Here is a 70066-nt window from a genome sequence, read left to right as displayed (position 1 = left end):
GTAATCCAACTTTACCTGACCAGATGCGTGACTATTAATAATCCCGACTACGTATTATGGATATCACCGCCACCCTACGCGCCTTGTAGGCGGAGCCTGCATGTCCCTTATAGCGAGCAAAACTACAGCTATAAGCGGCCCTGGGGACCGAATTGTTTGTCCGTTTTTAGCGAAATTCCGTTATATGCGAGTCCGCTATATCCGATGCTTTTCCTGCATGTTCTCAAAGGCTCACGGGCGCGACCAGCGGATCTCGTCCGTTACAGACGATATTCCATTGTAAGCGAGTCCAATATAACGGGATTTTACTGCAGTCATCAAGTGCGTTGCCTTATCGCCACCTATGAGTCACAGATGGAAATGTTTTCCAAAATAAAACAGCCTCTGTTATCCGTTTGCTGTGACACGGCACAAAATGCTCCATGGCCCGGTACCGGTCTGCGACCTGGTAGTTGGGGATCCCTGCTTTAAAGGAGTCAGGCCTATCTCACCATTATGTTTTCCTTTTGGAATGTTCTACTTGATTCCCCCTGAAAACAACTCAAAAGACCAATAATCTTCTTTGCTAGATCCTTTTCCTGAAACTGCACAATATGGTTTAAAACACTATAGACTCCCTGATCTAAATCATTAACAGTCTCAGAATCATGGCGATGATGGCAACTTAAGTACTGAGCAAAATTAGATTACATTTATTTCCTGGCAAAAATTTTTTACATATATTTTATGGATGACAGTACAAATTACCTTTAACAGATGGCATTGATGCCATGCTATGCTTGCAAACATGAAATTAATGAACAAATAAATGAAACTACATTAATTAAAACACTGTAATGTTAAACAGCTTATTTATGAGTGTTTCTCCCCTGAGAGAATATCAACCAGAAAAATGCAGATACCCAGAAGTCTTGTAGCTTTCCCGTATTTACAAAACACTGTGTAATTTCCTTTATGTCTGTTTGCTGCATTCAGAAACCAGAGAATAAACAGTTATGAATTTTAATGAGGTTTAAATCATTGGCATTCTCAGAATTACTGAGGTTCCGCACAGTCCATTATTAGGGCAAAGGGAGTGAATATGCTTTCCTTCCTGATCGCATTGAGGGGGATTGAAAGGGACAATTAGACACAGAAGACCCCCGCCAATCTGGGCACAGAGAAAATGAGCTCCAAGCAGACACACAGCGGATCTCTCATCTAAGCAGTGTTGCTCCCTGATTGCATTACAAAGTCATCTTGGTCTTATCTTGGCCATATTTTACATTCACCATTTTTACATTGTTAGGTTCTTAACAAAAGAGAGATAGATTAGAGTACAAAGTGGGATGCATTCGATCAGTACGGTAATCTCATCGCACTCGTGCTTTGTGCCAAGGACTCACTTGGCTGGGTGCCTTTGACCAAGATTTTTCATTATTCAGCAATGAATGAGGAGGGTCTGTGTTGAACTGATTCCTCTGGATTAAAAATAAAAATACCTCTAGGAAATTGCTATTATCCTTCCCGTATTGATTCTGCCACTTTATGATAGCATACATAGAATGCTGTAAAAAAAATTTGATCTGACGGGAGACCCAGTCTAGGAAATCTGCCCCCAGTACCCTGCAGACCTTCTGAACTGTTTCAGACAGGTCCATAAGGAGGAGCCTTCATCTCTCACTATTTCTCTTTGAGGAAATTGCATAATTGTGTCTAATTAAAGTAATTTTATGCACAGCCTAATGATGTAGCCTGACTATTTGAAAACTAATTTATCTAGTGTCGCCTGTCCCCATGCAGATTCTGTTCATGGATATTTAAAGTAGCGCATCATTCAGAATGGCAATTTTCTCTTGTTCTTTCATGCACGTACATGCAAACTTTAGCTAATACTGGTGATAATTATATTCATTAAATGAACATGACAAACCGCTGCCAGCTCATTTGTTACAATGTAGATCCAGTTTTAATTTTATCGAATGTTCTAAAGACCAGATCAAAAGCATGACATCGCTAACACCGGCGCCCACAACTTTTAATCTCCCGGCTCAGGACTGATAAGACACTATGTGCCCCTGAGGCAGGAGTTGTCATGTAAGAAATGGAAAGAGTTGTCATGTGTGAAATCCTCCGCCCTGAAGAGGCATTTGTTATCTCAGTCAACTCAGAAGTACAGAATGCAAGACTGGCATGGACAGTTTTTAACTTAGGCTGTTGAACAGAACTCGGATCAGAAATCTTATTTCTGTCAATTATCACCCTGATCTTACATTGATTTCCACAGAATGTGGTGTTGCAGCACAGTTAAAAATTGCCTTTTCAGTCCAATTTAGCTACACAAACAAACACCTGCAGTATATACATGTATTTAAATGGAAAATGGGTAAAATTAATCTTATTCAGGCATCTTTTTGTTTTTAGAGTGATTATTTTTAAAGCAAAGGCCTTCATGGTAAAATCTCTGCAAAAAGTATGACATGTAAGAAGGGACATGCAGCTTTAAGTTAAATGTGGTAAACATTAATTTCATCGGGAGAGTACATTAAGTTTTATGGCACACATTGACATAGTGAATACCATACCGCTGGCCTTCATTAATATAGGACTAGCTCAGCTTAACATCAAACATTATGGCTGCTCTATATAACTTCAACTTCACTGAATATCTATCTAGTTTTGTTTTATGTTGAATACTAATAATGTTTAGCCACATGTTTTGTGAAGTAATTACTGAGAGGGAAACATTCATAATATCACAGTCTACTTCATTTCGTAAGTAATTATTCCAACTTCATCAAGCATTTCTACTAAGCTAAGTGGAACAAAGCATATATAATGGCATCCAACAAAAGGTAGGACACGAACCAGATGTTCCTGGCTGAAATCCACTGTGAATAAATTAGATACTGAAGTCTCTTTTGCGGCTAATGTTTCCACTCCCGTATATTCAAACTCAGTACTGCAGCACTTCCAGAGAAGTTACTGCATCCATCACTTCATTACGCATATCCATCTAGTATCCATAACGTCAGATATGTTCAATGCAGCAAACTGGATGCAGCCATTTCTGTTCAGATGCAAACTACTGAATAGTATGATTGAAGCACGCATCGTTCTCCCCTGGGGGAAAAACACCAGTCATGTGTTTGCTTGTATTATTAAACACGGCTTTGATAAAAGGACCTCTGCCCCCCTGCTTCTGCTCAGGTTTGCGTAGGTGTCGCTGTAATTGCAGTGCAGAGCTTCACCGGTGAGTTCTCACAGCTTGTTTCATTATGCAGCTTCATGTGTTTGGACGTTTGCTTCAGCTTCCTGTTGGGCTGGCAGAACAGAGAAACCAGGCTGCTATTGTACTTCCCTTGCCTGAATTTTAAGAGCCCGGCTTGGGAAACCTCCCGTTGAGTTTGAGAGGCGACATTTGCCAAGTCACTGGCCCTGTCGCTGTGACATGACAGCCCACGCAAACCCATGGAGGTGCTTCTTCTAAAGGTTAAGTCAAAGCTGACCTGGCACTTATTCTTAAAATTCAATTAAGGGTATGTTAATAATTTCTGGACTGTCTTAGCTGTTCTGTATAAACATATTTCATTCTTGGACAGCTCGGCAGAGCCTTAATTGGAGGAATTATGTTCTCAAGGACAAACAGGGTCAGCTTGGTGGATTCTGGAATGACTGATGTCTGTGCTTGGCTGCATGTTGAGATAATGTCTTCACTTTGTTGGGTGAGTGCTTTTTGTTTGATGGACATTTTCAAATTTAATGTTATTGAAGTTTCCCTTTTTTGTATTCACCTTTTTAAGGGACAAGTGTTCTGATTTTTCATCAACTAAAAACCTTTTCCATCTATGTACAGCCCCCTTCCACAACCATGATAATGTCGTCTGTGTGTTAGTCTTTAAAATAAACTTAAAACTCCCTTATAGATGTAACAAGATTAAACAATCAGTGGCGGCAACAGTCATGAGGGAAATGACGTAAAAATCGAGAAATGAATGCATTTCAGAAAGATAACAGTGCCGAATATAATTATTGCTGAAAATGATGAGGCATTTCCCTACAGTGGGTGAAAAAAAGATTATAAAACAGATCACTGCAGAATGATACAGAAGGACTGAATGATTTAACCATGGATTTTCAATTCCTGTACCATGTTGGTAGCGTGGCACTATATTTAATATTTAGTACCATTTCTTTCTCTATGGATGTAAATATTCTTCTCCAACATGTTTAGTTGGACCAGATTGCTCATCTATTGCTGAAAAAACAACATAGGGTAAATCGCACTGGCATTTTCCATCAGATGTGTGACTACCCTTAACAGCTTGCCCAGAACACCAGGGAGGGTAAGGTCTCCAGCAGCAGGGTGTTCTGCTAGGCTATCTCAAACCCAGGTGCTGATGCAGCGATGATGAATGATTACGGAAGAGGAATTAAAATGCCCCAGCTGCCTGTTTGGGAACAGTTTGCCTCACTCTGCGAATTTAGCTCCCATGATCTTCTTTCAGAGCAATTCTTGAGTCTCTTGGATCCCTCTGTTCAGCGCCGTCCATTACCAGTCAGAAGGAGCCACATTGAACGGAGACATAATGCTCTTGCTTACTTTAACATTGCTACAAATGTGCAGTGACAGAGAGGGAGCTGGCTGGCAGGCACTGATTCCCAGTACAAATAGATTCAGAGCAAAGCTATCAGTTCCTATACCGATAACTGGATTTAAACAGCGTTAAAGTGTCACCTTCCAAAGCACGGATCCAATGGCCTGATAAGTAACACGAAGAATCAACCATCCGTACCTTTTGCAAAAAAATTACTTTCATCCAGGTCTCCAGGATGGGTAACAAGTTGTGTCTGATGTCAGTAGTGCTTACAAGCTTGGAGAATGAGAAAATGACAGTTCTTTCAAGAGCGAATATTAATGACACTGTAGAGCAGGGCTATTCAGACCACAGTCCTCAAGGTTCAAGCACTGCTGATTTTCCAGCCTTCCTTTACCTGCGAGCCAGATGTGAAGCCTCCAGCCAATCAGAATCAGTAATTATTAAACGAACTGCTTGGGAGAACTGAAAACAAGGCCTGGATTTGGAATCAAGGGCCAAATTTGAAGAGCCCTGCCGTAAGGACTTTTACACTTTTAAGGCCCAAAAGACGGCCTGTAGCTTTTAAACAAAAGAACACCAGGACCCAGTTTTCAAGGAGAACAGCTTCCGGTTGGCCAAGCACAGTGTTTGAGCCCCTCGTGTCTGATAAGCACCCCTGAGTGGGTCATACCACCCAAACCCAGCAACCTCAGCACTCACCTCGATTGTCGACTCACCCGACGTCCATCGCGTTGGGGCTCATCGCTAACGACTGTCTTGTACTCATTAGCAGAGTCACAGGAGGCTAATGCTGCCATTTTTAGAGCTTTGTAAATCACCCGTAATTTAATAACAAGCATCCTGTCACCGCACATTCTGCTAAATCAAGGCTTAATTATGATGGCTTTTACCTCGAAAGTGTATCCACCTACAAACAGCTCCCCTGTGTTGAGGACTCCAGCGTAACGCTGATCAAAAGTTTCTATTAAATCTCTGCACCTACAAATGTAAGTTTTTTTTTTATTTTAATATGGCTTTTATTTATAAAACAATTGAACAAAAAAAAACAACATAAATGAGTAAAATGACATTCTGCCCTTCCAGCAGGCTGTGGGGGAGGAGGATTGTCTGCCAATTTATCCCGATTTATATGATAGATTTTTATGTGAAACTAATTAACCTACAAACCCTGTTAATTTAAATGTTGAAATGTCACAGATATTGATTATATAATAATTGCATTTTGTCATTCTGCAAAGTATTCTGTTGTGATCATTTTAACTATTAATAATTAATATTTATCTTATTAACTGAAAAGCTTTGGTTTCTCTCTTCCTTTTGATTTCAATTTCTAACTGTAGGTGCACTCAGTAACAAGCCCATCTAATTAAGAAAACAATTTAATGAAAAGTCTGTTTATGTAATACTGACATGCACTAATTTATGTACTGTAACATTCATATTGTCACTGACACTGTGCTGGACGAGTGGTCACGGATATTGTGGAGTTTATTCTAACACAGGAAATGACCTAGCAGTTTATAAACAACAACGGCCCCTAGAGCTGGGAGTGTCACATGAGCCAAAGGTTTCCAGTTGAAAGTGCAGAGTCACTGGTCAAAGTAACAGTAACAGCAAGCGAAAGCAAACAATTCATTAGTTTTGCTGATTAGACAGGCAAAAATATGACCTATTTACATGATGATTTGACTACAGCACTAAGTTATGTCAAGTTAACTTGTTTCACTGTCATTCTATATTAATTATGAATTATTCTGCAGACTGTAAATGCCACCTCTAATTTACAGGAGATTTCCTGGGTTGTAATTTGAGCATAACAGGCTAGTCTGCCCTTCCTAAAAGTATTATCAGTCAAACAGCTGGTGTGATGACACTGAGAACTGCTAAAACCATCCAGAAATATAAGCTGCTTCTCCAATTTCTTTCCTTTTTTAATGGTCTTACATTTTGGATTAAAGCGTTCAATAGCTTCAGTCATCACTTTGCACAAAGCTACACTGTCATTCCATTCTATTTCTCTGATGCAGCTGGATAATGATTTTTAAATGTGACTCTCTTTTTATGTACATTCAGCGTGGGAATAAGTTATTCTCTATTACATGCAGTCATAGCGTCATCATTACCTCCCAGGAATCTTTTTGCTGAGAAGGAGGATGTTTCCTGAAATTCTTTGGAATTATACAACATCTAAATAGACAACAGATCACTAAAACCTCATAATCCAATCACACTGCGTATTATATAAATAGTCAGACATATATAAGTCTTTACTGCATGTTTCGGTTGAATTAGTGAAACAAAACAATAACACGCATAAGCACAATGCAGAGAATGCACCTTTTTTTTGAGAAAAAAAGAATATTTCGGTTTAAATGATTTTTTAGCATTTAATTTAGAAGTCTTCAACTCTGAATGCTAAACCCAAACACAGCTAGCACTAAAACCAGGGGGTGTATTTCACAAATAGCCAGATAACTTTTCAGATTTAAGTTAGTCTGAGCTACATTTAAGTGGATGAATATATAGTCCATTTAGCCCAGACTACCTTAAATCCAACAAGTTATCCGGCTAAGCAAGAAATCCTGCTTTGTGAAATACCCCCCAGAATGAACACATGTAGGTCATATACAGTGTAGCATTATTAACACTGGAATACTGTATGGTTCAAGAGTGAAATCTACAAGAATCCTATACGAACCTATTGCTAATTGCTCAGCTAAATCCCTGTTAATTCTGAATGGGCCTTGCAGTCACATTATTTATGAGAAGAAATAAAACAACAATAATGGCTAATTTTCTCACACGGAACCGTGTGTATCTGTGCCGATAAGCAGCCCCTGAAGATGAAAGATCATTTTCCAAGCTTGGGTAATTCTTTTCTGTAGATAGTGCTAATTGCCTTGCCAGTTCATTTTTTCCAGATTAAATGCAAAAATGTTGACCATTACAAATGTAAAATAAAATAACCTTTTCGGGAGCTTATCTGTATAATGTGCTATTAAGACATCCATCTTAGCCAGAACTGTTTGCCTGTAATGGCTCTACCATTTAAATGCCTTCTTCATGGTTGCTACACTGACTGAGAGATAAGCAGGAAGTGCAGAGGCAGTGAGGGTTTCTGCACCAGTACTGAACAAAGTGCAGACAGCATAAGAAATGGCAAAGAGGTTTCGGCACAGGACCCACCCAGGACTCATTATGCCTAGCACTCCAGAACCATCACACACAGGGCCTGTAAGGTGCTTAGCACAATGTGTCCAAAACTGGTCCTTGGGGACCCCAGCACAATGTTTCCCGAACTGGTCCTTGGGGATCCCAGCGCAGTGTGTCCCAAACTGGTCCTTGGGGACCCCAGCGCAGTGTGAGCCAAACTGGTCCTTGGGGACTCCAGCACAGTGTGACCCAAACTGGTCCTTGGGGACCCCAACACAGTGTGTCCCAAACTGGTCCTTGGGGACCCCAGTGCAGTGTATCCCAAACTGTTCCTTGGGGACCCCAGCACAGTGTGTCCCAAACTGGTCCTTGGGGACCCAAACACAGTGTATCCCAAACTGGTCCTTGGGGACCCCAGCACAGTGTGACCCAAACTGGTCCTTGGGGACCCCATCGCAGTGTGTCCCAAACTGGTCCTTGGGGACCCCAGCGCAGTGTGAGCCAAACTGGTCCTTGGGGACCCCAGCACAGTGTAACCCAAACTGGTCCTTGGGGACCCCAGCACAATGTGTCCCAAACTGGTCCTTGGGGACCCCAACACAGTGTGTCCCAAACTGGTCCTTGGGGACCCCAGCACAGTGTGACCCAAACTGGTCCTTGGGGACCCAAACACAGTGTATCCCAAACTGGTCCTTGGGGACCCCAGCACAGTGTGACCCAAACTGGTCCTTTGTTTGAGAAACAGGAATCATTAGTTTGCCTTTATTTAACAGACGCTTTAATCCAAAGTCACATACTGTTCAGAAAGCAGAGTCAGCCAGTCCCTAGAGCAGGGGCCTTGCTCAGGGGCCCAACAATAAAATCACTTTGTCAATGGCGCCATTTAAACCGATGACCTTCTGATTACACACATGACGGCCAAATCTGCTGAGCCGTAAACCAACTTAAATATGGACATGGGCAATTATCAGAAACAGGATCAGGAATAATTGTTAAAATACGGCTATAGTTATGTTACCATCAAAGTGGTGCTTGTGGTAATGGCGAGCACCTTCTATTACACCTATTAAACATAACCCAAGCTTGCTGCTGGGGAGCCACTATAGTGTATTTATATCACAAATACAGCATTTCATAGACAGGCAATTCAGGATGCAACTGATAGCTTAATGGGGTTTAATGGTGAAAGGTGCTTTCAAAAACTCCATCCAAAAAAACAGGTTATTACTACATTGTGGCATTTTAACTTGCATTTTGGTTCTGACAATGCCTGAGAAAACACTGGCACAATTCACAGTTACACAAACAGCAGCTTTGGCCTTGTACTGATTTCTACAAAATGCAGTTCATCAAATATTTATCTTCATTGTAGCCATTAAACCAACTCAGGAGCTGTTTGCCGAAAGCTATTCAGAATTTAGCACGTTTAGCCAATGTACACAGCTAGATGTTTCACTTTAGCCAATTAGTTACTAAGGTTAGTCCATGCAGCAGTGAAGGACTGTATCTTCCATATGAACTTAATAACATGCCATTATCAGATTTCTCTCTGATCCTCTATGACAGGCCTGTGCATCGAGATGTTAAAAAAAACTTTCCTCCCCATTAGATAAAAAAGGGCCGAATCCTCCTAAGAGCTGCTATTGTGATGTGCTGGTATTGTAAGTGCTGAGATTGTAATGAGTCACCAGGATGCAGCACAGCGGGAAGGTGATGGGAGCCGCGGGTGGTGGATACATTCTAGGGTGGACGTGATAAAGGACTATGCCTGTCGTCTTGTAGCCGAGCTGTACGAAACCTCGGCGGGGAGGGATTTTCAGGAGAAGCCCATGAAATCTGGCCGCTTGCAAAGAAATAGGTCTCAGCAAACTCATATCGCGTCCAGCTTGGGCTTCAGTAAGGCAGCTGGCCAGTCGGCTACGCGCCGTAACGACTGCGAGTCATGGCCGTGTTATAAACGGTGAGCTGGGAATTAATTCCTCTCTCTACCACTCTTCCAACATAGGCCTTCAAGCACTGTTACACCTTCTGCTCTGGAATAATAGCATTTGGTCCAAAACCCAACCATCCCCTCATTTGACTTAGTGTAAGACTGCACTCTTCAGTGACTTTTCGGACACAGACCCGTCAGACTATAACCCACCAAAAGGTTTACGACCAAAAGAAGGATAAAGGCAGAGTGAGCTGAGGAGGACGAGGATTTCAGGAGCCGTCCCTCCACCAGAGGCTGGTCAAGGAGCCTGAGCACTGTTACACGAAACATTATTACCCAACCATCTCCCGCAGCAACACAATGCTTCTGACTACTGTAATTTCCTGTAGCAGAACGGATAGGACAGGGTTCAGTAAAAGTGCAGTGATTATGCAAAGCTATTATTGGGGAAATATATTCTGCCATTTAAGTAAAGTACAGTCATAAGCATCAAGTCAAAAAATAGAGATCACTCCCTGCCTTTGAGATAAATACAAAACAGGGTAATTACACGTTGTTATAATCAACGGCAGCATTACGTGGCACGCTGAAAGGCTGTCTTCCAGTGGCTATTTGGCACCATTTGCATAATCTTGGGACATCCAGTTTAATTTGGGGCTGTACTCAAGCACTAAAGCAGCACTTGCCGTCAGAGTACACATCAAGTTTATGCAAGAATCATCTTGTTAACTACAGAGATTAAGTGTTGTGACAGATGACCTGCCCCCACCAACAATGCCCAACCTAAACCCTAGAGAACTGGTTTGGGATGAGCTGGCTTGAAAAATAAGAGCAAGGTAACTTGTGGAAACTCCTTCAGGTCTGTTGGAGAAGCAAACCAGGTAGCTATAATCTGGAAGATGGTTGAAAGAATGTCAAGTGTCTGTGACATTTTGAAAAGTCTACAATAAGAAAAAAATGTTGATATGCTGAACACTTCACTGGGTCGTTGCAATATTTGATACATTTTACTTCATTCCCTCGAGGCCTTTTACTACAGTATAAGGTGAATGATATAGCTAAATTAGAGACAAATACATTAAAATTAGGTGTGTCCAGATTTTTGACTGGTACTGCAGGAGAGAGACACACATACTATACCATTTGGAATGAGAATTCACAAACTGAATGTTCTAACATCCTGATTTGACCATTGTGCATTTGTCCAAAAGCTAATCCACATAAACCCCTATGGAAAAGCTGACTTAGCTTTGATGGAGAATACAAATGAATTCAAATGATTCTTATTCTAAATGGTTCCCCAGATTAATGTGAGGTTAACAGATTTTCGCTACGAAGGGCAGCAATCTGAAAGAAGATTGCTTAGAGATGAATGATGTGGGCCGTAATCATGAATCTGTCTCAATAATCTCTGACACACAAAAGACCATGATGCAATACTGCATGTACTGGGAGGCTGAGCCACAAAGCTGCGGACTCTGGCCACTCCCACTGAAGCACCAGGAAAACCTGCCGTCCATCTCTCATCTCTAGCGAATGCAGTCCTCTCTCCATGTCAGCATGACATTGTGTGGTTTGTGCATGAAAGATGGAGTGGGCAGCGGGAAGGTGCTCCAGGCATGAGCTGCAGTGATGACAGAGAACATCCCCAGGCACAGACGCTTAATTACTTAATCACAACACCTCACACGCACCATCCCCATCTCTCCTAACTCTCCTGTTAGGCTTCTCTCCAGTAATTGTTAGCCCCCCACATTTGTTTCAGCAATTTAGTATCTATGTGGACAGATAAAGAATTTCATCACATAGACTAAATTAAATTGTTTTACAAAATAATAGCAACTATCAGCCAAGCATAACAAAGTCATCTTGCAGTGCGTCAGATGGGTCCAGCCCTCCTAGCCACTGGCCTTCACCAAAACGTTATGACATTTCAACTACTGTATCCATTTAGGCTTTGAATTCCTCGTAGCCAATCATGTCTTTACAAGCACCGTTGCCATGGTGACAGCCATTACTAACAGTGGTTTGACAAATGATGGTGAAGCTCTTACCAGGTTAAAGATAACAAAGTCAATGAGTGTCACCGCACTGAGCCAGTACATGTACTGAGCTGTGACTGCCAACTGAAGAAAGTCGTTAATGCCCATAACGAGATGTTGTAATGAAAGGATGAAGTTTGAACTGTATGTTCACGTAAAATCATAAAAAAACACCCATCAACCACTTATCCAGTACAAAGTCACTTGGAGCCTGTGGTCTATCTGCATGGGATGCCAGTCCATCACACGGTACACACACATTCACACAGACAATGAACAATTTAAATACCACAATTTGGCTAATTACATATCTTTGGACTGAGAGAGGAAACCAGAGAACCTGGAAGAGACCGGCACTCACATACAAGCTAGTGGGTGAGATTTGAAACTCTTCCCCTCGATAGCACTACCTGCAGTGCAGCATTAAATGGTTACTGTTAACATTAAGAAAAGAAAAACACCATAAATCGCTATTTTTATGTGATTCTGCCTACGAAGCAGGAACAAGGGCACTGGATGACGAATGACATCATCTACAAAGTACCTGCAACGCAAAGCTATTATAAAGGTTCATAGAAACTGCACTGTCAGTATAAGGGAGTAGAAATATGTGTAAAATGTGGACTGTGCATCTGTAAGACTCTTATTCAAAATCCAGTGGATGCAATTCGATTCAGTGTTTGCACTGGAACATCGAGCATCCCTCTAATCACAATTGCAGGTACTGCATGACCAGTCGGTTTGTTCTATTAAATTGGTGGAGAGAGAAATACAAGTACGCAGCCTTAAATGGGGCACAGAGGCCGAGTCGCAGTAATAAGAGTGGCTGCATGGCCCGAGCTTCAGTACCACTCAGAGACCTGCCCAGCCTGCTTCAGCATAGTCCCAAAACAACAGAGATAATCAAGTCCCTGCTGTGTGATGCCTTTTATGGACGTGCTCGGGAGGTTTAGCTGTCTTTAGGCTCGGCGTGGGGGGTGGGACACCACCACAGCGCCATAAAGAGAAAACACCTCGGCTTTCCGCCGCGTCACCTCAGCGAAAGCCCACCGCACGGACCACAGAGCTGCCAATGGTGGGCCAGCTCATTGCTGTTAATTGTTGTTTTGAGTTCCCAGAGCCAAAAAAGGGAAAAAATAACTGCCAAGAATAGTAAGATGTAACAGAAAAATGTCCCACGTCAATTTGGAGGATGGGAATTTCGGATTATTCTTTAGTCTGCTGATAGTGACCGATACTCACGTGATAGAAAAGGCACTTTAAGCAGCTACATAGGTTACTGAATTTTAAACAAGTGGTACCCAGACAGCTGCTCTCCTCCACTCGTTACGGAGCAGCTGCAGGACAGGTCTGGTCTCAGAGTAGCCGGTCTCCTTTCATATGACACTGAGCGAACATGAAAGCTCAACATCCATAGAAAGGGGGCAGGATTCAAAACCTAATGTGGGAGATTTGAGGCAACAGGGCCACTCAACAAACCCCCATGCTGCCCCAACATGTGCCCATTATAACTACAAGTGCGTACAGTGGGCGATATCATGAGTGACAAAATTATGCATTATGGGCTATTCTGCCCATCCGACAACGGGGGCCGCTATCCGGAGCACGTTTTTCACCACAGTGTGATGAGAAGCACTGCTGGGAATCTTCCTTTGATGTCTCTTCCTGACCCCCACGCTCATTCCATTCCATAACATAGCAGGTAGCATCCTGTCTTCGCAACAGGTGAAATCCAGTGATATTTGTTTTTTTTTGTTTTTTTTTTCATTGCCTATATACCATCCACTAAATTTCCAGCCAGGACAAGTGGGTATAGAGGAATTAATGTTGTTGTTGTTGTTTTGTAGGTCAGACGCTGTGCCTGTGATCAGAAGATCACCACTTTGAGGCCCAGCCTCAGCAGAATTAATGTAAAATTGGGCAAGAGGGGGCTTAAGGTGGTATTAAGTCGGAGGGGGGGGGGGGGGCAGAATTTATAGGTTCAAAAAAGAAAAAAATCAAGGCAAAGCATGAAAAATAAAGGTAAAATGGCAGTAAATATTCATCTTTATTTATATTTTTTCTTTCAAAAAGAAGTTCAGAGGAAAATGCGTCACAATCACATACCACATTGCAACACTGTCACACATGCAGATGCTGTTAAACATTTACTTATAGGCTGTTAAGGAGTTGACAGGAAAATATGCAATTTGTGCAACTGGAAAGAAGATTGCAGGCGTAAACATTTTAATCCAATGAATGAAATATTTTTAGTGCGCTGAGGTAAGCATGCAGACATATTTCTAGGACTGTACCAAAATACAGTTAAGGACAGGGGTGTTTACCAGTGTCACGGTGACTTCTTTATACAGCTAGCTCCCTTTTTTCTTGTCTAACTGAAAGAGAGTGGAGGTCACACCACCAGGGTGAAAGGAATCCAAACCACCAGTGAGAAATAAATGTGACCAGTTCCCTCATATCTCAGTTTGCTGGTAGATTTTATTGGTACATTCCATTTATTCCTTTTCATGCCAATATTTTACAAGTCACACCTTGTATTTAACATGCATGTTCTTACTCTGAAGTGTCTCAGTGAGTAGTGGTGATAACTTAAACACAATATGCGTACACACTCTTGTTCTACAAGAGCTACTGGTGGGTGTCATATTGATTTGTGTGTTATTTCAGTCTTGCCTAAATTCTGGACATATTTAATAATGTCAGTTAACAGGATCACAAGAGGCTTGTTTTTTTTTTACCCAAAAGGTCTTTTATCCAGCTTGGATCTTTATGGGGCCATGAATTAACAGTGTGAACAAAGACGTGGACAATGGGCGATGACCTGGACCCCTCTATATTTAAAGCATCAAGCAACAGCCCATCTTCATGACATTTTTCCTCAATTATGGCTGCTTACTATTCGATTTTTGAGAACGAAAAAAACATCTTCATGAAATACAAAAAACATTTTTCTAGCACATATGAAAAAGCACAATGTATAACTATTCTGGACTACTTTCAAGACAGCATCACTTAGCGAATACGAGTGTTTGCAGGAAGCCACTACGTTACGGCTCTAAAACAGCTGAGGCTGTTTAGTTCATATGATGCTGTCGACATACAGGGTTGCATGGAAATCGTTGGAAACAATGGACTCTAAGGTGTAACATCTGCTAATGAAATACTATAATGTCAGGAGGGCATTTGAACACCTTATAATTCTCTTTTCTTGGGGTCAAACATACTGGATACACTTGATTATGGCTTTAGTAGGCAATCTCTAGAATCATAGGAAGTTGCAGCGTGTAAAAGAATTATAAAAGTGGAACAATTAGTAGAAATTGTGAAATGCAAAACTCAAGTACACATAAAATAAGAATATTTTTCCTTTTGATTGAATAGAGATTAATATTCAACTCATTGACCCAGACCATTTTATTTGCTGTTAAAGAGAATCATTTTTCCTGGGTTCCATCAATGAATAAATTCCAAATTTCTAGACTATGAATACATATCAATATACTGTAATGTATAAGCAATGACATAATTAACCATTGCCCCTAGATTTCTCAAGCAGGGCAAGAGAGTAAATGAGGAAATAAAATAAAAAAAAGATAAAAAAAATGTTTGCAGATGATTAAAAAACAGCCATTTGAACAAGAGAAATTATAGAAGCAGTCTGCAAAAACCAGGACAACACAGGCTCAGGGCCAGACAGACCAAAACACCCAGTGCCAAAATAAAAATACAAATGAATCATCATAATATCTAATATTTTTATATCTGGATGGGGGTAAATAGCACGTCTCCTGAACACTCACCTATCCGAACAACCTGGGTCTGTTTGCTGACAGGATTCTTCATTAGTCAGGGGTGTTGGGCACAGAGGTGGGTGAATCCAGCACTGGCGTCTTGGGCCCATATCCCACATAACTGTAGTACTCCACCACCTGCTTGGGCACCTCAGCAAGAACACATTTGGCCAGGGCAGCAGGAGAGGCCTGAAACACAAAGGGTACAGCTGCAGCACAAGCACAGGGGGGAGTGACTGCCGGGCGCCCATCCATTCCCTCAGGGATGACAGTTCTGATCAAAGCATGGCAATATCACACATAGAACACTGTGATAAAGAGACACAAGGGTTTTCTCCTGGGAAAAACTGTTAAATATTAACGAAAGCATGTCCAGATGACAGTGATATTAGGTCCATAAAAAATTGTTTGTTTCTTCAAAGGCACTGGACGGATTTCTCCATTGGGCAGTGTTCAAAATGAAACCAGCTTCCTGGTATGAAATCTGAGCTGTTATATAACACTGGACATCCTGCTTATCTACGTTACTGCTTCTCTTGTTGGTTTTGCCACCAACACATGCTGCTCTCCTGCCTTGTCATGACTTTACCGTAAGGTAACATTGTTTGCTGAGGGACTTCTGGGACTACATTTGCTAATTCAGCAATGGAAAACATCCCAATTCCAAAGCACAGAATATCCTTTGAACCTGCAAAATTTGCTTAAAATTCTATGTCTACTTTCTACCAAAAATGCAGCTTAATGTAAATTAACTACACGTAACAGCACAGTGAGATGGACTGACCGATTTGAAGGTACATCTATGGTACAGTGAGTGAGATGGACTGACCGATTTGAAGGTACATCTACGGTACAGTGAGTGAGATGGACTGACCGATTTGAAGGTACATCTGCGGTACAGTGAGTGAGATGGACAGACCGATTTGAAGGTACATCTACGGTACAGTGAGTGAGATGGACTGACTGATTTCAAGGTACATCTATAGTACAGTAAGTGAGATGGACTGACCGATTTGAAGGCACATCTGCGATACAGTGAGTGATATGGACTGACCGATTTGAAGGTACATCTACGGTACAGTGAGTGAGATGGACTGACCGATTTCAAGGTACATCTACGGTACAGTGAGTGAGATGGACTGACCGATTTGAACGCACATCTGCGATACAGTGAGTGAGATGGACTGACCGATTTCAAGGTACATCTATAGTACAGTAAGTGAGATGGACTGACCGATTTGAAGGCACATCTACGGTACAGTGAGTGAGATATACTGACTGATTTGATGGTACATCTGCGATACAGTGAGTGAGATGGACAGACCGATTTGAAGGTACATCTACGGTACAGTGAGTGAGATGGACTGACCGATTTGAAGGCACATCTGCGATACAGTGAGTGAGATGGACTGACCGATTTGAAGGTACATCTACGGTACAGTGAGTGAGATGGACTGACCGATTTCAAGGTACATCTACGGTACAGTGAGTGAGATGGACTGACCGATTTGAAGGCACATCTGCGATACAGTGAGTGAGATGGACTGACCGATTTGAAGGTACATCTATAGTACAGTAAGTGAGATGGACTGACCGATTTGAAGGCACATCTGCGATACAGTGAGTGAGATGGACTGACCGATTTGAAGGTACATCTATAGTACAGTAAGTGAGATGGACTGACCGATTTGAAGGCACATCTACGGTACAGTGAGTGAGATGGACTGACCGATTTGAAGGTACATCTATAGTACAGTAAGTGAGATGGACTGACCGATTTGAAGGCACATCTGCGATACAGTGAGTGAGATGGACTGACCGATTTGAAGGTACATCTATAGTACAGTAAGTGAGATGGACTGACCGATTTGAAGGCACATCTACGGTACAGTGAGTGAGATGGACTGACCGATTTGAAGGTACATCTACGGTACAGTGAGTGAGATGGACTGACCGATTTCAAGGTACATCTACGGTACAGTGAGTGAGATGGACTGACCGATTTCAAGGTACATCTACGGTACAGTGAGTGAGATGGACTGACCGATTTCAAGGTACATCTACGGTACAGTAAGTGAGATGGACTGACCGATTTGAAGGCACATCTACGGTACAGTGAGTGAGATGGACTGACCGATTTGAAGGTACATCTGCGATACAGTGAGTGAGATGGACTGACCGATTTGAAGGTACATCTATAGTACAGTAAGTGAGATGGACTGACCGATTTGAAGGCACATCTACGGTACAGTGAGTGAGATGGACTGACCGATTTCAAGGTACATCTACGGTACAGTGAGTGAGATGGACTGACCGATTTCAAGGTACATCTACGGTACAGTGAGTGAGATGGACTGACCGATTTCAAGGTACATCTACGGTACAGTGAGTGAGATGGACTGACCGATTTGAAGTCTCTGAAGGGCACAAACTGCACGATGTCCCTCAGCACAGGCTCCCCTTTGAGTGAACGCAGGATCCCGTCATCTCCGTCCAAGATCTGCATGTCTGTGAAGTCGGCGTTTCCCACCCCAACGATGATGATGGACAGGGGCTGGTAGGAGGCACGTACGATGGCCTCACGCGTGTCCGCCATGTCTGTCACCACACCGTCGGTGAGGATCAGGAGGATGTGGTATCGCTGGGTAGGAAAACATCACTTTAGACTAGAAATTTAAACTCAGGTTATACAATATGATCATTTAATAATCATTTAATAATAATTTAGTGGCATACTACCAGCATGCAGGGTAATCAATTGATATTCATCCACCCACACAAAAAATATGAGTCCAAGAAATAAATTCTCCACAACAGACCACAAAGCCAGTGACCAATGCTGTCTAGATTTTTCCATTTAAACATCAATGTTCACAACTGTGCTGGCTATTTATTTAGTTTTTACTGGAATTAAATTTCAGAATTGAATATCAAAGGAGGAGGTGAGGAGCACACACTGATCACAGTGTGTGGCTACACCCACCACACAACAAACCACCTCAAGGGTAAGAACCTGAGTGAAGCCCTGCAGTGGGTGATACTAAAGGCGCCATAATAGTTTGAATGGTGCAGTGTGACTGTTTCCAGTGGCTGAAGTGCCAATCCTGCCACCAACTCCCAAATTTTTCCTGCAAGGAGGTCCTCCAACTGGATGTAGATTAACATCAAACTCAGGACAAAGTAATTGTAGATTAAGACCTTGCTCAAGGGCCCAATAGAGCAGGATCACTCCTGGCATCCATGGGATTTGAACCAGCAACCTTCCAAATGCTGGGACAGATCTCTAGCCTCAGAGCCACCAATCAAAGCTTGAATAAAATTTAAATGCAGAAAACATATTTATACAGTGACACCAAGATGACATTCAACACAGGAAGTAACCAAAAACAACTTCAGAAACCTGCAGTTATCTATTTATCGCCAGGATGATAGGTAGTGCAGTGAGTACAAGCATGATTATCAGGCAACAGTGCCCTTAATTGCTCTCATTAGTTTTTGGGTAGAACAATGAAAGGCTTAACCGACAACAGAAGTTACCAAATACAACAACAAATTACAAATTTATTTTTGTATAGCGCATTATCACAACATTACATCGTCTCAAAGCGCTTTACAGCATCCGCACCCAAAGCCCCCAGTGAGTAAGCCAAAGGCGACAGTGGCAAGGAAAAACTCCCTAGAAGGAAGAAACCTTGGGAGGGACCAGACTCAAAACAAAACATCCCAAAGTATAGTCTTTGTATGTTAAGGTACTTGGTGACAAACAGGCGATTTTTATTCCGATCTGGGTTTTTAGCTAGTATAGTACGTTAGCTTTAGTTTGGTTTGAGGGATGTTTCTAAGATTCCCTCCATCACCAACGCCCTCGCACTGCCATTCCACTCCAGCTGTGCCATCCCTCTTCTCTCCAACCATGTGCTTCCAGAGATTTATTGCCCAAGTATCATGTTATTGAAGAAGGAAATGGAACACAAACATCATCGTGCAGTTGATGTCAGTATGGCTCCAGCAAGTGTGAACAGTGTTCATAAAGATTATTGCTTGACTGAATTTTTCCTTTCTTGAAAGATTAGTACTTAATAAACTGACATTAAACACAAAATACTTGTAGTTTTTAACAGCACTCTGTAGGAAAAAGAGAATCCTAACCGGCACGATATTTAGCATAAAATAACCTCAAAACAGATGGAAACTGATTTAAAGCTCAAAGTGAACCACATAAGTGCAGGTCAGCTTGTTAAAAGAGAATCAGTGCCTGTCAGTCTGCATAGTCCCACCTCATGCTTCCTCCCCATAGAGAGTAATCACCTGCTTGTCACCTGAACACTGTGTCCCTATGTCACTGAAACTCATAAACATGTTTTTTATGAACATGAGTCCTACCATTTACTGTATATGACAGTTTGTGGAGTGTACCTACTAATACACAGCACAGGGGTGGGGAACCTGATCCATGGCGAGCCAGTGTGGGTGTGGGTTTTTGGGATGACCTCTCAATCCGCCAGTAATAAAGCAGTGGTTCTCAACTCCAGTCCTGGGGACCCACTGTTATTGGCTGATTGAGAGGTCATCCGAAAAACCCTCACCCACAGTGTCCCCCCATGGATCAGGATCCCTACTCTTGAAGTAGCACTATAAGTTGAACTTCTAGTATCATAACTGATGTTTATGTGTATCTCAAAATTTTGGAATAAATTAACCCAATTCAGACTGCATTTCTACTCCATTAGGTCTTGTTAGTGAAGCTCTTCATGTAGACACTCCAGTCAGTATATTTAGGCCCCCCCTGCAGCCTCTCTGTGGTAAGAGGGGTACGTACCGAGGCATCTTTGGTCGCTTTCTCCTGTGCCGCCACTTTGGCGAGTTTGTTTATGATAGGGGCCACGTTGGTGGGGCCGTACAGCTGGATTTTGGGAACGCAGTTCTGGTACGCTTCCACAATGCCCTGGATTCCTTATAGAAACCAAGAGAGACACCACTTTGGTGGGAGGTTTTTTGTAGGGGGGGGTGCATGCTGACCGGCAGTAGGTACATACTAGCCTGACCCTCTTCTAATAGCCCTCTTACTGGAATTGGGGCAAGAGATCCCTGGGACGTGCACATTAAAAAATGGGACAGACGGGAAGCCTTCAGTGAAAATGAGCTACTTTTACCTCCACATTCATCGTTGTCTGGGTCAAAATTAATGGCGAAGTCATGAGAGACCTGAGTATAACCAGACACAGAATCAATATTCACTATTCAGCTCTTACCCTTTTTATAAATAACAATTCAGTGCCAATGAAATATGCATATTTCTCTACGACCACAAGTATTAAATAATATGTAAGATCACATACATTACCAATGTGCATTTTAATCACATACTGATATGTGTATATCTTCATTACACATCCCTAGAAATATATAACACCATGTATTTGGTTCATTACCTAGAGGAGAGGATTTAGTTCCCTTCGTATCATATTTTACACATTTTGTTTGGGGGGGGGGGGGGGGTCCTTAAAATGGCAGTGTGTTCTCTCCTCTGGGGGTTTCATCCACCCACACCGCTCGCAAAGAAAATCCTATGACAACTCTCTATCAGCACAAAGGGGTGGCCACAATGGCTGCCAATTATTTTAACTTCATTAAAAGCACATCTTCCAGAAAGGTTGTAATGCCTCCAGCAGACAGAGGCAGAGAAAGTCTCCGTGTGAGACAAAATGTGAAATCTGACAGCTTGACAGGCTGGGACGTGCAAGCAGGCTCGCCTTTCATACAGCCGTCTTATCTGATCTCGCAGCTCGCCGCAGCGCATGCGACAGAAAAATTAGGTTTTATATCTACGTGATTAAATGGTTTTTTTGTGTGTGTGAAATGAAAGGTTTTTCTTCTTACGGATTCCTCAGAGATGTTTCTTGTGTATTATTTTTCTATAAAACTTTAAAGGCCAAGGAATAATGTAATTAGTTAACATTTGTCTAGCTTCCTGTGAGTGCAGAAGACCAAGTAATATACTGAGCAGCAATGCAAACCTGGCACAATTCAGGCAAACATAACCATCGCTTACCTCATAACTTGGGGGAATCCTTGCACCAAAGCCCAAAGCAGAGAATTTTTTGTTACTGAAAAAAACAGCGTAAAATGTTAATCACTGTGTTGATAATTTTGTCTCCCAGTATTTCAAACTACAGCAATGTAATTGTTTCAGGTTCTTGGTTAAGTACCACTTTGTTGTGAGAATAATTTAAGCACAGAGGTGTAGGCAGTGATTTACATTTTTAATCTACATTCAGTCCAATTACAATTAGATTGAATTATATTGAATTTTTACCTTGGAGGATTTGGTTTAACCAGTGTTTAATCTGATAATAGACTTGTTTCCAAGTGGAAAGAAATCATGGCAATTAGTCATCACACAAGCTACAATATTTAAATAATTCAATGTAATATAATAATAGGTAAATTCTTATAAATATTATTTAACTTGGTTTGACTATATAAAGTTATTTAATTTAACTACATGCTCTTGCCACATGAGGCCGGATATTGTCGTGCACCAGGAGGAACCCAGGACCCACTGCACCAGCATAGGGTCTGACAGTGGGTCCAAGGATTTCATCCTGAAACCTAATGGCAGTCAAGGTGCCGTTGTCTAGCCTGTAGAGGTCTGTGTGTCCCTCCATGGATATGCTTCCCCAGACCATCACTGACCCACCACCAAACCGGTCATGCTGAACTATGCTGCAGGCAGCATAATGTTCTCCATGGCTTCTCCAGACCCTTTCAAGTCTTTCACATGTGCTCAGGGTGAACCTGCTCTCATCTTTGAAAAGCACAGGGTGCCAGTGGCAGACCTGAAAATTCTGGTATTCTATGGCAAAGGCCAATCGAGCTCCATGGTGCTGGGCAGTGAGCACAAGGCCTACTAGAGGACGTTGGGCCCTCAAGCCACCCTCATGAAGTCTGTCTCTGACCAAGCAATCAGAAACATTCACACCAGTGGCCTGATGGAGGTCATTTGTAGGGCTCCAGCAGTGTTCATCCTATTCCTCCTTGCACAAAGGAGCAGATACCTGTCCTGCTGATGGGTTAAGGACCTTCTACAGCCCTGTCCAGCTCTCCTTGAGTAACTGCCTGTCTCCTGGAATCTCCTCCATGCCCTTGAGACTGTGCTGGGAGACACAGCAAACCTTCTGGCAAAGGCACATATTGATGCACCATCCTGGAGGAGTTGGACTACCTGTGCAACCTCTGTAGGGTCCAGGCATCGCCTCATGCTACCAGTAGTGACACTGACCGTCGCCAAATGCAAAACTAGTGAAAAAACCGTCAAAAAAGATGAGGAGGGAAAAATGCCAGTTTTAAATACCTGTTAAACCATTCCTGTTTTGGGGGTCGTCTCATTGTTGCCCCTCTAGTTCACCTGTTGATAATTTCATTAACACTAAAGCAGCTGAAACTGATTAACAACCCCCTCCACTACTTAACCAACCAGATCAATATCCCAGAAGTTTAATAGACTTGATGCTATACTCTGATTAAAAAGTGTTCCTTCAATTTTTTTAGCAGTGTATTATATTTTAAGTTTGTTGTAGAGATTTTACAGATTTTTTTTAATGAAAAATAATACACCATACACCCACCATAATAGGAATGTATACCAAAATTGACAGATATATAAAATTGCAGGTCACACTTAAAGTCTAAGTAATATATTCCAGCTGTAAAGAACTTGGAAGAATTTATTTTAGTATATATGTGTATGTATTTAGTATATGGGAGAGGCCTCTATGATCCAGGGGTGGTAGCTCCACCCCTGCATGTTAAGTTTCACCAGATACCGATGGCTCACAGGAATTGTTCTTATAAAAAATGTTCTAAGGTAGCATGAAAAATGATTGATTCAGAGAAGTAACCAATCAGATTATAGAGGAGGTGGGTCCAAGACATCTAATGGGTTAGTCCCACCTCTGCTATTTGCTTCTAATGTAATCATTGGAATTGTGAATTCTGTTCCCTGAAACAGAGCGGCGTCCCATCCTGGGTATTGCCGGCGACTTCTTCTGCTCCAAGCTCACCACAATTCCATATTAAATAAACAGCAATGGAAAATGATTGGATGGTTCACTCGTTCTTATTTCCCAGACTCTCTTTGCACCAATACCCCACATACCATGAATTTGTGTCTTTAATGCTGGGAAGTTTTCATATTCATTTGCTGCAGCAATAAAAGAGGTAATCTACCTCCCTCACCAACTTCACAGCTAGAGTGTTTCCGGGGCGCCATAAACGCTAATGCCGCTTCTAATGAATCCAGGTGGACAGCCTGGTCCTGGATGTGATGAGAAGGAGCTAGCAGGGAGCGAGTGGGCGGGCATCTTAAACAAAATCAACTTCCGCACACTGGGAGCGCTAACATGTTTTCTGCAATGACAAATAAACAAATAATAAGTTAAAATATCATAGGGGCATTAAGAGGATGGCGGCATGGTGGTGCAGTGGTTAGCACTGTTGCCTAACACCGCTGGGACCGGTGTTTGAGTCTCCGCCTTGGCTGCATGTTTGCATGTTCTCCCCATGTCGTTGTGGGGTTTCCTCCGGGTACTCCGGTTTCCCTCCCACAGTCCAAAGACTGAGGCTAATTGGAGTTATTAAATTGCCCGTAGGAGTGGGTGAATAGTGTGTGTGTGAGTGTGCCCTGTGATGGGCTGGCCCCCCATCCTGGGTTGTTCCCTGCCTCATGCCCATAGCTTCCGGGATAGGCTCCGGACTCCCCATGACCCAGAAGGATAAGTGGTTTGGAAAATGGATGGATGGATGGATGGATGGCATTAAGAGGAACCCCGAGGGGCCCATAGGTCTCGGCGTCCATACACCGTCTTGGCACTATAAGGCGTCCCCATCAAAATTTGATACACATTCAAAATACACAGCAGGCAAGTTGCACAGCGTTGCATTTGGGCAATGTTGCACAGCGTTGCATTTGGGCAATGTTGCACAGCGTTGCATTTGGGCAATGTTGCACCCCTTTTTTTGTGAATTTTCTTTCTTTCTTCCACATACAGCAAATAATGCTGCTTCATGAATCTGCGCATAATTTAGTGTCATTGTACAGAAAATAAGGCAGATGAACAGAAATTCTACTGATATCTGAGGACACTGCATAAAAACAAAAGGATTCATAAACATTATAGAAGCAATTAATTCCCATTATGAAACGCTTTTTAATTTCTGACCCAAAAACAAAGCAAATTATTTACTGTGACATAATGCACATTGGCTATGTACAATGTGACTATAAAAGCATAGAACATCAATACCTGGGTGAAGACAATTCCTATTTAAATCAGCAGGAAACTCGCACCTCCTCACATCCATCAGGTTAAATTACATCATGATTGAGCAAGCTGAAGTATTTTCAGGACTCTTAGGGTGAAAATGAGAAACCAATAACATTAATAATGCATTGTTGTCATGTTCAAATATCATGCTAATTTTAAATCGCTAACGTGTAATGAGGGCCATCGTACAACAATGCTGCCTCTGCACTAGATAATAAATGGATTTCCATAAATTGATAGAGAATGGAAATACGCTTAACTTCTCTAGATCAAAAGCATCCATGTATGCCCATAAAGGTGAGCATATTGATGTTACTTCAAAGATCCTGACAGACATAAGCTGAATCTCAACCCAGCCATGACTCTTATTCGATTTTATCATCTGTATCTAGACAACTGAACAGACCATCAGACTTTCCCTCAAAAATTCCAACTTATTAATCACAGTGTAATTAAGATTACAAAGCATTATGTGTGTTAGGAAATGGGCTTTGCCATCAAATGAATCCATTTATATTTATTACAATATGTCCAAAAATCATTTCATTGTATTTTATTGTGACTATTACACAATAGACAGAATTAATCAGTTGGGGACCTGTAAAGCTGCCTCACTTGTCTGCCATGCATTACAAGATTTTGAAATGTTACTACTGGAAAGATTCATAACAAAGACAAATACTGCTGCATATGAATAAAATATCGATGGTGGAGAGGACTTCTTGACCCTCTTGATACACCCACCTAACCCGATTTATCTTTAACAAAGTATTCAGCCCAGATGGGGAAGCAAAGTTTTATTAACTCAAGTATCTGTAGACACAGGAGCTGGTGATCATTGCCATGGTAACATGAAATCACCCTGTCCCAGTCTTGTGCCATTGCTATATCTATCACTAGCTCACACTGGGGGAAAAAAGATAGATATTTTAATTGTCACAAGGATCCAATTACCAAGCAAATTGGTTTGACCAGACAATATGAACTCGCTCTGCTAATGTTTGCCTGGAATACATTAATGAGTAGTGACTTTAGGTCTGCAATGTGATAAAAATATATAGCTATGAAGACTTGAACTTCTCAACTACAAAGAGAAGTAATATACTTCCAGTTAAATGTTAACTTCAACTTTGATACTGCTCTTGTCAAACAGCCACTGGATTTCAAATGAATCAACCCAACCCACCTCCTTGTCACTATCTATTTTGCATGTTCTTTTTACCCAAGGAAAGCAAACTGAAGTGAACAGATAACCAAGAGGTTGGTATAATTTGCCCATCTGAGTTTTACTTACATAAAAAAGTTCTGAGGGCAGATTGAAAAATAATCGGTCCAATAAGATAACCAATCAGATTATAGATTTGGTGGGACCAAGCAATCAGATATCTTGTTCCTGCCTCCTCCAGTTGCTTGGACCCACCTCATTTACAATCTGATTGGTTATTTCTCAGAACCAATCATTTCTCATTCTGCCCTCAGAACATGTTTGTGTAAGTAAAACTACCCATGAGCATATAATTCACACAGTGAACGTAATACTTCATACCCTATCAAGAATCAAGAAAGAAAAGTGATTAACTAAGGCATAAGAGTAATGGATGCTGATACCTGTCATAATCCTGGCAGATCTCCAACAGTGCCACCAGGGCATTTAGGTACTCGTTGGGCCGGTAGGGGTGGATGTAGTGTAGAGAGCAGCTGTTCTTAGGGTCGCCGTTTGAAGCAGTGAAGTCAATAGCCACCTGGAAAAGTGTGAGTTTAGCACAAGAGTGTGGCATCCTTTCTGAAGACCAACATGGTCTTTATACTATACAAAGCAATGTCATTTCATTGAGAAAACCAGTCACCAAGTCCTCTCCTCTGCTACGGTCAGGGCCTGAAATCATGCTGGTGCATTGGTCGTGTAAATCAAGGTGACTCTGCTATTTCTTGGAGACTGATGACCTTAGTCTGACAATGACATTTTCTGAGCTGAAGTCAGTCAAAAACGTATGGCTGGAGCTTATCTGCGTCATCCTGGCCAGGAAAAGTATGGCCAGCTCCAAGGGCAGTGACTGAGTATTTTAACAGAACGTCAATAGCTGCTGTCTCTGGCCAACACTATAGCAGATTAGCTGCAGACTCGGCTAAGAAACTGAAAGCATCCACACTAGTGAAATCTTACATGAAAAAAATTATGCTAATTGAATATCGCTTCCGGGGGCGGCCTGGTGGTGCAGTGGTTAGCACTGTTGCCTTGGGTTCGAGTCTCCGCCTGGGTCACATGTGTGCGGAGTTTGCATGTTCTCCCCATGTCGTCGTGGGGTTTCTTCCGGGTACTCCGGTTTCCCCCCACAGTCCAAAAACATGCTGAGGCTAATTGGACTTGCTAAATTGCCCGTAGGAATGCATGTGAGAGTGAATGGTGTGTGAGTGTGCCCTGCGATGGGCTGGCCCCCCATCCTGGGTTGTTCCCTGCCTCGTGCCCATTGCTTCCGGGATAGGCTCCAGACCCCCCGCGACCCAGTAGGATAAGCGGTTTGGAAAATGGATGGATGGAATATCGCCTCCTGAAAATCTTAAATGCTGCATGCATGTGTGGACCTTCGATAAGACTACCAAGGGAAGGATGGGCGCTGCTTTCGTAAATACAAAAAATAGGATAAAATCTAGTTTTAAGGTCTACGTTGCCCCACAATCTGAGGAATAAACAGTATATTGGACAAGGCACTTGACTCACTGTGAAATGTATCTGGCATCCCCCCATGATGTAATCCAAGAAGGAATAGACTCTGAGAAGCTGCAGCAAAAACACAGTGCATTATAAAACGCAGTGACTGCATGATGATCACAAGCAAGAGAAAAGGCCCCAGTGGTTTTTATAGAAACATTCATCCATTAAAACACTGAAGTGTTTGTACCAGAGCAGTACACGGGTGCTCTGTATCTATTTTTGACATGCATTTAGATTTAGGAACAAATGGGACGAGAGGAAGTGTGACGTCTCCAACAGCCTCTCCAAGTGGAGCAGCGAAAAGGAAGCGGTCTCTTCTCCCTCTGTCACTCACACACACACACACACACACACACACACACATACACACACACACTGAACAGTCACGTTCCATGTCACATGTGCACAACTCCAATGGCAGAACCCATTCTGAATGACACAGCAAAGCCTGTCACTGCATGCGTGTTATAGCAAAACCACATACGGCACTGCACACCCACCTTCAGCTCAGAGAGAATGACCACGCCAGAATTTTTGTAGCTCTTCTTCTTTAACTTGTACTTTGGATTTATACATTCCCATGAAACCTTGACATACACAAGAGTCACATGAGTGTGCCACCACTCTTTTACCAGCAAATAACAGATAATATTAAAGGGATTGTCTATGGGCTATAATGAGAGATTTTCACAACATACAACATGCATAACTTTGAGACATTAAGCATGTTGTCCTGGGCCATACTGACCTTGTTTTCTTCAGTTACTGTCTGCATTTCTCTGAACGTGGGGTAGAATTCTCCAATAAAATCATGCCTTCCCCTGGAATCATAATCCCAGACGAGGCACTGCAATACCCAAGAAAAGCCCTCTGTCAATTCATTCGCAGTACATATGACACTGTATCTGTCTGGCTGTTACTTGATCCCTCTCTTGAATTTAGTAACAATCTTGACAAAGCAAACAAACAGAAAACACAGATCAGCTTCCCTTTTATGAAAAATGTACGGTGGAACCTAGTTATTAGGATTGATATGTGTCTACAGGAATTGGCAAATGGTAAGAAGATCCTGTGGAAGAGTGATTCCATGGAAATTGAAAGAGAAACGAGGTTTTTTCCCCCACTAATTTCCCTCAGGAACATCTATGAATATAGCTAAAGACCATTACTTATGAGTACTTATGAGTACATTACTTAGAAGTACCCACCTTCAGCCTCCTGTCCTCATCGCAGCTGCACAAAGAGCTCAGAGATACTTTAAATGTCTCCCAAACAGGGTTAAGATTGTTCTTGATTACCTGCCGAAACCAAGAGATATATAAGCTAAAGCCTAGTTTCAAGCAAGCACTCTGCACCCTAAAGTACCACGAACTTCCACAGCCGAATGGCTACACAGACCTAAACGGCAAACCCTGATGGTCCGTATCCCACTCCGTGGCAAGAAGGCATCAAATTAGAGCTTACTAATGTTATATTACAGGTTCAAATCCAATCTGCTCAAAATGATGCATAAATATTATGAGGTTAAGGAAGCCTTTCTTCACAAAGCAGTCAAACGTCTCCTCACCTCTGTTCTGTGGACCAGTTGTTCTGTTTTATCATCATTAATTCTATATATTTCCAAAAAGGGGTCCGATTTACTGAAGAGATCCTGCAGAAAATGGAACAGAATCAGGCCATCGGCTGGAACAGAGATAGTGTTTCTAGGCTTTCCTTTATTCTTTGAAAGCAGGTTTTTTTTAACACAAGTTTTTTAGACATTTAGACCCCATGCTGTGAGAAAGAGAGAGAAAAAAAAAGAAAGAATTCTGACATGGCGGCAGGGGAAAGGGTTTGGAAAATGTAAGGAAATGTAAGAAATGAAATTTCTTCTGAGTCGGTCATACGCACACACATTGAATAATTGAGACCATTCAAATGAAGCTGGGCTCAATCTAAGCAACCCGAGTATCATTATATATGATATTATGATTAGACACTGATACAGATTTTAAAAGAACACCTTGCCACAGCTGAACTTTATGACAAAAACCACACAGCTGAGAATGATCAGAAGCTGGAGGGTATTAAAGCATTTCCATTAGCGCTGCCTTTGGCACGTTCTTGAGTGTGCGTTTTTAAATCAGACACCACTCGCCAGCGTCAAGAACAGTGAGAACGGCATGACTCACCTCCAGCTATTTAACGGGAGACTCCTTTGAGTCCTCTCCCATCTCAGAGTCATTTAAAAAAACCAGAGTGTGTTTAAAAATTGAAAAGCTGCTTGGATAAATGTTCATATCTTTCTTCTCAATGGTTTGTTTTCTGACTGCGCTGCACCGGTTATTGCTCCCTTTTCACTGAAGTCATTCAATAATTTTGAGCACATAATTGTCTTTGCATTACGCTGGTATATTTATAGCACCACTGAACATTTTTTTTTAGGAAACACACTGAATGGTATCTGTTGTTCCGGCGGACATGTGACAGGCCTAATCACACCAGGGCTCTGTGCTGCATCACTGGAGCTTTAATAGAGGCTAATGGATGATCTTCACAGACACGTTAGCACCTAAAAGGTGGCTAATCCAACAAATACTACAAGGTGTTCAGTATGTGACGCAGCCCATAAAAGCTGCTAGTTTTATGCACCGGGGAGCATATAGTCTGCAAGACTAAAATGAGTTCATCAAGGGTGTAAGATATTGCTCTGATTTCTTCATTGTTCTCCATATGGGACGACCAAACACGGATTGTAAAGGCTTTTGCGAAGCTGATGTTGGTGTAACAGAATGCATAAATGTAAAACAGAGTTCTTTGCTTCTTACTGTTATCAAGCTTAAGAAATTGCTCCAGAGTACGTTTCCCCTAAAGGCCTGTGGCATAATCTAGCCAGTCGACAGGCTGGGGAATTGATGAGTATGCATTCTGCCTGCACTCCTTGAATACCATATCTCCATCATGCTCTTCTGCTGGATACCACAATCTGAGCATATCGATTACATCCCAGCGCCTCTCATAGTAACCACTGTTAACTCCTTTATTATTGTTACATTTTCCATCTTCGGTTGCAGGAAAAAAAAAAAAAAACAACTTATTGATTTCTCAGCTCATCTCTGAGGTCGCTTGCTTCTCGTAAGAGCCACACCAGTTCACAACTTCTTAAATCCTGCTTTGTTCGGACTAATCGCTTTAGGTGTGTCTGTGCTTGTCGTATAAGGTGGGTTAGGCCATGGACCATCTGGGCAATGCACAGAGGGATTCTGGGAAATGGTGGCAGAGTGTTAGGCGTAAAGAGAAGAGGCATGTAGGCAGAGGAACACAGGTCAACAGTACAGCGCGCTGTGTGGGAGAAGCTGCAGGCCCCCGAGGACAGCAAAACAAAACCGTGGAGTAGCTAGAGGGAGGTAACTTACCTCACTGAGAGCCTCTTTAACAGGCATCTCAAATGAAAGAATTCCCATAGTCAAATCTGGCCAATCACGGTCAATGTTAAAGTGTACGACCATCATGATTTGTATAATTAAAATGAACAAAAAAACTATTTTACATAAGACATGTATATCTTTACTATACAGGCAGTCCTCAGGTTATGAATAAGATCCATTTCCTAAGTGTTTTAGTCACTTTTTTAGGTAAGGCAGAAAAATAATAATACAGTTTATAATAAAAATATTGACTATATGGTAATATTATATAACAAGGGCTTGGTGCAGTGGTGCAGCAGTTAGCTCTGTTGCCTTACGCCACTGGGACTAGGGTTTGAGTCCCCATCAGGATTCTGTAAGTGGAGATTACATGTTCTCCCCTTGTCATTGTGGAGTTTCCTCCAGGTTTCCTCCTATAGTTCAAAAACATGCTGAGGTTAATTGGAGTTACCAAATTGCTCGCATGTGTGAGTGATTGATGTGTGTGAGTGTGCCCTGCAATGGGCTGGTGCCCCATCCTGGGTTGTTCCCTGCCTTGCAATCATAGGTCCATGAATAGGACAAGCAGTTACAAAAAATGGATGGATGGATGGATGGATGGATGGATGGATGGATGGATATTATATAGCCACTGAAACAACCCAATATTTTAATATAATAGGCTTTATGGCAGGCTGTTTGTAAGTATGAGTTGGCTGTAAGTTAGATGTTTGTAACCCAGAGACTGCCTGTCTGTGTGTGTGTGTGTGTGTATACAAATATATACGTATATGGTAGAACCTTGGTTCTCCAATGTCTCACATCTCATACAATCTAATTCTCTACCATATTGTTTGGTGAAAAAATGTCTTGGTTATCGAACGTATTTTTGGTTCTCAAACAAACCTTTTCATGCTAAAACCTGTCTGACAAAGCGCACATCTTTTTATGCATAAACAAAGGAGAGAATGCGTGCATACTGTATCAGTCAGTCTACCACTAACGCTTGAGTGTTGAACATCTCCGCCGAATTATGGTGTGAATATTCTCGTGTTTGGTTTTACTTATATTTTGTTATGAAATAAGCCACCGTGGATCCTAAGAAGATTAGTGATACCAGCAAACCAAAAAAGAAAGTTCTGAGAATCACAATAAAGCTTAAAAAGGAAATAATTGCAAAGTATGGCAGAGGTGTTTGCGTGTCTGATCTCGTTACAGGGTATGGAATGGCAAAATATTTTTATTTATTTATTTCATGTATTTATGGGTTTTAAAGTTTTTATTTATAGTTGTAGCATTAGGTATGTAGTTTGACAATCGTTTAGGGGTCTGGAATGGATTAATCCAATTTATATTATTTCTTATGGAAAAAACTGATTCAGTTTTCAACCAAATCAGTTCTCGAACAGCCTTCTGGAAGGGATTACCTTCGTCCTCTGTTTGCTGTCTGTTAGACGGTTTGGTGCTGACCCGTGTCTTAAATCAGCCATAAAATACCATCAAAACAATTATTTATCATCCAATTTGTTTCTTACCGCTTGGTTACCTTGTTAGACTTCCTTATCCATGAAAAGATTGGTTTTAATATTTTGGTGTGGCTTTGTGGACCTTTCTTTTGACAGCATACCTCTCGTTTTCAATAAAAAATAATGGCAAAATAGACCTCAAGTGAATTAAATAAATAAACTGAATTGGTCTTATCTTGCCTTACATGTCTGGGCATGCCTTGCATAGTGAATTTTTTTTCTATGCATTATTTTTTTTAAATAGATTTTCCTGATGCAGTACACAAATTTATGTGGTGATTTTATGAATTTTAAACGTAAAAAGGGGTCAGTGCCGACCCGAACACCAGAGCTGTTATAATGTTGACCAGAGCATTTATAATCTAGTGAATATTTTGTTTGTTTGTTTGTTTGTTTAAATAGAGGTTCCTGACAAAATCAAAAGGCCTTGATGCAGTATACAAATTTATGTGGTGCTTTTATGCATTTTAAGCTTACAAACGGATCAGTGCCGACCTGAACACCAGAGGTAAACAAAAGTATAGTCATGACCAGAGCATTTATAATTTAGTGAATTTTTTATCTTTTTTTAATTTAGTTTAAATAGAGGTTCCTGACAAAGTCAAAAAGCCTTGATGCAGTTAACAAAAATTTGTGTGGTGCTTTTATGCATTTAAAACTTACAAACCCTAACACCATAGGAAGGTTAAGTTCAAGAACTGTATATATATGTAGTTGTATATATACATACAGTATATACTGTACATTCACACACACAAATACTTATATACTTATATACATACATACATACATACATACAAATGTACAAACACACGCACATTACTGTATATGGACAAAAGTCAATTCAAGCCAATCAATTCGACCCCTTAGTTCCAGTGAAGGGGACTTCTAAAGCTTCTACATACCAAGACATTTTGAACAATTCCATACTTCCAACTTTTTCAGAACAGATTGGGGAAGATTGGGCCCTTTTCTGTTTCACCATGACTGGGCCCCAGTGCACAAAGTAAGGTCCTTAAACACATGAGTTTGGAGTGGAAGAACTTGACTGGCCTTCACATCCAACATCAGTGCATGATCTCTCAAATGCTCTTTTGGAGCATAAAAGTTCCAGTAGGAGTAATGGCCATGTGTCCCAATACTTTTGTCCAAATAGTGGATATATAGTGCCAGTCTGAAAGTTATAAACCTGCAAAACTCACCTTGTCATCAAGTTTCTCTGCAGAAAAGGAAAGCTCAACATATTCATTGTTTCCCGAAATTTCCTCCACGCTCACCTAGGAAAGAAATTAAATGCATCAATCACTCCTCTAATTAAAAAAAACTCAGTTTATTTATGTAATGCAGTTTTTATATAATTACTTATTTCTTTATTGTGATTTTCATTCAAACAAAAGCAGTTCACTGTATGAAGAAAAACTGTTGTCTTTATTCGATATGTTGTAAAAATTAATAACTAACTAGCCTCTTGAAAACTGATAAGCCTGTAGGTGTTCTTGGGACAGAATGAGTCTTGTCATTTGGCGCCAAGGTGAAGCAAGACACAGAATCATGATTTCTTGGTTTCTTGTATGGAGAGACTGATGTTCTTGAATTTCACTCGCATTTGGCCATTTTGACACATTTAGCATCTATCTGTTCATATGCTTGATTCTTAAATTAAGTCAACAGAACAGGATTGTAGTATATGCTTGATAACCATGAGACCCTAACATCTTCTCAATGGCTTGAGGGTGATTAATGGGGCATATTAAGATGAGGCGTCAGTTTTATGGCAATTCTTTGTAGGTCAGTTACTGTTTATAACAAATAACTCTTACCATCCTAACAAATTCTGCCAGATTATTGATTGCATGCTCTTTTTCGATCATTTTAAATGCCATGATATGAAGAAGCATATTCTGACACACAGAAATTTTGTTTTTTGCATGGATAGTAAATTACACTCTTCCACCAACATGTTGTATGACGTGATATTTCCACTATGCCTGGTCTTTGATAGTGTCTGCTTATGCCATACCTTTCTGCACTGCCTTCCTTCCTGGAATTACAACAGGTTACCTATACCATGTTTTGAGGGGGAATCAAATCATACATTCCCTTTTTTCGGAGAAGTAATTCCATTTAAAAGTTTAAATGTCACAGACTGTTCTCTTCTCTGCTGGATGAGTTTCAAGGTGAATGATTTTCAAAGCATTGCAGTTCATGCGAATAATGAAATGTTCTGGGCAGCATATCAATAATCATTTAGTAATAATTGTTTTATGGGGGCAGGCTGACAGGATGGTGAGAGAATGGGGGAATGGCAACCATTCATAAATATAGACTGTAAATATCAACTAAAACTGTCCATACATTTAATCCATTTATGTAACTTGTATTTTGGATGCGTGTTGAGATCCAGGCAGTTACACAGCCATTGACTTTCTATTGCACGCTTTCATTGATTATGGCCAAGTGGATCTACAGTGAATACCTAATTAATACTGTGAACAGCACTAGCTCAACTACTGCTAGAGATAAAACGTTTAGCACACAAATGTATCAAATAGATCCGTGAGAGGTTTCAATGATATTATTAATAAGGTGCAGAAGACACAGGCCGTCCTAGATATGCATATACTGCAAAATTACAGCATTGTTTACAGGATAAACGGCCTCTACACATAGATTCTAGAGATCTACTGCACACATGCCAACTCTTGTTTTATTTCACGAGCAATGGAGTATTTAATGGTGCATGATAAAAGTCACGCAGATGTAGGTGTTAAAGTGAATGTAATGAGAGTTATGTGTTGGCGTGCATTGTAAGATCATTAAAGTGGGGCAAAATGGCAGCCAGGTGGAAAGTGGTTGATTGAAGGAAACATTTTGTATGTGCCAGAGGCTCGAGTCTCTACATCAGGCATATTACACTATAAAGAAGTATATGAGGGTTTCTTGCATTAAAGCACTTAAGGATCACAGTGATGAAATTAAGCTTCAGCTTTCATAATGGGCAAGATTATCCTTCTGTCAGTTACAGATTGGTTTAACTGACTTCCTGCTGGTTGCTTTTTGATTGCAGTTTGACTCGAAGGTGTAGCAATCCACCCACAGTTGTTTCAAAGTATTTCGTTAGATATAAAAAGACACGACATGTGAAAAACACACCGTAATGGTGGATTTCCCAGCATTCTTCCCATATTTCAGAGAAAGAAGCTTCACCATCTTCTTCTGAGCCACAATCTGTGAGAGAAAAAACATGGTCAGACATTTCTAGAGCTGTGGAAGATTAATGCACTTTTGTAGTTATTTGTTATACGTTGGTACTTGACAGCTCTTCTCTGGTTTCACATATAGAAACGCCTGCTCACTGCGATGCAGCAGTGCTGTATGGGCAAACACTCGGAGACCCTTCCCACTTTTGTTTCATCTTAAAGGACATTTAGTCTCTAATTCAGAGCCAATTAACAATAAAATCGTAATTTTTCCTACCACCTTCGTTGGAATTGTTTAAGGTACTAATTTCCAGTGGTGTAACTATTTAATGTCACACCATACTAAATTACATCTTAAGCTGAATTACACATCTCATTTGGCAATGTCGGAAATTACTCTAAATACAGAACTGAAAATTTCTCAGAAGAAACATCCACTACTAAATGCACTACTGGAGAAAATTAGATTAAAGTAAATCAAGACTAGAATGGGATGAGAATCAGCACCTCCGAATCCGAGACCATGGTTCTCAGCCGGAAAAGGGTAGAGTGCTCTCTCCGGGTTGGGGATGGGGTCCTCCCCCAAGTGGAGGAGTTTAAGTATCTCGGGATCTTGTTCACGAGTGGGGGAATGATGGAGCGGGAGATCGACAGGCGGATCGGTGCGGCGTCAGCAGTCATGCGGGCGCTGCATCGGTCTGTCATGGTGAAGAGAGAGCTGAGCCAAAAGGCGAAGCTCTCGATTTACCAGTCGATCTACGTTCCTACCCTCACCTATGGTCATGAGCTTTGGGTAGTGACCGAAAGAACGAGATCGCGGGTACAAGCGGCCGAAATGAGTTTCCTCCGCAGGGTGGCTGGGCTCTCCCTTAGAGATAGGGTGAGGAGCTCAGTCATTCGGGAGGGACTCAGAGTAGAGCCGCTGCTCCTCCGCATCGAGAGGAGCCAGATGAGGTGGCTCGGGCATCTGATCAGGATGCCTCCGGGACGCCTCCCTGGGGAGGTATTCCGGGCATGTCCCACTGGGAGGAGGCCCCGGGGAAGACCCAGGACACGCTGGAGAGACTATGTCTCTCGGCTGGCCTGGGAACGCCTCGGGGTCCCCCCAGAGGAGCTAGACGAAGTGGCCGGGGAGAGGGAAGTCTGGGTCTCCCTGCTGAGGCTGCTGCCCCCGCGACCCGACTCCGGATTAAGCGGGAGATAATGGATGGATGGATGGATAAATCAAGACTAGGGTAACTTGCCTACCTGCTATAGAGAGGTGGACAGTCCAGGTGCAGAAAGTGAAAATCCAGACTAAGATTTAGTTTCAACCAGCTGAGCATGAAGAGTCACAGTCTCAGAGTACTGATTGGTTGAAACAAAATCTTAGTCTGGATTTTTATTTTCTGAACCTAAACCGTCCACCTCTGCTGCTAAAACACTGCACGGGTGGAGTTACACTACTGAAAGTCATTTACTATTCTGAATAGCAAGCATGTTAGTATGTCATTTTTAAAGTCATTTTTATTTTTTTTAAAAAAGTTAACACTGGGATGCGCTGGTAGCAACACAGATTTATAATGCAAAGTAATATTAGCACCATCCTTACCATTACCATCATCATTGTCAAGGGGCACTATTGGTTGTCATTAAGATGTTCTCTCATAAATAATTGACATTTGACCATGATTCAGTAGTTTTACCCTTTGCTCCATGTAGTTGTGTCTTCTAAGTCTAACACTATGGGTTAGGGTTGAGTGAGCAGCATGCTGCATGCTAATTAGTACCCATATTTACACGCAGGTTGTAGAACGAAACGCACTGGTGTGACAAATAAGGATTAAGGCATCAGTAGAGCATATCAAATACTATTAGGCAGGTCTCTGAATGCCTCAGACCAGGATGAGACACCAGGCCAGCGTCCTACCTGGCCAAGCGTGCACTCCATGCCTCCCAGGTAGTCATCCTCATGGGTGTCGATGCTATGAGACCCATGGATGTCATATACCTCAAAACGCAGCTTCTGCACCTCCTCAAAGAGGTAGTCCAGAGTAAAGACCTTGCTGAAGGTAGGGTTCAGGTTACTCTTGATGACCTCCGTCCTGTCTATCTGGCTCAGGGAAGGGAAAAACACATGATGGGTAAGGATTGATGAGGGACAGGGCAAGAGGACAGTGACCCCTGAAAGAAATGACGCCTGATCAGTTCATCAAGGAGGTTTCTTTAAAAGTAAAATCATTCAAGGGTAATATAAGACACATCCATCCATCTAGAGTCTGCTCTCCCAGTGAGGGTCATGGTAAATATGACACAGAATGATCCAGATGGAAAATGAAATAATGAATTTATTTCACATGGGTGTGCATTTACTATTGTACGAATCTTATACTGCAGTAAGTAATCTTAAAGTTGAAAAAACAAAGAAAATGTCACAACGATGTAGAAACAATGAGTGCAGTAAGGTGACCATGCACTGGCATCAGCACCTTGGACAGCAGCCGCCTGGCAACACAGGACCGATATTTCAACAAAAACTGCCTCTCTGGGGCATGAGTAGCATCCCCCATATCCATAATGGTATCTCCCATCGCATGTGCCATACCCCACATCCCTAACACTAACTCCCACTGCATGTGGTATCACCTACTGTATGTACCTAACGCTAACTCCCACTGTATGTGGTATCCCCTATGTCTCTAATGCTAACTCCCACTGCATGTGGTACCTCCTACATCCCTGATGCCAGCTCCCACTGTATGTGGTATTCCTTATGTCCCTAATACTAATTCCCACTGCATCTGGTATCCCCTATGTACCTAACACTAACTCCCACTATGTGTGGTATCCCCTATGTCCCTAACACAAACTCCCACTGCATCTGGCATTCCCTACTGTATGTACCTAACGCTAACCCCCACTGTATGTGGTATCCCCTACACCCCTAACACTAACTCCCACTGCATGTGGCATCCCCTATGTCCCTAACACAAACTCCCACTGCATGTGGCATCCCCTATGTCCCTAACACAAACTCTCACTGCATGTGGTATCCCCTATGTTCCTAACACAAACTCTCACTGCATGTGGTATCCCCTATGTCCCTAACGCTAACCCGAACTGCATCGGGTATCCCCTACTGTATGTACCTAACGCTAACCCCCACGGTATGTGGTATCCCCTATGTCCCTAACGCTAACTCCCAATGCATGTGGTATCCCCTACGTCCCTAACACTATCTCCCACTGCATGTGGTATCCCCTATGTCACTAACGCTAACTACCACTGCATGTGGTATCTCCTACGTCCCTAACACTAACTCCCAATGCATGTGGTATCCCCTATGTTCCTAACAGTAACTCTCACTGCATGTGGTATCCCCTACGTCCCTAACGCTAACTCCCAATGCATGTGGTATCCCCTATGTTCCTAACAGTAACTCTCACTGCATGTGATACCCCCTATATCCTAATGTTACCTCGACCCAAAATACTCTCCAGAGAGTATTATAAAGACACATATAGTAAAAAAGAAAATTTCAACCCTAGTAGATATTCCACTGACCCGCCTATCTATAGGTCACTGATCCTGGTCAGGGTTACGAGCCCTAGTCAAGTTTGAACATTTAAAATTCAAATAAAATTTACCTGGACCTTGGCAGTTTATCAAACTAGAAAACAAAATAAAAAGTCCTCCACTCAGCATAGCACTGCATTGTTATAACAGGTGGAAATGTGGTACATTTTTGTAGCAGTGCTAAATCAGTAAGATGGTATAGTGAAATTAAAGTGGTGTTCAGAGATATGAGTATTTTATAATAACAACACGAGTACAAGTGAAGGGCACACATGACAGCACATATCGGAGTTTGTGAGGTTTAGAGTATATACATTCGCATATATGTATGAAATGTTGAGTGTGTATATAAATATTCAGTATATATAAAACAGAAAACAAATGATGGAGCTTCTGACCCTTTGATCAAGGTATGTGTATAACAATGTTTATAAACAGACCTCTGCATTGCACTGGTAAGCACTTAATGAGCCACTGTACTGCGCAAGATACTACTGAATTAAACACTTTATAAAATGGGGTTTGTGTAATGCAACATTGTACAGAATGTGAAACATTGTATTTTCACCTTGAGGTAAAAAGTTACAATTAACTAAGGCCTGATAAATTGAAGGTCACTGCTTCTTTGTTTGATATTTCACACGTGCTGCGCTCCACTGCAGAATACTGCATGGAAGTGGTAAAAGAGTGCAGAAACACTGCTTAATTGTCCATTTTAATCTACCATCTGCCAGCACAGCACTGTAAACATTGTTCTGCTTACTGGAGCGGTGAAGCCCTTCGATGCCAAGCTGAAATGTGAATTTGTAGGTCTGTTGAACGGGACTGGGATGGCTGATGGAGGGTTTGTGAATGGAAGCCACGTGGTCAGCAATGGATATAAAAGGATTATTTTTTTCTTCTAATGAATATTTGCTTGGATTGTGCAAACTATGGATTCAGTCAATCTACGAGAAAAAGGAAATCAAGTGGAATCTGCACCAGAAATAACTCTGAATATTGATGCGGGAAGCTGAAGCCAAGACCACTGGCTCTGATACAGTGATTTACATACAAACACACAAAAACACAAAATGCATGAAAACTCTACAATAGTAGCCAGAAAACACAACTTTCTTACAAATATTTCACAGCTTAAATCAAATGCAGCTTCATTAAGATTTATTTATGATGAGAAGAGATGCATTTTAGTTTTCCTGCAGTCCAACATATTCATTCATTTCTCACAACCACCCTTTAAATTACTTACAAATTTAAATGCATATATTATTGTAAACTTAATAAAAACAACAGTCATGCATTTACTGGGTAAAGATCTGCATCTTTGGTGTGACAACTCGATTAGATGTGAATGACGGCTGAAGGGTGACTATGTGTTTCAAGCACACATTTGGATGATTCAGAGGGATTACATTCAGTAACTTCTATCGTCACTATGCGGCCCGAGTGAAATGCACTGCTGCCTGGAAAAAAAACACCTGGTTTCTCTAAAACTCAGCTCATTTGTTTGTCTTTGCAAATAAATTTTCTGCATTAGACGTTTTGTATGGGACATGTATTTATTAAATCCCACTCCTACCCACACCTGGAGATTTTCAACCTTCCTGTCTGTTCTGAAAGGATTTAGCATTAATATTAATAGAATGTGCACACATTCATAATAGGTGGTACAGTGAAATATTCAAACACCTGCTCCAGAAAGTCATCTGGTGAAGCTCTCATTAATAAGCGGCCTGTGCTCTGTGCTACCTGGGATAGGCTATAGACTCCCCCGCAAAGACGTATTTAATAAGCAGTTGGAAGATGGATGGATGGATGTATGGATGGATGGAAGAAAGGAAGGTTTCTATCTGGACTCATGAATAGGATGAATTGCATTGTCATTTTCCCTGACATAACATGTTAATTTGAAATCAGTTACAAGGGGAGAGAACTAAACAGTGGGGTGTCATTGAATGAATCCTCTAATCTGATGCCGCTTCAGCTGAGAATTGAATTTCAGCAGTTTGTATTGTGCACTTCATGCAGAAGGAATTGTAGCACGCTGCACATAAATCTGCCATAACTACATTTTACAGTATATTTGCATGGGTCAGTTTATTAAATGCATTTTACACAAAGACAGGAAGATTTACTAGTCATAATTGATTTGTTTTGAAAATTCAATATAGTTACATGTCTTTCACACACATGTGAAACAGTGTGAACTCACAAGTAACCACAAATTTTCCCTTTTTTGAATGAGAAAAGATGGGGTGACTCACACATACACGTGGGGTCTCTAACACACTTACGGTTTAGGTCTTGAACCCCGCCCCGTGCTCTGTGCGTGTGTGGGGTTTGCATGTTCTTCCCCTGCTCGTACCTTCAGGTACTCCAACATCCCCAACAGTTCAAAGACATGCAATAAAGGGTACAAGCTGGTTTTTATTTCCTGCATAGTATCTATGCAGCCGCGTACCCCTATGCCATAACCTGATGCACACCTCCCCGGAAATGTGACTACAGGTATCAGGGTACCGTGTGGGGCACGCAGCTACCTACAAAGATTATTCTACACAGAAGCAAAAATCAGCCTTTACTAGTGATTAAATTGGTGAGAGTGGGTCCCCTGTGCCGGACTGGCGTCCAATCCATGGGGTCTCCCTGCTTTGTGCCCTGTGTTGCGTTGGATGTGCTCCTCGTCACCCTCATGAGCCCGTACTGGATGAGGGATTAGAAGATGAATAGATGGAAATGTGGGTAATTACTGGGGTTAACTATCTCACATTAGCTTAATGCATATATAAAATGTGGCTCATTCCAGAGATAATACCTGATAATAATATCTGAGATCTGTCATTAAGTTTCATTATTGTTAGTGTGAACCAAATTATTCTGAGTCCTTGTACTTAATATATATCTTTTAGAAGTTTCACATTATTTCATTTAGTCAGTGTTCCATGTGAGAGAAGGGCTTACATGAACAATACCACAAAATACACTTAAGTATCTTGCACATGCATTTCTATTTTGTTGATAGGTCTAAAAGCAATCCTTACTTAAAACCAACATATTCATCCCTGAGTACACTGCGTGAAGTTGGCCAGTACTCACTGGTACACAGAACCAGCACCTCTCTTGCATTCCTCTCCCCCAATCCCAAGGACTCACCGCACCCTCCCCCCATCCCACGCCTTCGCCGCTTCATACCCCCAGCGTGAACAGGCGGGTCTGTGACCAGCGCCTCCATGGCTGCAGGACCGGATGGCTGTCTGTCTGTGCTGGACTACCTCCACCTCCCCATTTCCCTCACCTGTTGCGAGTTGTCATTTTATGTTGTAAGGTGTAGTGACCATGTGCTTATGTTGCTGAGGTGTTTTTTTCGGTTCCTACAATGTCCACCCCACTGGAGTACAGTCTGGGGGCTGTTTTTTTATTCTCCTCCTCTCTCCTCATGTTATTCTGTTTCTTATCTTCTCTCTGTTTGCCCCTGTCTCCCGACCTGTCTCCCCCCTACTGTGATGTTTGTGTATATGTATGGTCGGGTTGATGGCCAGTTTTTTCGCTGGTACTTGTGACTAGTGACATGGTGTATTGCAACAGCAATAAAGGGTTCTCATATCATATCATATCTTTGTTTCTCTTCAGAGTACCAGCATCTCTCAATATCTGCTGGAACTGAATAACAAGGGGAGTACCGGCACCTGGTACTGTATAATAAAGGGAGTACCAGCACCCGGTACTGAATAACAAGGGGAGTACCAGCACCTGGTTCTGAATAACAAGGGGAGTACTGGCACATGGTGCTGAATAACAAGTGGAGTACCAGCAACTGAATAGCAAGTGGAATTCCAGCTCCTGGTACTGAATAACAAAAGGAATTCTGGCTCCTAGTACTGAATAACGAAGTGAGTATCAACACTTGGTACTGAATTACAAGTGGAGTACCAGCACCTACTGCTGAATAACAAGGGGAGTACCGGCACCTAGTACTAACTAACAAGGGGAATTCCAGCACCTTGTCTAAGTTACACATCTGTCCACATTTAGCCCTATACACTGGACCAAGACGGTAGAGGTTTTACGACTGGGGATAAACTGATACACATGTTTGCAGAACAACCACACAAACTCAATATATACACCTTGAGTACTGTAGAATACCTCAGATAAATTGGTGAACATGCTGCAATGCACACAGATACTGCTAGAGTGAGTTCGCCACTGTCATTTTGAGGCAGCCGAGCAACTCAATAAAAATGACATACGATTTTCTGGGGTGTATAGAGCACATTTTGAAGGCAGTGTCACTTCCAGTCAAGCTGAACCATACTCAGCATTCCAGCTCCCCATATTATTTCTTCTGCATGGCACCGATGATGGAGAATACGAGCGGGATTAACATTTTATCCCGGCTGCTGATGCTGCATCACAGACTTCTGCTATTTCTCATACAAGACCCACATGTCAAGCTTTAGGGCCACACCAGAATGTAATTTGAAAAAGCCAACGATATTGAGACAACACACTGGTAGCTACCGTTGCCCAGTTTGTGTAGAGCGACACAATATTCTTGCTTTCATATTACATACAGAGGCAGTCAAAAAAAAAAAGTTTGGACACACCTACCCACAGAAAGGTTTATTTGTGCTATTCTCTACATTTTAGAATAATTATAAAGACGGGGGCCGGGGGGTGGGGGGGGGGGCAACTCTGTGAGTTGGGACTCAGATGGTTACCAGGTTGCTGGTTCTAATTCTTGGGTTAGCAGACTGATCCCACTACTGGGCTCCTAAGCAACGTCCTTAACCCCAGTTGCACAAGGGCCTGGCCGACCCTACTGTCTCCTCTGTGCCAGTTCCATGAGGTGGCCTCCTGGGATGCTTCTCCAGCTGTCCTGAAAGAGGCCCCACATATATTCTGAGCACTCATTGGCTGCTTTTCCTCCACTCTCTGATCAGACTCCTCCAATAACTTCTCTAACGGGGTTTAGGTCAGGTGGCCAGGTCATGTGATGCAACACTATCACTCTCCTTTGTAGGTGGCTTGGTTTGTCCAAACTTATAACTGGTACTGTATATCATGAATGAATTAAAAATACCAACAAAGTTATAAAAATATAAATAGCATCTACTACCCTCATTCAGGCCTGCAGCCAGAAACAAATTTCGCAGGGGATCTGGTAAAAGTCTCTCTCGGTAGATTTTAGCAACTGGGGAGAGGGGGTCCCTGCACAGCAGAAGGAGGGGGGTGCAAACTCATATTTTTACTACCCGGCTACATGCCTGCCCTCATCATAATAAAGTCAGAAGCTCAGTGTTCTGAATCTTCACCGAACGTGAAGCATGTTAGTTGACGTCAACATGGTGTGCACAACAGTGCACCAGGGGTGTGAGGACCCACCTCTTCCCAGTCTCCCTCCCCCTGACCCATGAGGATGACACAGGGGTCGGACTTGTTTAGCGTATCCCGGTCCAGCAGAGTCTTGCAGGAGACTCTCAGCTCCACTTTACAGGCATTTCTTGCGGGTGGTGAACTCGTCTGGTCCAGGGTGTCATTCATCATGGCTGAGAAGATCAGAGTCATGGCATATTATTCGATGAAGTAGTGTGAATCTACTAAAAATATATATTTATAAAACCAAAATTCCAGTTTTTGAGAATCATACTGGATTATTAAACTATACTTTTATACTATTTCATTCATTCGTTGCCACAAAACACTTCTTCAGGTCAAGGTCATGATGCTGTGTGATCTCAGATAACAAAGGTATAAAGTAAACCCTGTACAGGACAGCAGAACATGTACATCAGTGTACAATAATGGTCAGAGGAATACTATGGAGGTACTAATCCACCCAAAGAAAATGTCTTTAGGCTGAAATCAGATCTGCAGCTGCAGATGTGAGAGGCAGTTCTTTCCATTAAGAAACGATGTAAGAAACAGCTTAGAAGAAGCTATTTAAAAATAACTAAAAACATGATTAATTAAACTCTTCATTATTTTACCCTCACGTTTCCCCCAATTTACGGTTCTCTTGAAGGTAAAGAATCATTTTTTTGTCTAAAAGGACAGCTTTTAAGACTAAAAAGCCTGTCATTAATATTCATGGAGATACATATTAGCATGCAATATCAATACTCCTCCGCTGCAATGAATGAACACTTGACGATTCTATAATTTACGCAGAGAAGGATAATCTCTGTTTCATAATGGGGGTCAAAGACTTCTTTAAACTGCCTATAGCGTAATTCACAGTATTCTGAATTTTGTAAAGACTCTTATTACAGTTACCCGTTTCCCATCCACCTATTATAGTTTTTGTTAACATTCACTCTTTTTCTCATCATCATCAAACGTCTCCACAGGCATCGTTTCAAATCTTTTCAATGTCTGTAATCACTTCTCTTTTGCAATTTGCAGGTATATTAAAGAATTATGCACACTGTTACAATGTTACACGATGTTGAAATAAAGGAAAGAATGAACACCTGTTACATTATATTTTGCCTTATTTTAATATTACACTACATTAGACTGCAATATAATTACGGTTTCAGTAAATCTAAAAATGTACATATTATAATATATTTGTTTGCAAAACATATTTCGAGATATTTTCGACAATTTTAATCATGAACTGATACAGATATTACTTAGGGCAGGTCGGGTTCTCCAGTTGAAACCTTTTTGTGTAACTTGTAAAAATCTTGCTGTCTGTCCAGCTTTACGGTCGCAATTAAGTTTATTTGAAAATGCTGAGTTGGGTGTAGGCTACATTATCAGAAATAAACAATCTTATTAACAATTTACCCAATTCTCTTCAGCACATGCGAAGTACAATTATGAAGCCTCAAAGTTTAAACAGCGAAATGCACGTCCGTGCCCAATTACAATGCTAAAGAAAAAAAAATCAAGACTCGTAAAGCGTCACAAGAGGCAATAAAAAAGTAATAATTGTAACAGTAATAACATCTATCTATACAGTATAGAAGTATTGATGCGATTCCCTTGTTTAATCACGCTCAAAACACAATTTGATCACTCATGGTATTTACAGAATTACTAAAGCTCCGTTACTCCCGTGCTCGTGAACAAAATCGTTTATCATTAACGAAGATGATAATAATGGAAGTCATATTGCTTTCTAGCTAACTGATACAAATATCTAGCAAATTAAGTACCGCTGTATGTAGAATAAAAATGCCGTCGTTTTTGTTGTAAGGACATTTTATTAATTTAATAAGACATGAAACAAAACGTTTGCTTTTCCGTAGAAAAACAGAACACTGAAACAAAAATAGCATTATAGTCGTAATTTTAAAAAAGGCCAAGTCGACGAAACACCACTACATATTTACAAAGATGCTTACTTACGTTAAGATAACGAAATACATACAATGCACTCTTGCATATATATAATTTAACTATGTTTTCAATCACTAAGATGTACATACGGTCATCCACATTCCAATGCGGTCCGTAAAACTCAGAAGATTCAAAAGAAGACAAAATACACCAGCAAATGAAATGCGAGTCGATTCCCAGCATGTGAAGAATATTACAGTTGACTTATATTCTCAGTGACTTTCTGGTGCTGTGAAAAAAAGACTTCTTACCTGCTGTATTCCCCGAATAGTCGCACTTGTTTAAACCTGTCCACAGTCACCTTCGAGCTGAAGAAAACTCGGGATTGGAGGGAAGGCGAAGAGTGAAGGTGAATTTGTTTGCATCTCTTATAATATGCACCATGTAGTCAGTGTCCGCTGGGGGGAGACATCGATGCGAATCTGGCTCGTCCCCAAAAGAGGCTTCGCGCATGGTCGTCGTAAATCTGTCGGTATTTACGCTTCTTAAATTATGATGTCTAGCTCTCGATAAAAAATAAGCAATAAATAAGTAAATAAAGCACAATGTGTAATGTACGAAACATTTGTGAATGTGGTACACTAAAATAAATAATTCTGTAAATAATGCAATGATTAATGCAAAGGCTTGGTCATATGGCTATTTTATCACGAAGCAGGATTTCTTGCTGCGCCGGATATCTTGTGCATTTAGGATAAATGTCTGGGTTAAATGTGAACGTAGATAAAGTCCATTCACACTTAGGTATCCGTTACCAAGTTACCAAGATAGGTCATCCAGCTAAGCAGGAAATCCTGCTTGGTGATATAGGACCCTGGTGTCAATTGTTCTGATTTAGGAAATAACTTGCTAGTAATCTAGATGCAGAGGCGTGGTTAGAGCTGATTGGGTAGGGAGGCTGATGGCAAACTATTCATGACTTAAGCCAATAAATACACATTTATTGGGGGGGGGGTAAAGTCTCCCTGAAATAGGAGTAACGCCCCCCCCTGGCTAGAAGTAAAAAGAAAAATAGGTAACAGAAAAGAAAATCAGTCCAGCAGACTATATCTCACACGCGATTTCGCAACTCAACCAGCTGTAGTGCTGTATTTCAATATAAGGACGTGTGATATTTATTTATTTGTTTATAATAGTGCTATAAGTTTCCATCACAAATATAGATATTTTGGTTATAACAGCGGACAAAAAGAAATAAAATCTTCAAGTGATAACCTATTGGGCATCCAGTTCAGATTAAATCGAAACCTGAAGGTGATAAGTAAAGCCAACGAAATGACAAATTAATATTAAGTTTTAGAACAGTTCTGTTAGGAAATGAAAATGACCTTATAAAAACAAGAAAATGAATCTTAATGGATTAAATAAAAAAAAACATCAGGGTGAGAAACAGAATTTCTTCATTGATACGCAGTACATCTCAACGTCAGCCCACACACGCCACATCTCAACAGGTTTAGACTAAAATACTCACAGCACCCACCGACTGGTGACAACAGTGCACGCTCCGTATGTAGAGCTCCGTTACACTGGGAAGTGCTGGGGACTGAAATGGTCGCATGTGCTGCCCAGTCTGCCAGCCCCCCTGGGCTTCACAAGTGTTCTGCTATGTCTGTACACTCCCCTGGGCCGGTGTGTCCTGCGACAAACGGACCAAATGGATAGCTCACGCTGCCCTGTCACTTCCAGATAACTCTCACACTTATTTATAATTACCCAAAGCCTGGCTTCCAGATGTCACCAACTATCACTATCACCATCAGGGACACCGGTAACTCAGTAGCAAGATGACAAAACAAATCCTGTTTCTGTTGAAGCTGCCCAGCTCCCTGTGAGGGCATCAGTCTGTCTCCATGATGTAAAAGCACACGCTCTTAGTGTTCAAACAGTTTGGCTTTATTTTTCTTTTGAGTAAAAATGCACACATTTAAATATAAAAGTTGTGATGCGTCATCTACAGATCAGTAATTACAGTCTGTGCCCAGAAAATCACCATGACATTTTGTCTTTTAATACCCTTTATATTCAAAGTAAAAACCAGCAAAAAAAAAGAGCAGCATTTTTGTCTTCTTAACCTACTGACACATTAATCTTTTACTTCCATAACAGGATAGAACAGAGTTAGGTAACCCTGATCCTGGAGTGCCGGTATACAGCATGTTTTCTATCCAACCTGATGACTTTCTATCTGTCTGAGATCAGGTGTGGGTCATCAGAAACCTGGTAGGATGGAAAATTTGCTAGACACAGGTATTCCAGGATCAGGATTGTTTACCCCTAAGCTAGAACAAAATGCATCCTATTCATTAACTTTCATTGAACTCCAGAAGGAAAGAATGCACCCTGTTAGTTGTCTATTCAATATCAATCACTACAAACAAATTAGAGGGAAAAAACCTGATAGAAAAAAGACTGACATAATAAACAAGAACAGATTCCAGACTAAGCTGAAATGGTGACAGAACCTGAATCTTCATGAGCTTCCAAGAGGCGTATATAATTTGTCTGTGTCACTGGAGATGTTTTCCATTTTACATTTTGGATTTGGGTGGTATGAGTGTACCCAATGGACTGGCACCCCGTCCTGGGTTATTACCTGCTTTGTGCCCATAGTTTCTCACAAAGGCTCTGGATTTAAGAAAGTGTTGGTTTAGGAACTTATTAAAAACTGTAAAGGGGTAACATATTCATCACATTTCAAAAGTGAAGAACTTCAGGTAACTCAGGTAGAATCAGAACATCAGCCAAAATAATTGAAACTGTCACTACAAAAACATGCTGTGTCATATTGTACTGTCCATCCATCCATCCATCCATTTCTGTCTGCCCCGGATCTCAACTTTGAGCTCTTCCTAATTGTCCGAACTCCTCACCCTATCTCTAAGGCTGAGCCCAGACACCGTGCAGAGGAAACTAATTTTTACTGCTTGTATTTGCGATCTTTTGGTGAATATGCAGAGCTCATGACCATTGGTGAGGGTCGGAGGGTAGATCAACCAGTAAATCAATAGCTGCACCTTTCGCCTCAGCTCTCACTTTACCACAACAAACCGGTACAATGTCTGCAAAACTCCTGATGCTGCACTGATCCATTCTTCCTTCCAACTTAACAAGACCCCAAAAACTTCCCACCTTGAGGCAGTAACTCATCCCCAACATGGAGGGGGCAATCCACCCTATTCCGGCTTTAAACCATGGCCTCAGACGTGGAGGCCCTGACCCTCATCCTGGCTGCAAGTTGGATTTGGCTAAAAAACACCCCACTGCAGACCAGAGGTCACATCCTGGTAACACTAGCTGAACCACATCATCTGTAAAAACCAAAACTGCGACCCTGAGCTCTCTACCCCTTGGCTGTGCCTACAAATTCTGTCCATAGCAGTTATGAAAAGAATCGCTGACAAAGGGCAGCCGTGGTGGCGTCCAATAAGACATCAGATATCAGTCTATGGGATATCTTGGGATGAATATTGATTCATCTAAGTACCCTACAAAGTTACTGTTATAGCAAAAGGAAATCCCTGCAGTTTTAGATCTATTAGGAACAAATTGCAAACAAACACATCAAAATTATGTAAACAACTGTGACGTGGCCTCACTTATTACACTGTCACTAAGGGCTCCCAAGGTGACATAACCAGAGTGAGGTCACTGGAAACTTTACCTAAAGATACTTTAAGAATTATAGATAAAGAGCATACCTTTCATTCTGTTCACCCTATTCACAATATGCATGATATACAAAACAATTCTTGGTAGTCAGTGATATGCCACATTTAACAAAATGAGATCCTTCACTAGATGGGATTATGATGCATATCACACATGGGTTATTCACTTTGCTCATGGAAGTTTTACATCCGCAAAAATGTTCCGAGGGCAGCAGGAAAAATGATGAGAAAAAAAAAAGATGAGATTGTATAGGAAGGGAGGTGAAGCAACTAGAGGAAGCAGGACCAACCAATCAGATGTCTCTTCCAGCTGCTTGGACCCACCTCCTCTACAATCTGATTGGCTTAGAGAGAGAACCAATCATTTTTCATTCTGCCCTCAGAACATTTTTGTGGAAGTTAAACTCCCACGAACATTCTCTTTTATTCTTCATGCACTGCATTCAACACCAGATTTCTATATAGATTTCACAACATGTGGATCAACAATATGTTTCCCATTAGAACTAAAATTACAGGCAAAATCCCATGAAAGAACGAAAAGCCTGTGTTCAGCTTGCATGTAACACAAAATGTAATATTACCTGGGTGACAGAAATGCTCACTGGGTCCACCTTCCCAAAGTCTGCGTGTTTGCCTTGAGTTTCTCGCGCAAGTCTTATTGTGACATTGCTAATACAATATAAAAGTCTGTCCAGAAATATTCCTCTTTAAATTAATTTCGATTGTGATAAATACTAAACGACAGCGCATGAATAGGCCCAACATCAAGCCCACCGTGACCATACAAACACTTCTATATAGTCTTCATTTTAGTGTCAAGGATTTTCAATTATTAATCAGACAATGACTTTGGGATGAAGTTAATTTCTCAGAAAGTTCTCAATTGTGAATTCATTCTATTATGGATCCCAGAACACCCAAGTAAAGCTGGCGCGGCTGCTCTCTGTAGCCTATGTAATTACGGGAAACGAGTCCGCACTTCGTAGGTAACGGGGATTCCGGAATGCAGAGCTGGCTCTCCATTAAGCGTCAGATCGTTTTCATAACCACTAGAATGAATGCACTTAGAAAGTACTATGAAGGACTGGAGTTAGCGATCAAAAAGCAATATTAAATAAGCATGACCACCATAACCAGCTCAGCACTTGAAATCCTTCCAGTGCCTTGATTCTGTCCCATTTCGTCTATGCAATGGTTAACATATATAGACACCCATCCTAAAGAATGCTGTACTGAATACCAAACTTGATTGCGGGAAATATTAGTAACATGATATTCTTGCTTTTTAAAAAGATGACCACAATACCAGATTATTCTGGAGGCAGTGTAGACACACAGAGGAAAGGTCACATCGCAGAACAGTCTGCTGCTTTCAGGATAAATCACATACTGAAAACCACACTCATTAGCACCACTCAAAATTGTTCTCTGGTGTTTCAGAATCCACTCATCTACATCTTATTGTAAATGGCATAGTGTAATTAGTATCTAATTAAAGGGAGCCAAAACAAAAAATTTAAAAAAACCTCTCCACCCAATGAATGGATTCAAAAACAGGACGCTTGACCATCAACATCAAGCTGAGCTTGTCATTCTTTCATAATCCGATCTCACAGCAGACAGCAAAAATAGACAGGTCCTTAAGAGGTGTAGGTTGGTGTTTACATAAGACTCCCACCGTCCTCCCATTGCCGCTGCCCACTGAGCAAAGCCCCAAATGCTTTAGTCCTCCTGCTGTGGGAGCAGCTGCATTTCAAATGCTATGAAGAGTGGTCTACTTGTCTGTTTATTTGCAGAAAGACAGGCGTATTTCCAGGCAAAATTATGCAACCACTTCATTGAATAAATCTCAGCCAAAGCTGATATTTTGCCATTTTTTTGCTTGAAAAAATATGAACGAGGGAGGGGGGGAAAAAATCAGAATACTAGACATGCTGGTTTTCAAGGCAGATGTCAGTCATGCTGCATATCCTTTACAACTCGATTCTTAAAACACTACAAGCAAAACACACAATAGTGTGTTAAATTACTCAGCGACCTTTCCTGCAACACACAAAAGGCTTAAACTACTTAACCTACCCTCTTCATTTAGGGACAGCCACCAATACCACTAATACTCAACTTCAAATGCACACAAATTTCTTTCACCCTAGACACCAGCTACTTAGGGAAACTACGCAGCAATCATCTTCCAGTGGAGCAAGAAATCTAGCTGGGTTCAAGCTCAGTTGGACCCAGGCCCAAAAAGGAAAACCAGTCCATGAATTACACTGGAAGTGCAAATGCACACAACCCTATGAGAAGATTAGCATGCACCGTTTCATGCATCAGGACTCAGACGAAGTTTTGATCATAATAAACCAACACCTGCAATTCACTGCTCCAAGAACGCAAACAGGTCAAACAGAAGGACATGAGACAGACAGCTTTAGATATTTTTTTTTATTCTGAAAAGTTCCACCTTAAGCATCTCACTTCTTCTTGTCCACGTCCTGCTCGGCAGCCTCCTTTGCTCTCTTTGCACGAATGCCAAAAAGACGTGCGTTGGCACGGGCCATGCGGAGGCTGGCAAATGCCTTAAAGTTCTTCTCGTCTTCTGAGATCACCCGGGCTTTCTCCTTCTTGTGCACCTGCAGAGGAAATGACTGATCAGCAGCTAATACACAAGAGAGACCATATTTGAAGGCGTACAGCCACCTACACTCGCTTAACCAAACATACTTAAGAGGTGTACATTTAAGCAGCATGTTCAGGAAAGAGGAAATGGCTCCAAATTATAATACATACACTCCTGATGGGCATGACAGGGCCAGTGAGCTGTGTAGCCATCTTGAGCTCTTCGGGCTGGAGAGAACACATAAGGTCAGAAAGTACTAAAAAGCACACACTTCCATAACATTTGTACAGACTTTAGCAATCTTGCCATTCTGGATTCAACAAACCTTAAGTCACATTAAAGGGAAATTTGGAAACTTTGCTCAGAAACAAAAACAATCTGAAAAGGAAAATATTCAAATGTTCACAAAAAAGTGAGTGCAGTGGAGGGCAATATCTGCAGATGAAACCTACAGAGCTATCTCCCTTCCTGGGAGCAGAGGCCTTCTTGGGGAAGAGGATGAGTTTGGAGCGATACTCCTTCAGCCTCTGGACGTTGACCTGCAGCGACTCTGTAGACTTGTTGCGGCGACGATGGTCCACAGCGATGCCGATGGTGCGCGCCACCTTCTTGTGAATGCCGGCGGCCTGGGGGAGCAGAAAATCACCAGTGATCAGGCATTGGGATGTGGAAGGCGAGAACCAGAGCCGCTAATGTGCTTCATGGTCTTCTAAGTATCAGGAGAGGTTTCAAGCATTCCATTATTAACCTCACAATTGTTTAGATGTTTGTAGGAACGACTGAAAATGTAACTGCAGTCATCAGAATAAGGGGTTCAGCATTATCATCAAAATGGTACAGAGATTCCGGAGAAAGTGTCATCATCTGACTGCCAAAATGCCCTTGACAACAGTAAGCACGAGCAACTGAACACTCCGGTTTAAGACAAAGCTACAAAGCTACTGGTTATTCTTACCTTGAGCTCCTCCAGAGTGAACCCCCGTCCAGCACGGACCTTGGTGTTATATCTGATGGTGGGACACCTGACAGCCGGGCGCAGGGGACCAGCAACAGGCCGAGGAGCGATACGGCGAGCCTTTGCCTGGCGGGCCTTTCGCCTGGAGACGTGTACAGCAAATTACTGGTTGAAAACTGTTCATTGATAGGGTGTGATAAGCAGCTCGCAACCACACGGGGTCATGAGGGGCATACCTGCGGATTTTCCTAGCAGGCTGGTTGAACCATGTGCGAACCCTTCTCTGCCAATCTTTGTGGAAATGGGGGTTCAAGATCATGCCATTTCGGCTGGGAGCCATGGCTACTTATTTCCCTGTTAAAAGTGTAAAAACAGTAAATCTGTGAAACTGCATACAAGATACAATCATCTGAAAAATCATCTTCAGTAACCAGTCCACGAAGAGTTCCCGAAATGGTTACCAGACGGTACAGCGACTAGGAAAGTAAAATCAGCACCACTAGTTCATAAGCTGATTAACCACTACATCACTCAGCTACCATACTTCAGCAATGGCAGATCAGTTTTTTTTTCTTCGCCTGAAGAATTTTGAGATGCCAAATGAATGCAACGTCTACCGTAGAAATGCCAAACTCACAGGCCACCCATTCTATGGTAAGTAAACGGCTGCCGGTTTATTCAACAAAAAGACAATAGTAATACGAAAATAAAGCTCCGTGTTCAAGACAATAATGTATATCCTCAAACTGCCGTTAAACAAGGCAGTTTCATACCAGCAGCAGAACGTTAGCGTCAGTAGAATGCGCACTACCAGTAATCATGGAAGGGAAAGCCATTCCAACACTGTAACCCTCGTAACACAGCTTTTTGATGGCAGATTTTCACAATATTGCACACATTCAACTTGTATCATAGTACTAATAATATCGAGACAGAAAAATATACAAAAGTGTTACTCGATTTTAAGGATTACGAAAGATTTTCGCCAAAACATAGCTACTCATTTTACACTCACCGTCCTCAAGAAATATGGCCGGGCGGAAAAAGAAAGAAACTTGCAGAGAATTATGGGTTATCAAAAGAATCAGCCAATGACAAGGGGCCTTCCCCCGACGACCCGGAAACACTAATTCGGCTTGTCTTATGTGCAGCCATGGTGACTGAGAAGTGAGCTTTTTATCTGGTGTCACGTTGGGTTTATTATTACTTTAGGATTCTGTGCTAACGATGTATATTCTGCAAATATAACGGGCATTTGTCTTTATTTAAATTAATCCATTCAAATACTCGTAATAAAAAGTTTTTAATGATTTAATACCTTTCGTATTAATATCAATCTATCTATCTGTCTATCTATCTATCTATCTATCTATCTATCATTAAGTCCTTTGCACTGAGTGATGTTCAGCATTTGTAATTATACCGATTCCTGAACTGCTACCAGCAAAATTCCCACGTCAGGGTTGCAAATGCCACTTGTCACCCCTGCCGGTCCTCCTATGACCTCCGACTCAGTTTGTTATCGTATTGTTAAAAATCTGATGTTGCCTTTTTTCTGTTCTTATACAGTCTACGTAATTCCCGGTGGCATCGCCAGCTAATAAGGGTGTCGACGGACATTTCCTCATCAACTCTCAAAAAAGGGGACTGAAAATCTCATTCCACTAGGTGCCGTTGCAGTGTACGATGACAGCTATATTTCAGCCTTTTTAGCGAAACAGACTGTGCTGCGTGATTCTACTAAACGCAAAGAAATACATTTCATTCGGTATATTTATAAATAATTATAGACATTTATTTATATATATGTATATAAGCATATAATTTATTTTCGATAACACCTGTAAGCAAACAGGCTCTTTGCTATTTTTTTTCTTACAAATTTAAATTTTAATATGAATTACACGATATAGGAATAAGGGTTTTGCTGAAAGTTAAAAGTTAAATTGGCATGGGGAGTCGTATATCTGCGTAAATAATCTTTGAATTTTTAGTATGTTCTTTGTCATCCTTTGCAAGAAGATCCTGACGTCCGGGATTCATTAATCATTTATGACCAGCATTTAAGCAGGACAGGGTAAAGGTTGAAGCCATGAATGTTAATTGAACATTTCACAAGGACTCTTATTTTTGGAAGTATACTTGGTGTGCATTATATTTCATTGTGGATTAAGTGAATCCTGGATTTTATCCTAAAGCAAGATAAGATTATAAATGTTTCAAATTTAGTTTTGTGTATTATGATTTTTCTAGGCCCACCATGAACCATTTTCAGCAAAATGCACCAAAATGAAGAGGAGCTGTACCATGCAGCTGTTCCTTGTTGCCCTACATGCACCATGGCCAGATCAGTCCTCACACATCTTTGGCCAAAGTGTAACCAATCGAATGAAGCCTATCTATTTCCTCCTGCAATCTGGCTTGAAATGACTTGACACCCTTGTCATGTGACACTCTGCCTCTTCCCTGACCTGTGTTGCCTCCTTATTGGTAAGCTCATCTATGTCTTCCTTTATATAGATATCCTGAAGCTGAGTGTGAACTGAATGAGAAACACTCAAGGTAGACTAAAGAAAAAGCCTAGAAAACACAAATAGTATAGATTAGATGAACTTTATTGATCCCTGAGGGAAATTTAAGCAAATAAGTGGGATTAAACACTAACATATTAGATGAGGGGGACTCTCCAAAAACAGGGGACCCCTTAAAGAACACTAGAGTCATGTAGCTCTGACTCGCAGGCTGGAAGTACTGAACGGTTGTGGGTTCAAATCCCATGGCCTGCAGATTAATCATATTGTTTCTGGGCCCGTAACCCCAATTGCCCTGGGGATGTTTGTTGACCCTGTTTCCTTATCCTCACTTGGTTCTATTACAACAGCGTATTTAATTAATTACCAATTACTTGTATTCCTGAACGTGATCAGCACACAAAGACATTAGTCATGCTTCCTTATTTCTAATGATCCCTAAAACCCTAATTTCTGTACCAGTAACTTGGAGGACACACACACAATGCTACAGGTATTGTAATATGGTGTGATGTTTGGTGGACTGGACTAATGGAAATTTGTCATGCGTCTTGTGTCCTCTGACCCTGTGTGGATGTGTCTGGGGTTGATAGTGTCCTGCAACGGCCTTATTGCACAAATTGAAATTGGTAAGACCACTACGTAATCATTAATCATTGATTAGCCTTGCTAACGAAAACTCTTATCATGCACAGTGGGCAAAGGTTTGCAATGTACAAGCCATATTCTGAGAAAAGACAACAAATGCTTGCATTCACCATGAGTGTTCCAATTTAAGTCGTCTGTCTTTTTGCCTGCCTGCTTCGGGATTAATATTATTAAGGCCAAACCTCTCTTGGGTTCACAGGTCATCTTTTAAATTTATATAACAACAAAGATAATTATACAAATATATATTCATACTATTGTTTTGCCACAAACTATAAAAGTATACTTGGAATTGTTAAACTATTAACAGGCAATATCATAATTTAAACATTAGTTTAGGAGCATTTTTTCAGAGTATCCCCATCCATATTAATAACCCAGAACCAGTTTAAAAACCAGTATCTAAAGACACAGAACTGTTTTTCTTAAGTGACACATAGGAATAACTTCCCAGACTTACTCCACCTGTTTCCCTATTCCTGATATTCCACGTCGATCAGAAACATGCCCCGGCAGGTGAGACGCCAAGCTCACAAAGCCTCTTCTAGATTAGCTCATCTGTACTATTTTCAAAGTTACCAAAGGAGGTTTGTTTCTTTGTGTCTGTGATGAGGTAGAAAGGTTATGAATCCACCTGAATTACCAGGTTTTATATTCCCTTGTATTTTCTGTCATTCCTTCACTTTTACAGCATGAATGAGCTCCTAGTATTATTGCTGATGCAATGTAATGGCATGCCATCGAGGATTCACCTCTACCATTTTCTCTGTGCTACCTGTGGTAAATTCCAGCACTGCCCCTCCCCCCCCCCAACCCTGTACAGGCTAAGTGGTTATAAGATCACTGGAGGCAGAAAAACTGCAAACTGCACAATAGCAGTTGAGTCATGATCAGTGTTTTGATTTAAAACTTTGAATTTGGTGATCAGTGGCCTTTGTTGACACACCACAGCACACAACAAAATGTGTCCTCTGCATTTAACCCACATGTGACATCGTGACATAGCAGGGGGCAGCTAATTCAGCACCCAGGGAACAGTGCTTGGGGGCAGTACTTTGCTTAGGGTACCTCAGTGGTGCCTTGCTGGTCAGGGATTTGAACCAGCAATCTTTCAGTTACAAGTGCGCATCCCTAACCATGAAGACACTGCTGTTGATGTTTGCTTACAAAGTAGTGTGAAGCATTTTGTCATTCTTATACTTGTTGTTCATGTCTTGGTAGGCCCCTCCCAGTGGAGCATCATAAACTGTCGCTTATTGTGACACCTCACTGGACACACATTGCCGATACAGGGCAGACAGACATCGGCCGAAAACCTTAACATGCTACAAACTGGGGCGGTGACTCAGAAAACACAGCCTGGCATCTGCCAGTGGGCTGAGGCTGTGCAGAGTATTTCGAGCGGAAGGGTCATTGTGGACTGATTGGTTTCCTTAGTTTGGCTATTGGCTGCTCACTTTAAACACGCCTGTCTTGAACAGCCGGGTCCAAAGAACCAGAGTCAATGATTCATTTTCTCTGGTACATACAGGCTTCACCTTGTCTAAACCGGGCATCAAAGTCTGGTATTTAATTACAATTTAATTCCTTAGGTGATGCTATCCTGATTTACAATTTTTCAATTCAATTCAATTCAATTAAGCACCTTGCTGAAACATAAAACATCTATACTGGATGTTTAAGCTGCCACAATTAAAAAAAAAGCTATGCTCATCTTCCAAAAATGTGACTATGCACTGTCAGGAGGAAAAAAAATAATAAAAGAGTACCAATTTGTACCTTTGCTTGTCACTGGGGCTGTACCCTCAAGGGTCTGCCAATTGTACCCTTACTTTAGGTAATTGTAACTTTTAGTCTAGTTTAAGGTACATATATCGACTCTTAGGAACATCCTCAAGGTACAAACAACATTAATGTATCCCCAAATGGTACAAAATGTGCCTCAGAGTCCTTTTATGCATCTTAAAAGGTACATTTGCCCTTGAGGGTACAGCCCCAATGACAAACAAAGGCACAAATGGGTACACTTTTTTCTGACAGTGTGTAAAAAAAAAGGCTCTGAAACACACCCTGACATTTCCTCCAAACATGAAGATTTTAATAGCAAATTTGAAAAACTCCCTGCAGCAATCTGGCTGTAAGATTTCCAGCGGTGAGTGGAACACCTGTCACTGAACCAGCCTTACAGTTAATTCTCTCCTAGTCAAAGCTGCAAAACTGTAATTTAGATATTAGTATTAAATCAAGAACAGGTGGGGGGGGGGTTCTCAGAAAACGTTTTGCTGGTGTTTCTCCTTAAAGGAAATCCAGGTGCAGATTCACTGGGCCGGCAGCCATGGTAGGGTTAATGTGACAGAATCCCGTGGATTCATTTAAGAGGAAGTTCAGCTTCCAGGAGTGCTACTCCGCCTCAATAGACTTGACGAATTTCTCATAGGCTTTTTCATCCATCAATGCGTCCACCTCAGCTGGGTTACTAATAGTCATTTTAATCAGCCAACCTAGTAGAGACATAGAGGGATTAATATCAGGAAAATGCTAGGAGAGTGCCCCCCCCCCCCGCCTTTACTGGTGCAATATGCTCACCATCCTTATAGCAGGATTTGTTGACAAGCGAAGGGTTGTCCGCCAGCTCTTGGTTTACTTCAGTCACCTCCCCGGTAATAGGGGCATACAGCTCACTGGCAGCCTTTACACTTTCCAGAGCGCCAAACTCCTCTACAACACAAGAAAAAAAAATGTCAAAGAATACACAATGCCTTTTACGCCAAGAGGAAGATTTTTACCCAAAAAATAAGATGACAAATCAATAAAATGAGCAGAGTGGGTTTACCCATTTGTTCCAGTTTTGTACCAACTTCTGGGAGGCCACAGTACACCACATCTCCTAGAGCTTCCTGAAACAGAGACGGAGGGGACGGTTTTTAAATACAATCACTAGTAAGTATCATTGCAATTCAGACAGGTTTATTTTTAGGTTCAGTGCAACCTAACTGAGCAAGGGCCAGTACCGTAAAGGTAGATTTCTAGTTTAACCGGATAACTTGTTAGGTTTAAGGTATCCCAGTTTAAATGGACGTCATCTTCGTTCCCTAACACTTACCTCAGACTACCTTAAATCTGACAAGCAAGAAACCCTGCTTCCTGACACAGGCCCCAGGTTTCCTTGACTTATTTGTTTATTCTGTGGTCTAAAAGAGGCTATATACATAAACACTTTGAGCTATAGATAGTGTGTCAGATAGCATTCGTTAGAATGTCTTTATGGATCCCTCACTCTCCAATATCCAGAAAATGATGAAAAACTCTCTGTCTATCTGATCTGTCCATGTGCACATATTCTTCATAGTCCAATGACCTACTATATCATCCACACACAAGTGCAGCCAGTGAGCAAAATAAACTCTGAGAGAGACTAAGAGGGTGAGTACCCAAAGACACCAAGGCACCTACCTGTGCAAAATTACTGATGCCCACAGTTCCGACGCCACCGTCCACTTGTACCCACTCGTGTTTCTCTGTGAATCTGAGGACTGCGAAAAAGCATCAAGACCCGATACATACAATCCAAATTCACATATGAAGGACATCCTAGAAAACTGACCATAGGACACAGGATGGGAAATTTCAATCCCAAAGCAGAACAACTGAATATTTACACATCAACAAACTACCAAGTATAATTCAAAAATTGCAATTACTTAAATTCAGGCAAAATGGATCCACTACACGCACTACATTCATTACAGTAGTGTCTCTGCACACTTGAGTTTTGGGTAGAGTACAAAATATTGAGTAGAACAAAGGGCAAAGTATAACGATGTATGTTAATGTGAAACAAAGAGTGAGTCTTGTGTAACACGGATCCTAAGGTGCAATGTCAAGTAATATTATCACAAGCATAACTAGTGGTAATTTCTAAAGTGTAGAAATTAATTATTATAGTGAAACTTAAAATCAGGGCAAAATTAATTTTGTAAAAAGTCATATGCCATAATTATAAAATGTGAAATGGCTTGCAATTATGGGTACTTGTATCTTTCCAGTAAATACTAACACATAACTAAATCCATGGGAACATTAGCACTTCAATAAAATTCAACAAATATTTTCCGTACTTTTATTACATAAAGTCAACAATTTTTATAATCAAAGACATATATGCTTTTATTTGCTATTTTATTAAATAGTGCCAATGCATCTACGATCCATTCTCTGCCGCTATCATCACCATCAGAATTTATTTTAAAAACAGGAAATTTGAAGATTTCACTTGCCTAAAACTAACCGAGAAACAATCTCCATGTCAAAACAGGTGACGTCAAGGCGACTAACTGGCATCAATGAGTTAAAAAGAATCAGAAAACCTTTAATGTAAGTCATCTTTACGATAAGAGGCGCCGCAATTATCACGACGCCGATCGGATTTTAGTGGTTTAGCAGAGCATAATGGCGTGTTCGTGCAACTTTTACGGTAACTCCAAAACTACGACTAAACTGTTTATCGTATTCTTTTCACCATTTCCGCCTTCAACCCAGTAGTTACCATAAATTACAAAATATACGTACTTAGTTCAATTCAAGCAAGCAGGTGCATTTCAACATTTAAAAGCAACTATTAACTTTCGAAGTTACATCTTCTACCTGCGATGTCACTTATATCTCAGTCTTCTCATTTGAATGCATGAAGTTATGCTAGTGCATTGCATGAGTTGTTTCGGAAGTTACCCGGCTTACTTGGTAAAAAGTGCGAATTAAGCGATGTAGCACGGCGAACTCTCGACTGATCTCTAAAGTCAGTAACAAGTAGCGCGCGACATAAAAGCCCGGAGCGCTCAAAGTCTTACCTGCGGAGGGTCTGGGGGTCGTGCATAGTGCCCTCGGGAAGCACGCGTTCCCCCGAATTAGGGGCCGAGCAGTCCTGGCAGTCCGGGAAAGCAGAGGCAGCGCCGAGGTGAAGTTCACCGACGAAGAGCGCAGCAACACCGCACACATCGCCATCTTCTTCGAGTCTAGGCTGAAATGAGCTGCGGGCTCCTGAGCGAGCATCACCACTCGGGGCGCGACCGCGCACGGCGCTAGCGGGATCGCGGAGCGCCCGATCTCATTGAACAGCTTCGTGGGGTTATGTTAGCATATTACAATCATGTGTCCAGTTACGAATTTAAACCCAAACGCACGTTTAACCTCAAACAGACAGAAAAACGATTCACCACAAAAATTTCAATTCATTTTTATTTAGGCAATAGATACCTATTTTGAAACTAATAGCACAGGGCAGATCAGGTCTTTTTTCCATGCTCATTGTGGGGAGGCCCAGACAGTCCCAAGGCAGCTGAGAGATACAATCCCCCCCAGTGTGACCTGGGTCTACCCCAGGGCCTTCCTGAACCTTCTCAGCTGTCTCCTCTCGATCCAAATGAGCAGTAGCTCAATTTGAAGGTCCCTCTGGAACTCATTCTGTTATGGAGAGTGAGCTTAGCAACCCTGTGGACCCTCTTACCACATATAGCCTATGTGTAACCTTGTTATTTTAGTCATTATGTACAGATCATGACTATAGATGAGGGCAGGAACATTAATCAGCCAATAAAACCCTGATCCTTGTCTGATGACTTTATTATTTCACTACCAAGGTTCTTTTTAGTTCCTGAAAAACTTCAGTCACAACCAATCTGTAAGTCAATATTTTAATCCCTTTGATTCAATAATACTGCCTCCATTCACAAGGAAAAGGAGTTCCTCAAAATGTTCTTTCTGCTGCTGGTAAGCATCACCCAACTTCTGAGGTGTTGAATCATTTCTCAAAACATTTTTGGGGTCAACTGTAAGTCTCTTTCCATGACCCATCCAAACTTCAGATTTTTGCCTTTGCTGTAGCCTTTCTGGGCAGTCAGTACCATTCAGTTGTTGCTGGTAACCCCTGCGTAAGCAATTCCCTGAAATCCTTGACAGTTTCCCTCACCTGGGTTTCCCACAATGACTGGCTTCTGGTCACAGCTGTTTGCACTCATTGCAATAAGTCCGGTGGTCCATAAACATGGGCCATTCTAACTCAGTGTTCTTGACATCCTTTGGCACATAGCAGCAGCTTTTCTAGAGGTATGAGTTCAAGTCATCTCACACAGAAACTGCATCCAGACCTAGCAAATTCTAACTCTCTACTTGGGTCGTCCTGGCCAGCCTGCCCTGAATCTAGCTCAACACTAAGCGGTGACTGGGAGATACCTGTAGCTCTATCTCTCTCTTCACCCAAGCTTCTGAGGAGCTTACCCACTTTTTCTAAAATGGCTGTTTGGTGCATGCACAAGTTTTCCTTTCTACAACTCAAAACTGGCAAATCACTCACATCAGCAAAACCTTACAGATATTTATAAAAAAAATACGTTCAAATGATTTAACATTTCAGATGCTCCTTCATAAATAATACTTTTTATAAAATCAATATTTATCTTACATGCTTTTAAACAATAACGGGGCCTACAGGTGTTAGTTAATAGCAGTGGGGAACAACCAAGACTGCAGCAGATAATCTGTGAATCAGTATTTAGACTGATGATACTATTATTATTATTATTATTAATAATAATAATAATAATAATAATTATTATTATTATTAGGGGGCAGCATGGTGGTGCAGTGGTTGCACTGTTGCCTCTGGGACCTGGGTTCCATGTGTGTGGAGTTTGCATGTTCTCCCCATGTCGTCGTGGGGTTTCCTCCAGGTACTCTGGTTTACCCCACAGTCCAAAAACCATGCTGAGGCTAATCAGAGTGACAAAATTACCTGTAGGTGTGCGTGTATGAGTAAATGGAGTATGAGTGTGTCCTGTGACTGGATCACGCCCCATCTTGGGTAGTTCCCTGCCTTGTACCAATAGTCTCTGGGATAGGCTCTGGACCCCCGTGACCCTGAATAGGATAAAAGGCTTCAGAAAATGGATGGAATAATAATGAGGAGGAGGAAGAAGAAGCAAAAAGTTTACATTTTATCCAAAAGATCAAAGCAGTTACCTTCTGCAAATTATGTCATTTACAGTTAAGTTAGTTTATCAGCTGGGCCATGAAATCCAGAGCCTGGTACTTCACTCTTTCATCTTTGTCCTGTCAGCTCATAATTAATTCATAATTAAATGTAATCCAACTTCCTAAGGCAAAATGCAATTTTGTATATACTTATTTTATGCATTAAAAGCATTATCTTACTTATCACATACAGAATTCATCAAGACTAATGAAATAAACAGAGCGTTTTAAGATACAACTTACTCCAATCTGTCTGTGAAGGAAAAAAGAAGAGAAGGTGGGATTACCTGAATCCCAAAATAAATGCAAGAGCACAAGGTGAAAAGGAGTAAAGGTTTCCATGTGTGGGTGAGTGTGGCCATAAGCTTGGAATTCGTCCTTCCCTGTGGCAACATCAGTATCTTGGCTAAGATGGAGAACAGTGACTCCCTACTCATGGGTAATCACATCAGGTGTCATTTTTTGGGATTAGATGCAGAGAAAATTTAGGAATTTGAGAAAACAGCCTTGCAGCTTCTGTGCCGTTTAAGAGATACGTGCAACAACTTTGTGAAATTTACTTTGTGAATTTGTGCGCTTTTCTTTGTGTGCAAATAACCATCGCTGGATGGAGTCATACTGTGGGCCCTATTGTGAAGTTCGTCTACTCCTCTTTCCCAATCACTGTACAAAGCTGTGAGAAACAGTCTGAGGAATTATCTGGATTCCTGTCTAAATGGCTTCTAAAATGTAAGCCAATCTTCTTATCAGGCATAACAATAGGCACCTTATTTAACAAACAGCACACAGCATTTTCTGTTGGCATATCATTATTGAACAGGTGGTTTAAAACTTCAGGGCACTGATGGAAGAAAGTCGGTAAAGCCGTATATTACCTAATTGCTCTGTGGCCCAGCAGGACCTGGAACACATCCAAGATTCAGGAGAGATGTATCCTGCTTTGTAAGGCTGTCGAGTAGCAATAAACTATGGAGCTAAATTTCCATCTCCACAACATGACTGCCATTTCTGAAATAGTTAGCTTAAGACTAGATGATTAGAAATGATAAAAAGATAAGATAAAAGGAAAATGAAGATATCAAAGCTGTCTCCTACTCTTTAGACTCTGAGCCTCTTAGATTAACTATAGAGTGTAATATTTGAAAGGAGATTATTTTGTGATGGGTCTGGCTTTCTGGATCAATCTGGGAAAAACACAGTGTGGCATTCTGGTAACGAGCCCGTCGGGCCCTGAGAAGCACCTCCTAAGTTCTAAGTGCATGAGGCTGAAGCTGCAAACTTTCATCCATCCAGATGATGGCGCTGTGGTAAAAAAAAATCTGGAAGCAGTAGTTCTTGTACACGGCAGATTATTCATGCCAGTCTAGTGCTTGGGAGATTGCTGAGCAACAATTCTTGCCGAGTCTCAGCCAGAAGCAGTCACTCGAAATGTTCTCAGAGGATGCCATGTCAGGCACATTGTGAGGCTAGAAGATGAGTGAAAATTTCAGTATAGGCATGAAGAAAAGTGCGTAAGGTGATTTCTGCCAGTAGTGGCTAGGAGTATTTAAGCGGTGAAAATTGAGGATTCTTCTTTCCAAAACATTAGGGTGTGTCTTTTACTATCACAACTGTTTTAGAATTAGATGTTGAATTATAAATGACACTTTAACTAGTATCTATATTAAACACGATTTATTTATTTAATACCATTCCGTGCAAACAAAACATAAAAAACATGATATGTCAGGTGATGCATGCCAATTAGAAGTTTGTGTCAGATTAGTTGACTGTTTGGCTGTGGCAGAAAATAGCCATGGAAACAAAGTAAGCAAGAGTGAGTAATGAAGTTTTATATGCAGACACTCCCTGCTTCAGGAGGAATTTCCACGACTAAAAATGAGAGCAAATTAGCTAACAGCTGAGATGTATTCCACTTTTTAAGTATAGTTATCAATACTTAAATGGGATTTCTTTGTATTCTTTGAATGTTTTTCACACCGCGAAAGGAGTGTTAAGTATAGAGCACAACATTGTATTACCAACACGACCTATCCCATTTGTCGTTACAAGCCTAAATTTCGGGCCTTTAAAGTACCATAATGTTGTAAAAAAAACAGCCAAAGACTGTCATTAAATACAGTTTCATCTCTCCATCAAAGTCATGAAATAACCCTTGCAGTCAGTGCATTTTACTTTCCCAACAAGTGCACGTAATTTAACATTCGTGCATTAGTATCATGCCGGACTAAGAAGAGTACATTAAAAAAAATATAAGCATTATGCAGATATACTTCCTTTGCATAAAATGCTGTTTTATATAAATATTAAACTACGAGAAAATGCAAGATACATAAACACTTCCATACATGAGACCCTGCAGAAAATTCAGTCTACCAATTACCTATTTCATTTCACATTTTTACGTGTGAACATGCAGCATGATTATTGGTCCTGTTAGAGCACGTGTTCCCTTACCGGTCTCCTGGTGCATTGTGGGATTGTGGAGGAGTGACAGTGCGTTACACCGGACGCTGTCTTTGCCAGTCTGTTGTTACGATTATATTTAATTACAAAAAAATGCCAGAATTAGCTGTGGAAAAAGTTGTTGTCCACCCATTGGTGCTGCTTAGTGTGGTGGATCACTTTAACAGGTAATTTTCTGGGATTATTCATTGATAGTATAAACTGACCAAAATCTGTGGACTCATTGTTATATTGTAGGCCTGGGCATTTTCATTCGTGTTTTGCACATGATCAGTGAACGATATGCTCAAGATCCTGTTAACCGATCAAACTACACTGAAACTGACAATTATATTTTAGTAATAGATGTCATGCACGGTTCTTTTATTTGCAATAACTTGTTAACTAGTGTGTTTTACGATGCCGTTGAATGGATACAAAGCAGGCAATACCAAAGCGCCTAAAACGACATTTTTATATTCGTAGTTATGAATTTATACAGAACCGTACAGCGGCAGTGCCCTGACGTGACTGAAAATCCAGAACGAGAACTTCGCGCTAATTAGCTAACCTATTAGGACTCAACTAAATATCCTGTTATAGCTATTTGGCAACAATTTGCTGCGATCGCAATACAAACAGAAGCTCGTATGAAGTTTAACTCGAACTGAAAATTGTTCTGGTGTCTTTTAATCATATACTGTGGGAACGTTTGTTTAGGATTGGAAAGGTTGGCAACCAGAAGCGAGTTGTGGGGGTACTGCTGGGCTCTTGGCAGAAGAAGATCCTTGATGTTTCCAATAGTTTTGCGGGTGAGTGTTTATGCTGCTCGTTTTCGCCGCGCTTCATTTGTGCATGTCCTTATACAAACTACCTGCCCAGGGTTGTGTAAAACAAACGCTTAATCTCATTATTAAATGCTTACGTGTTACAACTACTTTGAATGATTTTATCGCTGATATTTATGATTTGCTTTATCATTTTTACTAGCATCAGTAATCTTGCCGGGTGTAGTTGGGTAGACTTTGTGGTATTATGAGGAGTTTGATGCCATTTCTAACCGTTACTTAAAGCATTCTCAATCTGATGCACATCTGACACACAGTGCCGTTTGACGAGGATGACAAAGATGATTCTGTGTGGTTCTTGGACCATGATTACTTGGAGAATATGTATGGCATGTTCAAGAAAGTCAATGGTAAGGCCAGTTTAACGTTTGGGAGTAATTACAATGTTTATTAAAACTTAATATATATATTTTTAAATCTGAAACTTTCAATACTTTTATGTTTTAGCAAGAGAAAGGATAGTTGGCTGGTATCATACTGGCCCCAAGCTGCACAAGAATGACATCGCCATCAATGAACTCATGAAACAATACTGCTCCAATTCTGTAAGCAAACATAAGAATTTATAATTCTGTCATTCTGCTGTATGTATGGACAGTATAACTATTAATGCCTATATTTCATCAAGAATTTAAGATTACTGCACTTTACTGGTCATTGTTTTATACTTGTAGTGAATATGTAATCCCTGCAATTCATTTAATCTGTGTTTGATATGACACACGACACTAAGAGACTCATTTTTGCAATTGCATTATCTTGCAGGTTTTAGTCATTATTGACGTGAAGCCAAAGGACCTCGGCTTACCCACCGAATCCTACATCTGTGTGGAGGAAGTACATGATGTACGGCTTATTTTCTTGAATAGGGTTTAACATTGCATGATCAAAAACAGATTTTACCGGGTGGTGTGTAGCTCAGTATGTTAGCGCTATGTGTTGATGTCTGGAAAGTTGTAGGTAACAATCTGTGACTAGCAAACTAATCATTTCACCGTCGGGCCTTTGAGCAAGGCCCTTAGTCTCAGCTGAGCCGGGGATACTGGCTGAGCCTGGTCTTTCCCAAAACTCGCTTTCACCTGTGTATCTGCATGACTCATGGAGAAAAAGATGGGGAATCTGAAAATTAACCAGGTTCCACATGAGGAGTACTTTTGTTTGATGTTGTATTATAACATTGTTCAAGAGAGAGCATGTTCTCTGAGCTAGTGAAATTACAGAAAACTGGTGTGGTTCCTGCAGGATGGGACTCCAACCTCTAAGACGTTTGAACATGTGACCAGTGAGATCGGTGCTGAGGAAGCTGAGGAAGTGGGGGTGGAACATCTGCTCAGGTAACAGCTTGACCCCTGATATATTTGACCTGACCGTGTGTGTAAGTAGGTGGATCATTTTAGAGTCACGCTTCCTTTTTTGTATGAGGATATACTGCTGTGGAATATGGTCGAGTGTAAATCCTTTCATCTTCAATTTTTGCGTTTATAAATTTTTCAGATTAACTGGTACTATGGAAGTATTCCATCAGTACCTTTGGTATATGTATATATGACCTGCTTGTTTGCCTCTCAACAGAGACATCAAGGACACAACTGTAGGTACCCTTTCCCAGCGCATCACAAACCAGGTTCATGGGCTGAAGGGGCTCAACTCTAAGCTACTAGATATCAAGAGTTACCTGGAGAAGGTGGCCACTGGCAAGCTACCCATCAACCACCAAATAATTTATCAGCTGCAAGATGTGTTCAATCTTCTGCCTGATGTCAACCTGCAGGAGTTTGTCAAGGCCTTCTACCTTAAGACCAATGACCAGATGCTGGTAGTTTACCTGGCGTCACTCATTCGCTCCGTTGTGGCCTTGCACAATCTCATCAACAACAAAATAGCCAACCGTGATGCAGAGAAAAAAGAGGGCCAGGAAAAGGAAGACGGCAAGAAAGAGAAGAAAGAGGAAAAGAAGGAGGACAAAGAAAAAGAAAAGGGGGATGCTTCAGCCAAGAAAGATGAAAAGAAGGAGAAGAAATGAACTACAAATGCTGCAAGTGATTGACATGATTGCATTGGTGACCGATGGAGTTTTTTTTAGTTATCCAAAAAAGACTCTTATGTGTGATAATGTATATAGGTATGGTCAGCTTGAGTGACCCTGCATGAAGAGGAATCCTTATGTTTTGGGTCAAAAAGAGGGATGAGAATAAAGTTGTTTTGTGCTATGTTTTTTCCCTCCACTTTTTAAAATAAATACTGGCCCTTTTACCGTTAAAAAATGGTTAGAGATTTGGGGATGGATCTTGCAATGAGGTGGGATAACACCGTAAGCTGGCTGACTTTTGTAAATGGTATCAGTTTATTTCTCTCATTTCAACATTCAGTTGTCTAATCACAGTGCGTTTACTGATAAATTAGAAAATGTTCGGAAGGGGGCACCCATTCATTTACACATGGTGACCGGTTTACGTCTTATTCATGGAATGTGGCAGGAAATCGAAGTGACCCAGAAGCAGTGTTTTTGCTAGCTACTTGTGCACCCAGGTGCATATGAAAAGAGGTCTGTGCTTACATAATGTGTATGAACGTGCCACAATTCACAAGGTAACACCTACAAAGGTCTTGCAGACCACTTCAATATAAATATTTAATACGACCCAGGTTTTGTTTTTTCTGCATTTAATATTCAATACACAAACAAGAGCAGCGTGTTGGTTGCTTTCAGCCAGGAATATACGTAGCGTCATACATTTTATATAATTTCTATACAAGGTCTGACTAC

General features: G+C 41.3%; 4 protein-coding genes and 1 non-coding gene across 7 annotated transcripts in view; 1 reads left to right on the top strand and 4 right to left on the bottom strand.

Moving 5' to 3' along the window:
* Positions 1-14166: 14166 nt before the first annotated feature.
* LOC125706743 (copine-7-like) lies at positions 14167-46949 on the bottom strand. 3 transcript variants are annotated; one of them, XM_048973559.1, is made up of 17 exons: positions 46807-46949; positions 44591-44754; positions 37560-37742; positions 35604-35678; positions 33653-33727; positions 29106-29189; positions 28747-28836; positions 28287-28385; positions 28039-28125; positions 27545-27604; positions 26434-26567; positions 21552-21606; positions 20653-20704; positions 20319-20452; positions 17904-18140; positions 15509-15688; positions 14167-14967 (listed from the first exon to the last, which is right to left on the bottom strand). In XM_048973559.1, the coding sequence occupies exons 2-16, from the start codon at positions 44750-44752 to the stop codon at positions 15551-15553; spliced, it is 1665 nt and encodes a 554-aa protein (XP_048829516.1). In that variant the 5' UTR covers positions 44753-44754; positions 46807-46949; the 3' UTR covers positions 14167-14967; positions 15509-15550. The 3 variants fall into 3 exon arrangements, with proteins under 3 accessions (XP_048829516.1, XP_048829515.1, XP_048829517.1); XM_048973558.1 differs by having other exon boundaries at positions 14167-15688; XM_048973560.1 differs by lacking the exons at positions 44591-44754; positions 46807-46949 and adding an exon at positions 41500-41617 and having other exon boundaries at positions 14167-15688.
* Positions 46950-52656: 5707 nt separating this feature from the next.
* rpl13 (ribosomal protein L13) lies at positions 52657-54954 on the bottom strand. Its single transcript, XM_048973126.1, has 6 exons — positions 54817-54954; positions 54038-54155; positions 53802-53943; positions 53299-53472; positions 53017-53073; positions 52657-52859 (listed from the first exon to the last, which is right to left on the bottom strand). Exons 2-6 carry the CDS (start codon positions 54139-54141, stop codon positions 52701-52703), a joined length of 636 nt encoding a protein of 211 aa, XP_048829083.1. The 5' UTR covers positions 54142-54155; positions 54817-54954; the 3' UTR covers positions 52657-52700.
* On the bottom strand, positions 53628-53709 carry LOC125706926 (small nucleolar RNA MBII-202). The gene has a single exon (XR_007382104.1). It is a non-coding gene; the product is annotated as a small nucleolar RNA MBII-202 (small nucleolar RNA).
* Positions 54955-59051: 4097 nt separating the features above from the next.
* On the bottom strand, positions 59052-62081 carry LOC125706429 (glycine cleavage system H protein, mitochondrial-like). The gene is made up of 5 exons (XM_048973125.1): positions 61828-62081; positions 60434-60513; positions 59814-59877; positions 59567-59698; positions 59052-59481 (listed from the first exon to the last, which is right to left on the bottom strand). The coding sequence occupies exons 1-5, from the start codon at positions 62027-62029 to the stop codon at positions 59381-59383; spliced, it is 579 nt and encodes a 192-aa protein (XP_048829082.1). The 5' UTR covers positions 62030-62081; the 3' UTR covers positions 59052-59380.
* Positions 62082-66461: 4380 nt separating this feature from the next.
* psmd7 (proteasome 26S subunit, non-ATPase 7) overlaps positions 66462-70066 on the top strand; it is a 3669-nt gene continuing 64 nt past the window's right edge. Inside the window, exons 1-7 of the mRNA XM_048973043.1 lie at positions 66462-66639; positions 67172-67263; positions 67557-67649; positions 67747-67844; positions 68065-68145; positions 68542-68633; positions 68872-70066. The exon at positions 68872-70066 is cut by the window's right edge and continues 64 nt beyond it. Of these exons, the coding sequence (XP_048829000.1) occupies positions 66566-66639; positions 67172-67263; positions 67557-67649; positions 67747-67844; positions 68065-68145; positions 68542-68633; positions 68872-69322 (981 nt within the window). The 5' untranslated portion in view covers positions 66462-66565 and the 3' untranslated portion in view covers positions 69323-70066. The remainder of the gene's footprint in view (positions 66640-67171; positions 67264-67556; positions 67650-67746; positions 67845-68064; positions 68146-68541; positions 68634-68871) is intronic.

This window comes from Brienomyrus brachyistius, chromosome 13 (genome assembly GCF_023856365.1).
Source record: "Brienomyrus brachyistius isolate T26 chromosome 13, BBRACH_0.4, whole genome shotgun sequence".
In the NCBI taxonomy this organism is placed as follows: Eukaryota; Metazoa; Chordata; class Actinopteri; order Osteoglossiformes; family Mormyridae; genus Brienomyrus; species Brienomyrus brachyistius.
The sequence above is the reverse complement of the archived record's forward strand: the minus strand, read 5'-3'. Positions and strand labels throughout refer to the sequence as shown.

Coding starts and splice junctions, on each gene's coding strand:
- LOC125706743 (XM_048973558.1), bottom strand. CDS start 44,752: ATGATGAATGACACCCTGGACCAGACGAGTTCACCACCCGCAAGAAAT. Junction 21,607..26,433: donor ATCTGCCAGGATTATGACAG/GTATCAGCATCC, acceptor TGTTTTTTTCAG/TAACAAAAAATTCTCTGCTT. Junction 20,705..21,551: donor GGATTCCCCCAAGTTATGAG/GTAAGCGATGGT, acceptor GGTTATACTCAG/GTCTCTCATGACTTCGCCAT.
- rpl13 (XM_048973126.1), bottom strand. CDS start 54,141: ATGGCTCCCAGCCGAAATGGCATGATCTTGAACCCCCATTTCCACAAA. Junction 53,074..53,298: donor CCAGGAAGGGAGATAGCTCT/GTAGGTTTCATC, acceptor TGTTCTCTCCAG/CCCGAAGAGCTCAAGATGGC. Junction 52,860..53,016: donor CTGTCATGCCCATCAGGAGT/GTATGTATTATA, acceptor TTTCCTCTGCAG/GTGCACAAGAAGGAGAAAGC.
- LOC125706429 (XM_048973125.1), bottom strand. CDS start 62,029: ATGCTCGCTCAGGAGCCCGCAGCTCATTTCAGCCTAGACTCGAAGAAG. Junction 59,878..60,433: donor GCATCAGTAATTTTGCACAG/GTAGGTGCCTTG, acceptor TCTCTGTTTCAG/GAAGCTCTAGGAGATGTGGT. Junction 59,699..59,813: donor TACAAAACTGGAACAAATGG/GTAAACCCACTC, acceptor CTTGTGTTGTAG/AGGAGTTTGGCGCTCTGGAA.